At 44.0% G+C, this 69,920-nt stretch overlaps 3 protein-coding genes across 6 annotated transcripts; 2 read left to right on the top strand and 1 right to left on the bottom strand.

The window, feature by feature from the left end:
* The first annotated feature begins 3,342 nt into the window (after positions 1-3,342).
* On the top strand, positions 3,343-7,644 carry HAPLN2 (hyaluronan and proteoglycan link protein 2). 2 transcript variants are annotated; one of them, XM_051993780.1, is made up of 8 exons: positions 3,343-3,449; positions 4,076-4,134; positions 4,467-4,540; positions 4,680-4,792; positions 5,050-5,403; positions 5,493-5,609; positions 5,811-5,993; positions 6,952-7,644. In XM_051993780.1, the coding sequence occupies exons 4-8, from the start codon at positions 4,705-4,707 to the stop codon at positions 7,233-7,235; spliced, it is 1,026 nt and encodes a 341-aa protein (XP_051849740.1). In that variant the 5' UTR covers positions 3,343-3,449; positions 4,076-4,134; positions 4,467-4,540; positions 4,680-4,704; the 3' UTR covers positions 7,236-7,644. The 2 variants fall into 2 exon arrangements, with proteins under 2 accessions (XP_051849740.1, XP_051849741.1); XM_051993781.1 differs by lacking the exon at positions 4,467-4,540.
* Positions 7,645-11,626: 3,982 nt separating this feature from the next.
* BCAN (brevican) lies at positions 11,627-37,640 on the top strand. Of its 3 annotated transcripts, none has more exons than XM_051993778.1 (15): positions 11,627-11,850; positions 17,603-17,695; positions 17,880-18,269; positions 18,766-18,940; positions 19,171-19,298; positions 19,999-20,292; positions 25,394-25,615; positions 26,027-26,110; positions 26,463-27,170; positions 31,917-32,024; positions 33,096-33,254; positions 35,468-35,550; positions 35,882-36,026; positions 36,371-36,561; positions 37,022-37,640. In XM_051993778.1, the coding sequence occupies exons 2-15, from the start codon at positions 17,611-17,613 to the stop codon at positions 37,109-37,111; spliced, it is 2,862 nt and encodes a 953-aa protein (XP_051849738.1). In that variant the 5' UTR covers positions 11,627-11,850; positions 17,603-17,610; the 3' UTR covers positions 37,112-37,640. The 3 variants fall into 3 exon arrangements, with proteins under 3 accessions (XP_051849738.1, XP_051849736.1, XP_051849739.1); XM_051993776.1 differs by having other exon boundaries at positions 17,600-17,695; XM_051993779.1 differs by lacking the exon at positions 26,027-26,110 and having other exon boundaries at positions 11,628-11,850; positions 17,600-17,695.
* A 22,112-nt stretch (positions 37,641-59,752) lies between these two features.
* On the bottom strand, positions 59,753-69,290 carry NES (nestin). The gene is made up of 4 exons (XM_051993775.1): positions 68,371-69,290; positions 66,675-66,799; positions 64,949-65,022; positions 59,753-64,592 (listed from the first exon to the last, which is right to left on the bottom strand). The coding sequence occupies exons 1-4, from the start codon at positions 69,160-69,162 to the stop codon at positions 60,403-60,405; spliced, it is 5,181 nt and encodes a 1,726-aa protein (XP_051849735.1). The 5' UTR covers positions 69,163-69,290; the 3' UTR covers positions 59,753-60,402.
* Between the last annotated feature and the right edge of the window lie 630 nt (positions 69,291-69,920).

The following is a 69,920-nucleotide window of genomic DNA, read 5'->3' as shown; positions in this document are numbered from 1 at the left end:
CTAGAGGAGGGGATGGGGGGAAGGAGGGGAAAAGTTGGAACAGAAGGTTTTGCAAGTGTCAATGCTGAAAAATTACCCATGCATATATCTTGTAAATAAAAAGTTATAATAAAAAAGTTTAGGTGTATTCATTAAACCAGATGCTGCAGACAGCAGCCAAATAAAAGGAAGAATAGCTTCTTGGATGTGCATAAACTCACAAGTGACAAAATCTGCCAAAAAGGAGTTTGTAATAAAACCCGTAACATCAAATAACAACACACAAATTCTCAACATTTATGCAATAAGCAAAATGTCTTAATTTAAGAAGCAAATTTGACTGAAGTTGGGTGGAATGAAATCCATGGCTAGACAATAGCTCTGGATGGATATAGATACCTTATTTAAAAAAAAAAACAGAATAGATAAAAGGGTGAGGAAGTGAAGGCTGGGGGCATAACATTGTATTTTTTTTCCAAAAAAAATTTATTAAATATTTGCTTCATGCCCAATACTATTCTCTTTTTTTAAAAATAACTTTTTATTGATAGAACCCATGCCAGGGTAATTTTTTTTACAGCATTATCCCTTGCATTTACTTCTGTTCCGATTTTTCCCCTCCCTCCCTCCACCCCCTCCCCTAGATGGCAAGCAGTCCTTTACATGTAGAATAGGTTACAGTATATTCTAGATACAATATATGTGTGCAGAACTGAACAGTTTTCTTGTTGCACAGGGAGAATTGGATTCAGAAGGTATAAATAACCCAGAAAGAAAAACAAAAATGCAAGCAGTTTATATTCATTTCCCAGTGTTCTTTCTTTGGGTGTAGCTGCTTCTGTCCATCTTTGATCTGAATTAACTCTCTTTATCGAAGAGATCCACTTCCATCAGAATATATCCTCAAACAGTATCATTGCATAACATTGTATTTTAAGAAGTTACACTGATATGAGGAAATCTAAGAACCAGTGAAGGAAGCATGATGGAGAGCTTTTGAGTGAAGATCAATGGAAGGAAAAATAGAAACCATTTAACATTTGTATCAGTGATTTAGATAAAGAGATGGATGTCATGCTCATCAAATTCGAAGATGACACAGAGCTGAATAGTCAAAACACTAGAGGATGAGAGGATCCAAAAATATCTTGACAGCATTTGGCTGAATCTAATATGAAATTCAATAAAGACTAATGTTATACTGGATTCAAAAGTCAATGTCTTGAGTACAAGATGGGGGAAACATGATTAGACATCAGTTTGTCTGAAAAAGAACTAAGAGCTTTAGTGGGCTGAAGGTTTACTATAAGCTCGTAATGGGATGTGACAGACAACAAAGCTAATGTGAACTTTATTTTTTTAAATTAATTTTGTTTTCTGAAGTGAGCTTCATGAAGAGGAAAATTGCTTCCAGAAATAAGAAGCAGATAGTCTCTCTGTTCTCTGCCCTGGTCAGACCATTCTTGACATATTCCATTCAATTCTGAACTTTAGCTGAAGAGCTTTCAAAGGAGGCAACCAGTATCGTCAAAATCTCCTATAAGGATTGATTGAAAAGAATGAGATTTTTGGATTGGCCTTTTGACGTATAATTGAATCCCGACTGCTTAGCACAATGCCTGGTACATAGTAAATATTTAATAAATGCTTCTTGACTTAATTGGGGAAGAGAAAAGGTAAGAAAAGTGAGGAATAAGTTGATAACCCTTTTCAAGTATTTGAAATGCTGTCATGTAAATAAGGAATAAGATTTGTTCTGTTTGGCCCCAGAAGTAAGAAACAGAAACAATAGGGGAAAGTCAAATTTAGATTTAACACCAGGAAAATTTTCCCAACAATTAGAGCTATTCAAAATTGAAACGGGCTGCTCCAGGAAATAGGGTTTCTTCTCAGGAAATCGTCAACTGAAAACTGAGTGATCAGATATGTTATAGTAGGGATTCCTTTCCGAAAAAAAAAAATTTCTTTTGGGTTAAACTAGATAGTTGGGGGTTAGCTTTCCAATGCAAAAATTCCAGGGTTATTTGTTTTTTGTGAGATAGAATGGGTCCCCTCGTACTGGATTATGCTGGTCTTGTCTTGGAGAGAATCTTAAGATTTTCCAGAGTCTCAAGGATACAGAGAATGAAGAGTGAAGGCTGAAGAGAGACTCAGGGAGAAAGCAGCAGAATATTATATGTAGCATAATATTTAGACATCTATTTAACAAATAAGAAAAGACCAAGGGATTATTTAAGTCTATTTTCTATGCTACAGAAGATGGGGCTCCACTGTTCTTACCTTTACACTGAAGAGAGAATAAAGGAAATGGGTTTAAAGAAGAGGAGGATGTATTTATTTATGACAGCACTTTTGTGATAGTTTCCTTACACGAATTGAGGCAGAGTGAGGTAAGCAGAGGCAAAAAAATAACATACATCATTACCCATTAATGTAAAACAAAGAACAACAATCTTTTTTATTTATTTATTTATTTATTTATTTATTTTTTTAATTTTTATTTAATAATTACTTTATATTGACACTCGTTTCTGTTCCAATTTTTTTTCCCTCCCTCCCTCCACCCCCTCCCCTAGATGGCAAGCAGTCCTTTATATGTTGGATATGTTGCAGTATATCCTAGATACAATATATGTTTGCAGAACCGAACAGTTCTCTTGTTGCATAGGAGAATTGGATTCAGAAGGTATAAATAACCCGGGAAGAAAAACAAAAATGCAGATAGTTCACATTCGTTTCCCAGTGTTCTTTCTTTGGGTGTAGCTGCTTTTGTCCGTCATTTATCAATTGAAACTCAGGTCTCTTTGTCAAAGAAATCCATCAAAATATGTCCTCATACAATATCGTTGTCGAAGTGTATAATGATCTCCTGGTTCTGCTCATTTCACTTAGCATCAGTTCATCAGTTTCTTCTCCAATTTATTTTAAAGATGAGGAACTAAGGCAAACAGGGTTAATGATTTACCTAGTCACATAAAGGTGAGTCTTCCTGACTCCAGGTCTGGTACTCTAGCTGCCCTAGTACCCATTATCCCCCTCTTCCTCTACTCCTCAAAGAAAATTCAGACACTGGGATATTGCCCTACTCAACCTTCTCTTCTCTGGAACCCCATTCCTTCTTTGTCCTTAAATTGCTCTATCCCCCCTCTCTGAATCCCTGGCCATTTTTCCGGTGGCCTGTGCCAGCCAGCCCTGCATCCCACATCCCCAGCTGTTGACATTTCGTTGACATTCCCCATCAGAAAAAGAAAGGGTATCTGTTATATAACAATAGGGAGAAAGGCAGAGACAATGGGAAATTGTGTTTCCGATAGGGTGGGGACAGGGAAGTAAAGGACAACAGACAGACAGGGGGTTGGGCAGAAGAGGTCAGGGTTTTGAAGCAGTTGGATGTCTGGGTCTCACCGAATGAATCTCTTCTCTCAAGCGATGCTGAGATCAGTCCCAGGATCAGAACACAGAGTGGAAAGGTGAGAAAGCTTCTGGGCTGGGAGAAGGTCCTTAAGTGTGGAGATAGCATGAACATAATATGTAGTTATAGCCATTTGTTTGTAAACAATCTTCCCTTCTCTCTTACAAAGGGAAGCAAGCTAGCTTATCCTTTTTTTCCAGCACAATTCCATGGGAATTCTAGAGATCTTCAGGGAAAGACAGTCCCCAAATTGCCCACTCCTCAATACCAATTGTCAGGATATCATGCATTAATTATTTCCTCCAACTTAGAACCAGCCAAACAAGTGTTTCTTAAATGCCCATTATTGACCCACAAATCTCCCAGTGTCCACATTCCAGCATTCCTTCCATCTAGGATTAGCATCTTCCCTTTGTTCCTATGGCAATAAGCTCTAGCAGATGGAGTGCCAGACTGGGAAGCTGGACATCTGAGTCCCATGTCTGGCCTAGACTTATGGAATAATTTAGGATGAGCCTTAGAATCTCAGTCCCTCTCTTCAGTCCTTGGAAATGAGCATGCATCTTTGGGCGAGGGGTGAAGGGAAGGCAAAAGACTAGACTTGTAATGTGCTAAGAGATCTTTGTGCTATAAAGTATGCTGGAAATGAGAACAATTTTCAACAAGATTCTCTTTCTCAAACAGGACAAGAGGTTACTAATTACTCCCTTATTCTGCTTCCCTCCGGAGATAGTTTCTTCTTGGTAAGGAAGTAGACCCCTGTTCCCATCCTTCTCTGTGCTTGGAGATATCCAAACAAGATAATTCGGTTGTGGTTTGAAAAGTAAAAAGTCCCCAATTCTGCCACACAGCAGTGTCTCTCTTTACTCAAGATTTCTTTAAAAAAAAAAAAAAAGTCACTTTCCTCTCTTACTCCCCAGTTCTGATTCCTCCTTCTTTCCAACAAGAAATGTTCTTTCTGACGTCTAACTTCTGGTTTTACTGCTGAATCATGTTTGTCCCTTGTTCTTTTCTGGGGAAACTCTGTGAGGTCTTTTCCTTATCTCCTTAACTCCCTTCCACTGTTTCCCTCCAGCAATCTTGCCTGTGATTCTTCCTGCTACCAAATTCAGATCCTGCTGTTGTGCCTCCATTGAAGATGGAACCCAGGTGGGCACCTCTCTTCAGAGAATGCCTGCTCAGACCTCACTCTGACACCCTTCCCCCATGCCTTTTGTTTTCTAGGCCCATACAAATGTTCCTTTTTCTGTTTTCTGAAATGAGTGCCCTGTTATGTCTGTCATTACAGATCTCCTTCTAGCTGAGTGTCTGTCATGCCTAATCAACGAATCCTCCCTGCCCTCTGGAGCCTCCTCTTTCCCCTAGGTGTTGCCATCTACCACAAAGGCACAGGGAACCCAGGTAAGATGGTCCCAGACTACCGGAAGGAGTGGTTGGCTGGGAAGACCCTGGGGTAGAGGGACTGGGACTGAATGGAAGACATTGGAAGGAGGGTGGGGACTGTTGAGGTACTGAGAGGAAGGGGCAAAGACTTGAGGGACATCTAGAGGGAGGGAAGAGGAATTGGGGTGGGGCAGGGAGTTGGGCAGGGGCTGGAATGGGTCATAGAAGACAGTTTGGGGTCAGGGTGTCCCTGTCGATCTGGCCCCCTTTGCCAGCACCCCACCCTGGTCCCCACTACCTCCTGCCCCCCATCCATGAGGTCATTCACTCTCGCCGCGGTGCCACGGTCACCCTACCCTGCGTTCTGGGCACCCCACCCCCCAGCTACAAGGTGCGCTGGAGCAAAGTGGAGCCTGGGGAACTACGGGAAACACTGATCCTGATTACTAATGGGCACCATGCCCGGGGCTATGGGCCCCTGGGAGATCGTGCCAGGATGAGGAAGGGGCACAAACTGGATGCCTCTTTGGTGATCACGAGTGTGGCGCTGGAGGATGAGGGGAGATACCGCTGCGAGCTCATCAATGGACTGGAGGATGAAAGCTTGGCGTTGACCCTCAGGCTGGAGGGTAAGGACGTCGGTCGTCTGTTTCTCCCCAGTGAACCTTCCATATCCCGCCCCCAACACCCCGTCAGCCCCTTTTTCTTCACCCCCCAGGTGTAGTGTTCCCGTACCAGCCCAGTCAGGGCCGGTACCAGTTTAATTACTACGAAGCTAAGCAGGCATGTGCGGAGCAGGACGGGCGTCTGGCCACGTACCCGCAGCTCTACCAGGGTGAGCAGACTTCGGGCCACAGCCCCTCGAGGGCTGGGTCCTGTCCCGGCTCCTTGGCCCCATCCTCCTCTCCCGGGCCAAGGGTCACCACGGGAGCCGCATGAAGAGATGCGGGTGTAAAGAAAGAGGTTGTTTGGCAAAGGGGAGGATGAGAGAGAAGAGGGGAGGTGACAGCCCCTCGTCTCCCGGTCCTGCCCACAGCGTGGACCGAAGGTCTGGACTGGTGCAACGCGGGCTGGCTCCTGGAGGGCTCCGTGCGTTACCCGGTGCTGACAGCACGTGCTCCCTGTGGGGGCCGGGGACCACCAGGGATTCGCAGCTATGGACCCCGAAACAAGCAGCGGGATCGCTACGACGCCTTCTGCTTCACCTCCGCGTTGCAGGGTACAGGGAGTGGGTGCTGGGGAAGGAGGTGGGGTTGACAGAGAGGACGAAAAGGAGGAGGCTCCTAGAGCTAAAGAGTGGTTTTGGGACCCCGGGAGGCAGGAGAAAATAGAAGAGGTTTGGGTGAAGGGTGGGGCTGGAGAAAAGGAGGAACAAGTCAACGGGGAGGGGCTAAAAGAACTAGGGCGGGATTAGAGAAAGGGGCGGAGCCTGGGCCTAGGGATAGTGGAGGGGTTTGAGACTGGGCTAGTAAAAAGAAGATGGAGGAAGTAGGAGAGAGAAGAGGAAGAGGAGGAAGAGTCGGAAGAAAAAAAAGAGGAAGGAAAGGAGAAGAAGGGAGGGCCAACCCAATGGGTCGGGGTTAGACAAAGGTGAGGGCCATCTAAATGGGAGGCATTAGAAAATAAAATGGGACCTGGAATGGGGTGGGGGCTAAAGAATGAGGATGGAGAAGAAGAGGGACCTGGAATTTGGCTAAACTAGAAAATGGGGTAAGGCGAGGTTAGATAAAAGGCAAGGTCTGAACCAACAGAAAGAGACAGGGAGAGAGATAAAGAAGGTGAGGGACCGTCGAAATCGGGCAGGAGGGAGAGACACAGACCGGGAGGCAGAGACAGAGAGACAAAGAGACAGAGAGATAGACTGAGACAGTGAAAGAGATGGGACGGGGTCTTAATTTAAATAAAGAGGCAGGATCTACTGGGAAACAAAGAAGGGGCCTGAGAAATGCGGAATGGTCAGAAGAAAAATCTAAACGGAGAATGCTTGGTTAAGAGGAGGGCGGGAAAGGAGACGGGCTAAGGAAAGGGAGTGGAACTAGAAAATCAGGTGGGAGAAAAGGGCCTTTCTAAAAGGCGGGTCCACAGAGTTTTCACGCAGCCAGAATCAGTCCCACACCTCTTACTCCCCGCCTTCTAGGCGAGGCCTAATCTTAGCCTCGCCCCTTCACTCCTCCCAGGCCACGTGTTCTTTGTCCCTGGCCGTCTGACGTTAGCCGAGGCGAGAGGAGCCTGCGCGAGGCGCGGGGCCGTGTTGGCCAAGGTTGGCCACCTCTATGCAGCCTGGAAGTTTTCGGGTCTGGACCGCTGTGACGGAGGATGGCTGGCAGACGGCAGTGTGCGCTTCCCCATCACCACCCCGCGGCCTCGCTGCGGGGGCCTCCCAGATCCCGGAGTCCGCAGCTTCGGTTTCCCCTTGCCGGATCAGCCGGCTTATGGGACCTACTGCTACGCCGAAACCTAGGGGGACATCCTCTCCAAAGCCCCAGTCCAACTAGCGGCCTTCCTTCCCATTGTTGGATCTAGTCCAACTGGGAAATAAATTAAGAATCGAATTGGAGATGGGGCGTGTTTGCACTACCTTCCTTCTTTCGGAGATTCTCCTTGTTAGACAGACTCGGCGAGACGAGAAAGGACTTACTGACGCTCTCCATTTCCCGCACTGCAGATGCCTGTGCCAAAGTCCAGGCGAGCCAGGGCGGGAAGCAATGCACCTGCCTTGAAGACTAATAGGATTTGAATTGGTGCTTCCCTTTGCAGAGAACTCGGCAGGGTTGGCCGGGAGGGTGTGAGAGAACCGAACAACGTCGAAATATTAACTGATTGTTGTAAATTAATAAAATAGCCAAAGGAGACGTTCGCTCTCCAGAGAAGTTGAAAGCATTTGATTACCTCGGCTCCCATTCCTACAATACCCTCACTCTCTCACAGTTCCCACACAGGGGAAAGGACGTGTAGTGGGAGGGAGACTGAGGTGAAAGGGGAGCAATTTGCAAATGGGGATATGTATGGATTAGATCCCCGTTTCTTAAATTTGCATCTCCACCCCAAACGGGTCTCACAACTGAATAAATGGGGGTCGCAAAATTATGATTTATTATCAGTAAATGTTTGATTTGTATACCTATTATATATGCCAATATACTTGTCACATAAAAATTTCTAGGGCAAAAAGGAGTCATGAATGGAAAAAAGTTTAAGAAGCCCAGGATTAGATGACTCCCAAGGTGCGCTTCCTGCTCTAAATCATGTAAGACGAATCTCAGGGAAAAAAAGGAAGAGCCCGTGAGATGCAACCTAAGAGCTAGGGTTGGGGATGGGGAGGATGAAGAAGATCTCACTTCTGAAACTGAGATCAAGTGAAGAGGGGAGATTTTGAAAAGGAGGAGAGAGAATTGGAGTTAGAAAAAACAGAGATGCACAGAACAAGAGAGAATGAAAGACAGAAAGGGATGAGATGGTCCATTGCCCGATATGGGAGATGCAGGGAGAGTCCAACACTATTGCAGGATATGGAAAAGTCAGGAAAGAGGAGGGAAACCCATCTCTTTCCTTTACCAAGGAGGATGCAGGGTCCAAGACACCTGCACCGTCCTCCATCCTCCCCGCTGCGGCCCTCCCCCAAATTCTCTACGTCTTGAATTCAGGCTTCCTTTCCCCGGACTCGTTCCCCTCCCCCTCCTCCACTGGAGCTGACGACCCAGGCATTTCACCCCGCTATTCAGTTTCTCTCAAAGCCGCGATTCTCCCCGCGCAGCTGCTGTGTAATTGCGTGCTGGCGGTTTCCGCTCCGTACCCCCCTCCGCTACCGGCTCCCTTCCTGCTCCGTTCCCTCAGAGGTGGCGGCTGGCACAGACTTGGCAAAGGCCCCAGGTGTCCGTGCCACGTGAGGAGCCTGGGGGTGGGGGTGGGGGTGGGGGTGGTGTTCAGGGGCTTCTGTTCCTTCTCCGACCTTTGAGGTGAGGGGAGGCAGACAGTAGATGATTGAGAGTAAGTGATATCCTTGGGGCGGGACGCAATCCACAATTATCCTATCCAATATTCTTTTAATATATTTTATTTATTTTTTAAATTTCCAATTCCGAATTCGTTCTCTGCCTCTAGCCATTTGCCAGCCTCCCCTATTGATAAAGCAAGAAAGATGATACCCATTATACGTATGAATTAATTTAAATTGAAAAGGCTCACATGTCTCTTCCGTAGGCAGTTCTGTCTGAAGTCTAACTTTCATTCTTCCCGATACAATTTTACTAACTAGACACTAAGGATTATGGGTTTCTGAAAAACCGGATAGCTAGAAAGTCTGGCTTCCAGGCCCTGAAGGGGGAAGGGGGGGGAGGGGAGAGATGAAGATCATGGAATTTGAATGACTGGCATTCTTTAAATCCTTGAAAGCCTCTTAGTCTAAGGAAGCTTGCTGAAAAGTCAATGGCAATAAATACATAATTTAAAAAGTAACGGAGAAGATGCACAAAGGACTTCAGGATAGACTGCAGCTTTTGGAAGTCAGCTTTATGCAATCAACTTGGCAAGAAGTCTAATCCCCTTCCCTGGAAAGTCCTGCTACCTAGGCCATTCATTTCTCTCCACCCTCTTTCTTGGGCAGGGGTGGCTAGGAGGACTCTATCCTGGTGGTGGAGATGTAAAGATATGTTGAACTTTATGCCCTAAAACACCCACTTTCTCCTGGTCAGAAATTCCCACCTCCATAGTGGGTAAGATGGTAAGGATAGCTGGAAGGGAGGCCTCTGAATAATATTAAATGTGACTAAAATAATAGTGATGCCAGTCATATCAAGATTTTCGCTCCAAAAAGTTAGTTACCTTGTGCTGCCACTGGCAGATTAATGTTATTAGAGTGAATTCAGAATGCACTTAGGGGGAGTTACTCTGACAGTTCTGATATTCAAGGTTGTTATTCCTACCATAGCCTTGGTACCATCACAGTGTAGATGTCTTTTCAGTGTCTAACCAAGAAACAGTGGGGCTCCCCCAGCTCAGCTCCCAAGAGAAAGTGGCACAAGCGGCTTGTGCGATTGAATTTCACTCCCTTGGCTGCCGTCTGGCAAGGTTTAAACTGGGCCAGAAACTGGAGGGTGACCCAGCAGAGAAGGGAATGCCCCCACCACCTTCCTCTAGCCCTTGTCCAATCCCAGACAATCTTTTTAAAATCTCTAGAAATCATTGTGTTATTCCCCCTGCAACCACTCCAGTATCCAGGTTCCAACATTTCCCCTCCTTTCCTATCAGCCTGGAAGGAGATGGCAATTCTTTCTTTTCCTTTTTCACATCATTGTTCAGAGTCCCTCCTACTGTCTAATCCTAATTTCTTCCACCATCAGCCTTCTCTGCCTTCCCCTGAGATGAACCCAAAATTAGGATTGAACCCCCTCCTTTTTTCCTCTTAATTGACACTTAGATCATGTAGGGTGATTCTTTGGTGAGGATCTCAAAGTACTTTTGCAAAGCTTCCCATGTCACAAAAGAAAGAAAACAAAAGGGGTGGGTAGAGAGTGACTGAGCAGCCCCTGAAAGAGTCTAGGCGTCCATCTGTCCAGCCATCTGTCCTGCCAATGACCATGTCTGGTCTCCCTGGTGCTGTAAAGAAAGTCTGGGAAAGACCCAGACTAAGGGCCTGAAGGAGAAGGAAAGCAAAGATCCTGAGTCCCTGGGGGATGGTAAGGGAAAATGGTTAGTATTCTGGGCACCACAGCATTCTGTTCCGGCCAGTGTTTCTGGTCCACCCTCTGGCACCAAGGCACTTGCAACATTCCTTTATGGAAGCAGCTTGGCCTAGGAGGCTTCCTTTACACTAAATAACTGCATGTTGCTTTGCTCATCAAATATATTGACTAGTTCATCTAATCCCTCTCATGCCATCCTAATGTCCACCAGCCCCTTCCTAGCCCCCCTTTCTGTCTTAATAGTGCCCTGCTAGATAATACCCCTCTTATCTCTGAGAACTCTAGATATTTTACTTTCTTTGCTTGCCCAATTCACCTGTGGTCTAATTTCCAGTTCTGTTACTGCAACATCAGTTCCACCTTATCGTTACCCTTCGGAGTGAGAGAACTCAGGAAAACAATAACCCAAGCTACAGAGAACAGGTGGAGCAGAGGAATTCATTTCAGGTCTGGGTATGACCATGTTCAGTCTCTTCAGGACCTCATTTAGGATTTTCTTGGCAAAGAAACTGGAGTATTTCCTTCTCCAATTCATTTTACAGATGAGGGAACTGAGGCAAACAGGGTTAAATGACTTGTCCAGAATTACACCTCTAATTAGTGTCCAAGGTCAAATTTGAGCTCAAGTCCTTATAACTCCAGGACCAGCGCTTTTTTTCACTTTGCTTTTCTCCCTCCCCTCCCTTTCCCTCGCCATGCACTGAGTCGGGGTGAGAGTGGGGATGGGCAAGAGAAAAACGAAGAGGTCTACTTTTCAGCGATGTGCTACTCTTGCCTTGATCCCTTTAGCCATCCTTTTCAGAATCAACGGGAAGTCCTTCTTGCAATCTAACCTCCATCCATTCTGCTGTAGTAGCAGCTTCTTACTTTGCCTTAGTCTAAGGAACCGCCCCGCCCCCTTCCCTCCGCCTCCCTCTCGGCCTGTCTTCTATTCCTTGTCCCCAGAATAATGTCCTACTTCGCTTGTCCTTTCTGTCTCCCTTCTCTGGTGCTACTGGGGCCAGACTGAGAAAAAGCCATAACCCGTGATCTCCAAGCCCCCTAGTTGGGGCGACAGAAGCTGTTCTTGGCCCAGGACGGTTTTGTCGGAGGGGCGGGGGGCGAGAGGAGAGGAGAGGGAGGAGGGGAGGGGAGGGGAGGGGTTGGGAAGCCGGGGCGCCCGGGGGGAAGAAAGGGGGTTTTGTGCGGTGCTCTGGGGCCCGGCTCCGCGCCCTCTTTATAGCGTCCTCTCCCTGCGCTCGCCCTCCCTCTAGCTCTCCCTCTTCCTCTTGCTCTGCAGTCCCCTCTGCAATCTCCTTTCTGCTGCAGGACCAGCCCCCGGGGGCGCCAAAGTTTGCGGGCTCCGAGCCCCAAGCCTCAGCGCCTCCCTGACTCCGCTCGTCCTTCTCCTGAGAGGTGAGTGAGAGATCCCCTGGATGGCCGTGCCTTCTGCCTCCACCGCACGCACATAGTTTATGCTATGCTCCCTGTCTGGTCCCGGTTCGGTTCAGTTCTCCCTCCCCATCCCTCAATCCCCAACCAGCTAGATCTGGGCAATGGCTACCTTTCATCTCCCTCCCCCACCCCAGCTGAGGGGAGACACCTTGCCAAAAAAGCCCCCAGCCCTGCCCCAGCAGCTCCTCCGGGAAAGACGATACTGGTGAAGGGGAAAGGGGGCGGGGAAGAAGGGCTCCCAGGGGGTCCCTCTGTCCCAGGGCACAGCATCCCTGATTCACCGGGAGTTTCCTGCCGGTATTACCGGCTCACATCAGTGTCAGTTTGCCGGGCTCCCCTGGGCTGTTAGAGCGACAACTGCGGGGATGAGGGAATACAGCCCTGCTTATACTATAGCTAACTAACATTACTGGCGGCATTACTACGGAACAGTTAAGAGTTTTTCCATGAGTACCACGGGGAGCTCTCCTAGCATTGCCAGCTACTATAATGACATGATTACTAGGAGTATAATACATAGCATTGCTGCAGGTTTTATTAATAATTGCTAACTGGGTGATAAAGTGTACTGTCTATGTTCTTTGTAGTGTTATTAGCACTGCTAATTGTATCAACAATAATTGTATGAAGAGTGATACTAGTTCAGTACCAATTTAATGCCGATTGCCAATGGCATTGCTCGTGAAAGGGTTGTTACCAAGATATTACTGCTAGTAATACCACTAATAGTATTGTTATTAGCATTGCTAAAGTATTGATAACAGGATCACAAATATTGATTATTAGTGCTTAATATAATCACTTAATGCTAATTACTATTAATATGATCAGTATATTCGATGGCTCAGAGCTTTGAACCTGGTGTTAAGCAGTCCAGCCTCAGACACTTATTGGTTGTATGACTTTGGGCAAGTTCTCTCCTCTGTAAAATGGTGACTATAATAGAACTTACCTCTCAGGTTGTTGTAAGGACCAAATAAGATAATATCTACAAAGCACATTGTTAAAAGAAAATTGCTATACAAATGCTAGCTATTGTTACTATAAAGTTGGTCATATTTCTACTAACGATGTTACTAATAGGATTACCAATAGTTCTATGACTATTATTAACTGTATTCTTACCTGATATATTAATGCCAGCATTGGTAAACTAATGCTAAAAGTGTTGTCAATTGCATTGCTCACAATACTTCCAATAACATTATAAATGTGATTATTAACAATATTAATTACCAGTATGGCCAGTTATATTAAAAGCACATGGCTAATGCTGCTGATATTATTACTCACAACATTGCCAACAGCATGACTCATCTTACTGAGATTATCAATAGAACAATTAATCATGCTGCTAATCTAAAAAAGAGATGTAATAGGGTATAAAGAGCCAGCTTTAGAACTAGAATAATCTGGGTTCAAGGTACCCTTCTGATACTTACTGGTTAAATGTCAGCTCTCTAGGCATCTGTCTCAAGATTCTTAAGTTGCCAAGAAGATGTTGACCTGCATTTGTAGATGGAGTTCCCTCACCAGAGTGTTCTGTATATCAGTGAAACCATCCATCTAGTCTTATCCTATTAATGTTATTGCTAGGACTGTGGCAGAGCATTCCGAGAACCTGTCTGTCTCAGAGTCAGAAACGCTTGGATTCAATTTCTGCCTTGAACACAATGTTGTTCGACCATGTTGATTATGACCATTATATTCAACCAGACAACTCTCTAAAAATAAGTTATAGATGTATTGCGCCAGTAAAGGGTTTCTACATTTGGAGTTCCTCACAAGGATGAAATTATAAGTCCTAACTCCACCTTGCATTAGTTCAGAGTATGTTCTCTATTGCTACTCATCTTATTGGCATTGTAATTAATGATCATGCTCATACTAATGTGATCACAAATAGCATAAATTGTATCATTAATATTATTGCTGCTAGAGTGGCCAACATTACAAGCAGGGCTATGACAGGGACATAATTAGCTATGAATTTATCAGCTGACATATAAAGGGGCTGGTATATGTGGTGAAGGGCAAAGAAGAGCCATGGTCCTCTGGATAGGGAGATCTGCTTCAGTGAGGTCTTAGAGTAATATTGATGACTATGGGTAGGATGATGATTTTGAATGAAGATTCTTGAACTTCTGGGAGTGTCCCACATAAAGACATGCATAAGGGTGGGTGGGAAGACAAAGAGGGGGAAGAGGAGAGGGAGAAGAATAAGAGGAGCAAGAGAACGGTATGGGAAGACTTCAAATGTCCTTGGGGTTAGTTGTAAAGGTAATACTTTTTTCCTTTCTGAAATATCTAATGGAAGGACTGAGAAAATCCTGGTGGGGCTCTGATGCTTATACAGGGAGGCATCAGAGCGAAGGCTTATTTGGTTAGCTCAATTCTGAGCCTGGTCTTCTTAGATAGAGGGGGTAGAGGTAGTTGGGGTTCCTGAATGATGCTGTCTTGAATTGGAAAGAGCAGTGTTGAAGCCCCGATCTGAGCTTGGGGAACAGATCATCAAATGGGAACTCCATTTTGGAGGAGCTCTTTAAGCAATTTAGGGGTATTTTAGACTCAAGAGGCAGAGGGTGAGAGGAAAGATGCAACTAGAATAGAAAGCCTCATCCAGGTTCAGATGTGGGAAGTGAGAGGTACCTCTCAATCTATCTATCTGTCAAGAGTTTCTGGCAGTGTGTGAGATGATCATGAGATGGGGAATGTGAGGTTGTCTCCTTAAGAGTGGGAAAAAGAAAATGTTTCCCCTCTTAGATCTTCTTTTATTCCTATACATTCACCTTCAACTTCTCTTCTACTCCAACATTCATTAACTACTCACTCTTCAGGAAATCAAAGTAGGAATAAAATTGGAACAAAAGCTGGAAGAGATCTACATTTGTATAGACATATTCAGAAATATACATAGGAACAGACAAATATAGGATTATACTCACAGATACAGAAACATAAATAATCATATACTAACATATGAATCAATAATAAACAGTACATATTTCATTAAAAGTTTGTAAAGCACTTTCCTTCTATGTAGTGCAAGTATTGTTAACTCCATTTTATAAATAAGGAAACTGAGACTCAGAGAATTGAAATGAGTTTTCTTTGGATGTACACATACTAAGTGTCAAGTCCAGAATTTGAACCCATATATGACTCCAAGTCAAGTGACAGACATGTAAACATACATACAAACAAAGAAATAGACAGACACACATTATACCCATTCTTAGATCCTCAGATATATAGAGATCCTTCTGTTCCCCTCACCCCAGTTGCTGTTTTGTGGCATGAGAATTGTGGATGCACTTGCAGCTGAGGATTGCAATAGTGTCTTATTATGAGAGTATGGTTCAAAGACCAGGAATAGACTAAGTATAAGAAGAATTGGGGTGACTCTGGGGTCCTAGACTACCTCTACCAATCTCCAAGGCCTTTAGTCTCTCCTGATGTTCCTCATATGTCTTAGAAGACCAGTCTGCAAAATGTTTTGAAATAAGGGAGAAGGTTGGAGGCAGCAGTGATAGAGCAGTTTTTTTGGATCAACCCCAAGACTGGATGAGTTGAAACAATTCCTTCCAGAAGATAGGAGTGCCGAGGAGGACTCTGGAAGCAGAAATGAGCCTTGGGTGTCTGACACTGTCACTGAATGGGAAACTGAGATGTGGAGAGATGGCAAAGAGAATGTGAGGGTGAGATCAGATCAGTGAAGTACTTTGAAATTTCCAGGATCTGAAGAGAAGGTATTGCTAAAACTAGAACTCTTAGTTTTCCTTCTATCAACTTACCCTCTGCTGAAGAATGTGGCCCCAACTGGCTCCCAGCAGTCTGTAGGACATAGGAGGGAAAGCAATGCCAGACACGGGGGTTCCTGTGCCCTCTGGCAAAGGAAACCAGATATAGGGAGCCATGCCAGTCCCCAGGAAAATGAAACTGGGGTGAGACTTAGCCCACAGCCAAAGGGGGGATGCCCAGGCCTGGCATACTTTCCTGGCATAACTCCAAGGAGAAGGAGCATAACTCTCCAGAGTACCCAGTGGGCACTGGATATAGCTTTTTATTGCTCCCCTTTCCCCTCCCCAAGCCTGAAAGATTGCATGAATTTCCTATGCTTCTTGAGAGTAAGAGGTCTCAGTGTATCCTAATATCCTTGAGCTCTCACCTCCGGCATCTAGTTTCCCTGGCTATATTCCCTCCTCTAGCCCCAGAAGTTTCTAGGAAAATTGGCTTTGATTCAACTTGGGGGTAGTATTAGAGATGGGGGTGGAGATGAAGAATGAATGGGTGAGAGAGAGATGTCACTTCGTCTGTCTGATCTCTGCATCTGTCTGATATTCCTGCAGCAGCCTTTCTGCACCCCCATCTTTCCATGTGATGCACTGTCCTGTTTCTATGGTAGGCTCCCCCACACTCTTCTCTAAGATCAGACCAATACCTGGAGGCAACAGTGGGAGCTAGAACCCCACACAAGATTCCTAGATCTGGTGTCCATCTGTCTCCCTGGAAGATGAGAACTAATAAATGCTTAAAGAATTTCAGCTTCAAATCCTATCTTAAGGAAAACTACCATAAAAATCAAGGGCAAGGGTTTCTTGAATACCTGGATCCTCTTCCTGCACTTTTCCTTCTACCCTTAGTGTCTCTCTAGCTTCTTGCCCTCTCTAAACACTGATGTACTTTTTGAGTTTCCTTTCTAGCCCATGAGGATAGTGGGTCAGAGTGAAAGGTCTGTTCATATACTTGCTTTGAGATCTGTAGAAGATGTTAGACATGGCCATTAATCTAGGCAATAGAATGTCTTGTGGTCTCTTTTTTATTTCTTAATGTCCCTTTAGCTGCCCAGCCCCCTCCTCAGGGAGGGAGAATAGTCCTTTACAAAAGGTGCGGTTTGGAAGGGGGAAGTGCTGGAAGGGGGCCAGGCAACCAGAGAGAGGGGCTTTGTCCCAGGCTGGTTCCTGAACTGGGGAGATCTGGTGAGAAAACTACTGCCAGGAAAAAAGGAAAGGCTGTCAGGGAGTGGGGGGGAGGGAGGTGTCAGAGGATGGGGGATGTTTAGTGGAAAAAGGATGAGTCGTGGAGTCTCCTGGGGCAAGGTCTGGGGAGAAAGAAGAGAATTCACCCTGTAAGTTGGGGGGTAGGGAGAGAATGTTAAGAGGGCATTTTAAGGAAGTTGGCTTTGATTCATTCCCAGAGCCCTTCTTGGAGTCGGCAGCCTTGGTGACTGATGTTAGGGACGAAAGGGTAGGAAAGAGCAGGGGGAGGAGAGGAGATGGAAAGCAAGCCGAGAGCCCTGAGAATAAAGCCTGGAGAGAGCAAAGTCAGAGGGGAAGATGGGGACAAGGAGCCACAAGGGGTTGATCATGGGATTCTGGAATCACATGATTTAATTCTGGAAGGAACCTTCCTGTTTGCCTAGTCCAACCTTCTAATTTTATAGATAAAGCTGAGGGCTTCAGAAGGGATATGGCTTATCCAAGGTCATGGAGGTAAGTAGCAGAACTAGATCTAAATCCAGATCTTCTGCCTCAAAATTTTGGGTTCTTTCTCTCATGATATTGTTATGGTGGAGTGGAGGCACTCCTAGGAGGACATGTGAGCCAGGGGAAAAGTGGTATCCAGGGTCTTTCCATCAGGGAAAATGTTGACTCTCAAGTTAGACTTCGGCTAGACCAGCATCCCATATGCTTCTCCTGCCTCCCAATAGCAGCCCTGGGCATGGCACAGATGCTCCTGCTGCTCCTGACTACCTTGGTCCAAGCCCTAACTTCCTCATCTGTGACCTTCACAGGTGACAGCTCAGGTAACAATGGGGAAATGTTCCGGAGATTGGGGGTGAAGGGTTTAGAATGGGGGGATGCTTGGGAATGAAGAGGACTGAGTTTTACTGGTGGGGAGAAAAGGAGCCTGGGTAACACTAGAGGAGGGGGACCAGTTATAACATGAAAGGAATCCATCTTCTTCTTTTTTCTTCCTTCTCCTTACAGAGGATCAAGCATTTAAGGTGTCCATTGAGGGTGACTCCCCACTTCGAGGGGTCCTTGGGGGCTCCATTACTATTCCCTGCCACATCTCCTACCTTAGACCACCACCTCCAACTCCTCCCCCAGGCCGTAGAGCTGTCCTGGGCTCTCCCAGAGTTAAATGGACTTTCTTGTCTGGGGGACGGGAGGCTGAGGTGCTGGTGGCCCGTGGGCTCAAGGTCAAGGTCAGTGAAGGCTACAGGTACCGGGTGGCTCTACCTGGATATCCAGCTTCAACCACTGATGTCTCACTGGTGCTGAGTGAACTAAGATCCAATGATTCAGGATTGTATCGTTGTGAAGTCCAGCATGGGATTGATGATGGCAGTGATGCTATTGAAGTCAAGGTTAAAGGTGAGGAGTGAAGAAGTCAAATCTCAAAGAGAAAAACCCTCCTCCCCCATCCCTACTGTCCTGAGTGCTTCGTGAGTAGGACCTTGTGTTGGGCTGAGGGAAGGGGTGGGGACAGTGAAAGAAGACATAGTGATTGCCCTCAGGAAGCTCCAAGTCTTGGGGAAGAAAAGGTGGGGAGAAGGAAAGGGGCAGAGAAATAAGGGCAGATAGATTTTTCTTACTAGTTCTTTCCTTAATAGAAAGGAATTTCTGTTGGAGGATTACCCTCTATCCTTGCAATAGGATTATTTGAGTTTGGTCTTTAGTTTTTGTCTCTTGGAAGTAATGAGTAATGGGAAGACGAGGGAGAGAACAAACATTTATTAAGCACCCACTATGTGCCAAGCACTGTGCTGAAGTTTTATTTCATTTGATTCTTAAGTAGATGGTGTAGGTAGGCAGATGATGGTGAGGGACGGGCTGAACACGTGGATTCAGGGCCCTCTTTGTCTTTTAGGGGTCGTCTTTTTGTATCGAGAGGGTTCTGCTCGCTACGCTTTCTCATTCTCCAGGGCAAAAGAGGCTTGTGCCCGGATTGGGGCACGGATTGCTAGCCCTGAGCAGCTCTATGCCGCTTATCTGGGGGGCTATGAGCAGTGTGATGCAGGATGGCTATCAGACCAGACTGTAAGGTAAGAAGATATGAGGCTGACCAGACTTGGGGAAAGAGAATCCTAAGAGAAAGAGGAAGGGTTGGAAGACATTGGAGGGAGGAGGAGCTTTAAGGAAATTGGGAGGAGATGATAGAATTCCTGCCTCTGAATGAGTGTTGCTGGGATTGTTTTCCCTACACACACACACACACACACACACACACACACACACTTGTGTGTTCTGACTCTGGGTCCTCTTTTCTTCCTAGGTACCCCATTCAGACTCCTCGTGAGGCATGTTATGGAGACATGGATGGATTCCCTGGAGTTCGTAACTATGGCATGGTTGATCCAGAGGACCTTTATGATGTTTACTGTTATGCTGAAGATCTAAATGGTGATTAGGGGTTTTGGGGTAGGGGAAACATCCCCTTTCAGAATCCCTGGAATGAGATGACCCATGCCCAGAGGGAAATTCTCATGTTAACATTGATAGAGGCTTTTAAGACCCATGCCATCTCTATCAGGGACTTCAATCTCCTCATTCATAAAATAAAAGAGAACAAATAATGTCTAAAACCCCTTCTATCTGTGATTATAACTTCTTGCTAACTTTAGAAAGTAGGGAGATAATCTTTAAGTTCCTTCTAGCTCTAAATTTACTAATCACATGTCACTGATGGAAAAAATTGAGACTCAAGTAGGTTGAATAAGTGGTTTGCTGAGGGTTACATACTGAGTTAAATCTGTAATGGGGATAGCCCAAAAGCTGGATTTCTATCTGGAGGTGGAGTCTATGGGTTCAAATCTCAATTGCCTTGCCTGTATTATCTCAGATGAATCACTATATCTCCTTGAGCCTTTGTTTCCTCATTTATAAAATTAGTGGAGCAAATTTGAATGATTTTTTCCATTTTTTTATTTAAGCTTTTTATTTTCAAAACATACACATGAATAATTTTCAACATTCACCTTTCCAAAACCTTATGTAAATTTGGTGGATTTTTTAAATCCCTCCCAGCTTTCAATCTTGACCTTCCTGCTTAGGTTGCTTACTATCTCTTGGAAACATTATCTTCTTTCCCTGCCCATCACAGGGGAGCTGTTTCTGGGCTCTACCCCAGACAAGCTGACCTTGGAAGAGGCACGGGCTTATTGCTGGGAACGGGGAGCAGAGATAGCCACAACAGGCCAGCTTTATGCAGCTTGGGATGAAGGCCTGGACAGGTGCAGCCCTGGGTGGCTAGCTGATGGCAGCGTGCGCTACCCCATCGTTACTCCCCGACAGCGCTGTGGGGGAGGCCTTCCTGGAGTCAAGACACTCTTCCTTTTCCCTAACCAGACTGGGTTTCCTAATGCACAAAGCCGTTTCAATGTCTACTGCTTCAGAGGTGAGTCTTACCCAAGAATCTTACACCTTCTGGGGGAGCCTCTAGAATGGACTAGAGACACAGAGGCATGGAGCTCAAGAGATATGGCAAAGCTCATGTACAAAAAAACTTCAGAGACACAGGAGAAAAGAAAAACTTAGAAAGGAATACACACACACACACACACATATAGTGAAAGCGATACTGAGGCAGGCAGGGGGAGGAAAATAAAAATAAAAGAGATAGAGACATAAAGAAATACAGGACAGAGATACAATGATACAAAGAGATCAAGAGAAAAACTAACAATAGAAATACTGTAAAGACAATCAGAATGACACACTCTACTAACAAAAAAAGAAATAAAAGCAAAGAGAGCTAGAAGAAGACAGAGACATGCAGAGGGTCAGAGAAACAGAGAAACAGAAAAATAGAACTGGAGACAGAGATCAAAATAGTAGGAACCCAGATAGAGATGGAGAAAGAGAAAGATACACAGAGGCAGAGGAACAGAAAGAGACTGAGATAAAAACAGGCAGAAAGAGTCAAAGACAGAAAGAGAAAGGGAGAGGAGCCCACTGAAGGAAGGGAAAAGGATGTGTATGTATGTGTATGTGTGTGTAACATACTACTAATGTAATAAGAGGAACACAGCTTAGAGAGAAGGGCAGATCTCTGGACAATTTGAGATGGAAGACAAGGAGATGGCTTCAGGCAAGAGAATAGCATTATGGCTGTTCCCTATTCTTCCTCTCTTAGATTCTAATTGTCCAGTTCCATCTGCCTGTCTTGGAGCTACTCTGGTGCCATTGCCATTGTTGTACATTGATTCCCCTGCTTATTCTCCCAGAAAAATGGAAAAAATCCTTTCTCTTTCAGTTTTGCTGAGACAAGGTTGGAATCTCTCCAAAGAAATTTTCCCTAAGAAATTCAAGAGAAACGGACTACACAAGCTTAGAGAAGAATATGTTTGCTAGTGCAGCTAGGTGGTACAGTGGATAGAGCACCAGCCCTGGAGTTAGGAGGACCTGAGTTCAAATCTGATCTCAAACACTTGAGAATGCTTAGCTGTGTGACCATAGGCAAGTCACTTAAACCCAATTGTCTCAGAAAAAAAAGGTTTGCTGAATGCCCAGTATTGTTCCTATCTATCTAAGCTAGTCTGGTTTAGCTAGGCTAGTCCTCAATTCGCTTTTCTCCTTTCAGCCATCTAAGCTAGATGGTTTACTAATGCTAAATAGATATCTAGAAGCATAGCCACATGCACCTATTTAGGCTGGTCCTGCTTTTAGGGATGATTGCATAAAATCCTTGCTGTCTCTCAGAACTTGTCCCCACCTTATTCCATAGACTGTGACGACGGCACTGAACACCTGCTCTGCAGCTGCATTGAACCCTTTAGCTCTTTCCTCGTCCCTGGCCTCCATGTGAAGAAAGTCCTTCCTCATCTAGCCCTAGGGATCCCTCATCTGGGATGGGGCTTATCTGCCCTATGCCAACCTTAGAGTTGTCTTTGTCTCTTCTAGAAGACTTCATGGGTCTCATCTCTGAAAGTCCTATCTTCTTTCTGACTCATTTCCTAAATTCGTAGTTTATTAGAAGTAGAAAATCCTTAGAATCGTTTTTTTATTTTTCAAATTGTTTTCATTGTGAACTTAGAAATGATTATCTTAGTATTCATTGTAATTTAACAATCATTTATTAAGTATCAGTATGTACACAAAGAAACTGAGTGACAGGAAATGGAAGGACTTAAAAAGAAAAGATATATAGTGAAAGAAATACAGAGAGAGACTGAGGGGGAAAATACAATGAAAAAATGCTAAGGATACACTTGCTAGGTGCTAGGAACAATAACAACAAAAAAAACAACAGGAAACAATATATGCCTTCAAGAAACCTAAGTTCTAGATCAACTAGACCATTTAGATCTCTAATTTTATGGAGGAGGAAACTGAGGTGTGGAGAGTTTAAATGACTTGCTCGAAGTCACAAAGTAAGTAGCAGAGATATGACTAGAACTCATCTATGGATTCCTAGTCCATAGTCCTTTCTACTACACCAGACAATTATCTCTGACCTGCTAGGTTTCCCTGAAACATCCTTCCTAGTTGGTTATCCATGCTGTCTTTCCTAACTGTGGTGCCTAGAATTGAAAGCAGCAGGGATTATAAAAAACCCTTGGTGGATTGTCTTTGTCACCTGTCACAGTCTTCCATTAAGTTTGGTCTTCATAATGGCCTCTGTGACAACTCTGGTTTTTCCCCACATGACATTAGCTCTTTCTAAGGGTGTATGCAGACTCTCAATATCTTTCTGTTTCTAAGTGTCTGCCCCACTTTGTATTATCCCAAATATTTCCTGTCTGAAGGAAGAATCTTTGAGTTTTAGATGATTTGTTTTTTCCCTCTGTTATACTTTCCTTTTTTATTTCTTTTTAATTTAGTATTTTATTTTTACCCAATTATATCTAAAAACAATTTTTAACATTTGTTTTTAAAACTTTGAGTTCCAGATTCTTTCTCTTTCTCTCTCCCCATCCTTCCTTCATCCTTCCATGCAAGTGATTTAATATAGGTTTTACATATATAGTCATGCAAAAATATTTCCAAAGTAGTCATGTTGTGAAAGAAAACATAGATAAAAAACCTTCAAGAAAAATAAAGTTAAAAATACTTCAATCTGTTCTTAGACACCAGCAGTTCTTTCTCTGAGTATGGATAGCATTTTTTATCATAAAACTTTCAGAATTGTCTTGGATCATTGTATTGCTGAAGATAGGTATGTCATTCACAGCTGCTCCATCTTCCAATGTAGTTGTTACTTTACACATAGCATATTTTACTTGATATCAGCTCATGGGAGTCTTGCATGTTTTTCAGAGAGTATCCTGCTATCTTTGATTATTTATAAGATTATAAATGACTAATATATTATGAATCCAACAGGGATACTAGATAGTCCAGATTCTCAGTCCTGCCTGCTCCTCCATTCTCTTTTGTCAGCTTATAACTTGTGTCCCTAAGATATTCAAATGCCTTCCAGAATTCAGACTTACAAAGAGTCATATCATTTAGTTGAAATACTGGGATAGTAGAGGCTAGAGATTTTCCAATGAATGAGTCTTTTTCATAATACTCTTTCTAAGTAATCATTTAGTCTCTGTCTGTTCATGCCCAGTCTGAGTAGTCCTTTCTATTACTGAACAGTTTTGATTGCTAGAAAGTTCTTCATGTTAAAGCAAAATCTGCCACTCTGAAATCCTACCCTTTGGTTCTGGTTCTACAATCTGGAGTTATACAGGATCAGTGTAATCCTTCCTGAGAATATTTAAAATATTTAAAGACTGAAATAATGATTTCCTTATAGTTTCATTTCCCCCATATAAAAATGGCTATATATAATCCTTTATATGATTGTCCATCACTAGCTTAGTTAGCCTCCTATAAACTCACTCCAGGTTATCTAGGTTGTCTTTCCTAAATGTGGTGCTGGAAATTAAAGCAACAGGGATTATAAAAACAGAAAATTATGGAGGCAAAAGAGTTAAAGACCTCATCAGACTGGGTTTCTATGAGCCCACGATAGATATCAGAAGAATTCCAACCAGAGAATAGATCCTATATGATCAAAGTCAAGAAGGAAATGTAAATCCCAAGGAGAAGTGTTCTATGATGAAGAAATACTGAAGATGTCTCTTAATTTTCTTCTAGACCTTCATCCTCCATTCCTTAGCCCTCCTGCCTATAATCTAGTGGTGGGCAAAGAAGGAGAATTAAAAGAACCATAGAAGTCATCTTTCTTATCCCTCATCTGATGAGAGAGAATGGCTCTGCTCTGATGGAATCCTTTAGTATGATTATGGAAAAGTATCTGTCTTCAAGGGGCACTGGGTTTAAATGGGGAGACACAGTCCTTGCTCTTCTTGGGCATTCAGCTCGACATCTCAGCCTGCATCCTTAGGACACAGACACAGATTCCATGACTGAAATGAGGGCAGATGATCTTCTACTGGAAGGATCAGGAAGAACTTTCAGGACTGGAGTTCTGGTTGAAAAGGGTCAATTAAAGCAGTCTCCTTTGATGAAGATGAGCATGGAGTAGAGTTGAGGAAGAGGGGTGGGATGGATGTGCTGGGGAAGGTGGAGAAGAAAAAGTTGTCCTAAGGTTGAAGGAACAACTATGTGAAGGTGAAGTACAGGGACAGGAAAGGACAAGAACTAGATGAGGCTGGCAAGGGAGGGAGATATCAAGTTTGAAGTTGAGTTAAGCAGGTGATGAAGAGACATGCTGTTCCTGTCTCGCCTGGCTAGGCAGAGAGATGGTCTAAAGGTCAGGGTGAGGGCAGGACAGGGATGATGAAGTCTTTCTTTTCTTAGCTTTTTTTTTCCCCCAGTCTCATTTCATTGGTTTTTTCCTTTCTTCTGTTCCCTTCTCCTGAGTCTAAAATGACTCATGCCTATCCTCTCTGATCTTCCAGTGAGGGAGTCCTAAAGAGCAGTAAGAATAGATATATTTTCATTCACTTGCCAGATTCTCTTAAAAATCTGGAAAACCATAATCTTTCCTCCTTCATGGAATGGGCTGAAGATAAGGGAGTGAGTTCAATCTGTCTCTATCTTCCTTTCCTAACTGAATTTGCCCCTCATTCTGACTTTTGGAAGGTCCTTTCTATAATCTTATTCCCTTCTTTCCTGCTGTAACAATAGCTGATTTTCTCTCAATCAATTCTTTGGTAGATAATGGTAAAATAAGGCTCTTCTTTCACTTGAGACGGGAAAGACTCATCAAGATGGCACAGTCGTGATTTGACCACAAGTTCTCTAATTCCTAATTGAGGACCTCTCATCACTTTATCAAAACTTCATTCTGTCTGGTTTACTAACCCATTTGTTCACTTCACATACAATACAGTAAGATTACATGGTAAAAAAATAATCTTTGGGCACTTCTTTGGCACAACTCAATTTGATATTTATCATGTCCCATCTGTGCAAGGCACTAACTATACTCTCGGATATCTGTATATCAGGGACTTAGTAACTATTCTTATCTAACCCCATTATCATCCAAACCTAGATGTGCCATATGATGATCTTCCTCACTCTCCTTCCAACTACAGACCCTGCTCAATCCTCTGCCTCCCCAAGGAATCCCTATCCAGCCTCAGATGGGCTAGAGACCATTGTCACAGTGACAGAGACCCTTCAGGAACTTCAACTACTTCAGGAGGCCACACAGAGTGAGTCTCGAGGAGCCATCTACTCTGTCCCCATTTCAGAGGACAGCAGGGGAATCAGCTCCACCCCAGAAGATCCTGAAGAGACCCCCAAGGCATTTTTAGGTAAATCTTTCTTTATTCCCTGCAATTTGCAGTGGGATGAAAGGGTAAAAGTGATATAGAGACTAGAGCCTTCATCAGTAGAGTGTTCTTGAGTTGCATCCATCTCTACCACGCCATCTGTGTCACAAAACCCCTCCTTTGGCCAAGTTTAAGACTGAGTGATATCTCTTCTATCTCCCAGTTCAGAAATTAGAGGTTGTCTCTTCCAGGAAATTTAACTTTTCCAGCATCTCTATCTGCCATCCTCAACCTCTGTCCTTCCTGCTGATAAGATGGTGTTCTGGGGCAGAGACAAAGAGCTTATATGGGTCCAGTTCAGAAGGGCCTGAGGATTCTTAACCTAAGAAGATATTGGCTGGGAAAGAGAGGTTTCCCTTCTTTGGAACCTCTTCCTTTTCCCCTTCACCATAGAAAGTGCTGAATTGGAGAAAGGAAGAGAAAGTCATATTTACTCATGTGCCAGTTGCCTTCTCATCACCTCACCTCAAGTTCAAGGTCCCCCAAAATCGTCTTTCAACTTCTCCAATGTCTCCCAGCCCCTCCCCTTTCCTCCAGGGTCCAACAGTTCCCTCCACTCTGTTCTAGTGTCCACTCCATCTTCCCTATCCTTCCCCTCATCCCTGAGACTCCACAGTTTCCTGACTTTTATTAGGTGCTCCCCAACTCTCCTCCCCTTATTCACCCAGTGTTTCCAAAGGCCCTCTCCCCTTGTGACCCACAATCCTCTCTTCCCTAGTCCATACCCCTCTCCCTGGGTCCCTGAGAACTCCCCTGGTCTCACTTTCCTCTTAAATGAATCCGCTCTAGAATGCTGTCCATGGTCCTGATATTACTTTCATTTGTTCAGAGGATGGAAACCAATCAGTCACCCCACCCATGCGGTCTTCTGAGGAGGAGGAGCAGGAGGAAGAGGAGAAGGTAATAGAGGAAGAGGATGAGGAGGGGCAAGAGGAGGGAGAAAAGGAGGAGGAAGTGGAAGATGAAGCTCCTTCTCCAGTATTAAGTGAGATCCGGGAAGTAGCCATAGAGAATGGCTCCCCCTCCACTGAGCCTCCCCATGAGGAAGGGCTGTCAGAGGCTCCTCTGGTGGCCCAGGTGTCTGTGCATGATGGCGCCATGCCCTCTCCTGGGGGGCAACCAGAGGGGCCTAAGCATTCAAGAGGCAGGGGGCAATCCATCGAAACCCTGCCAACTCTTGGGGTTATGCCTCATGGAGAAGGGAGCCAAGCATTCCCTCCACCCCCCACGCCTGTCAGCACTGAGGAAGAAGATGAGGAAGAGGTTGGGGCACCGGAGCTGTCTGGAGGCACTCCTCCCTGGGTTCCTCATGGAGAAAGCGATGAAGTGGGAAGCTCTGAAGAGGCACCGGGTCTGTCTCCAGCAACTGGGACACTGCCAGGAGTGGAGGGGAAGGAGGGGACAGGGGACAGGGTGGCCCCCCCTGAAGAGGCTCTGGGAAGGACAGCACCTGTGGAGACCTCCGTCAGAGCCCAGCCAGCGCTACCTACTGAGAGCGCAGGCCTGGGAGCTGCGGGGGCTGCAGCCCCCTCACCAGGTAATCCAACCCAGTATTCCCTCCTCCTTCTGCTGCTCTGGACTGTTGTCTTCTAATCTGCTCCTTATCCTATCCCATCTCAGCCTCCCCAAAAGTACTAAACTCTTTTGTGACTATCCCCATCCCTCCACTCTCTAGTTTCCCTCTGGAGCCTCCCTTCCATTACCATTGCTATAGTTTCCTGTGACCCCACCCCTTCCACCTGTCCCTACCCCTGTGCCTCCTCTTTTATCCTCACCCTTCCCCTCTGAATACCCTTATCTTACCTCAAGAGCATCATGCCTCTTTTCCATGCTCCCCCCCATAATTCTCCTCTTCGAGGCTTGGTGTACTTCCTTCTACTCCCTTTGTGGCTCCCCTCCTTTCAACCTCTGAGACCTTCTTGTTATTTTTCTAGATCCCCAATTGCTCACCCCTCTGACTTCCCTAGCTCTTCCCTTTTGGAATCCTCCTCTTGCCTAAGACCTCCTTCCCACCATCCCTCCTAGACTGTGACTTCTATTCCTGTCCCTCAGCCCTCCCCTAAATTTAATATCCTTTTTCCTCTGGTCTCTCAGTTTTCTACCTTCATTCCTGTCTTCCATTTCTCCCTTTATGTGTACTCCCACTCCCTTTCTTTCACTCATGTGTCCCATTCTGGATGATATCAGGGAAGCCTTTGGATTGGAGCCCTTTCTCTCAGTCCCAGGGAACAAACCCCTCCCCCAGGAGCCTTAATTGACACTACTTCTGTGAAGTATTTTTATGACTGTTTCATGGAAAACAAGCCTCGGAAATAAATCTCAATTAAAGCCAATTTATACTCAAACTCCGGGTCCCTCTGTCTCCATTCCCCCAATCTACCTCTCCTCTTTCGCTAAAGAATCATCCCTATCTTGACTCTGTCTTTTTGTCTGTCTGGCTTGGGCTCTGTATTTGTCCTACTCTTAACTTCTGTCTCTCCCTTTCTACCTTTTGTCTGCTTCTCTGTTTCTGCCTTTTCCTTCATTCTCTGCCTTTTTTATCTGACACTCTACCTCTGCCTCTCTCCATCTCTGCTTTTTTTGTTTCCTCTGCTCTATGACATACTCTATTTTTCTGCCTCTGGCTTTGGCTCCATTTCTCTCAGTGTCTGTCTTTGATTCCTTATTTTCTCTGTGTTTCTCTTTTTATCTTATCAGCCTCTATGCCTTTGCCCTAGGTCCATGTTCTAACACCCCCATGCTGTGCTCTCATTTTCTTCACCAGTATTCCATTCCTACCCCACCCCAGGCCATGTCTACACTAACTGTCTCTCACTTGGCCCTCTGAAGTCCCAACTCTGACCTTTCCCACTACACAAGAAGATTTATTACCAGTCTGGGGATGTGTGTACTAAAGGGAATGAAGTTAAGGGACTTGCTTCCTTGTTCCCAGGTGGGAAAAATCAATGAAGATTTTCAAATGTGGTGGGAATTGGGGGATATTTATATTTCCCAGGGTTTACATCATTCCAAATGCAGGTATAAACATGAATTAGAGAGTCCTCCCTCAAATCAGTGGTATGTCTTAGCAGTATGTATTAGTATCTATAATTGACATTTTATTCCCCTCTCGAAATTTCCATCTCTACTACTCATTCCTCATTATTAATAACATTCCTTTATCAATTTAGTGAGTTTGTAACCTCTTCCTCGCTCACAACAATCTCAAAGAACTCAATTGGCCCATGGAGGTATATATGGGAAACTCTTAGGGGAGAGAGAACTGAAGTTGTGGAAAGAAGAGAAATATATAAAATTGAGAGGAAGAAGAAGAAAAAGGAGAATACACTCCATCATCCAAAAACACAGTGTACCAGAAATTCAAGATGAAAGATCATTATGCCAATTACCCTGCTTCCTTGTCTCTACAAAAGTACAGGAGTGGAGTTGGAGTAGGGATGGATTGGCATAATTTTCCTATATTGGACCCTGGAATTCATTCCACTTTCAGGTTTTCTCCCCCTTTCTCTTCATGGTGATCCCCACTTTTTTAGGGTACAGAGAACCTAATACTGTCCCCTTGCTATGCTCCATTATCCACGTCATGTCTGGAAAAGGATGCTAAGGTACTATTACATCAAGAGAGATGATAAGTAAGTAGCAACAAGCATTTCTCTACTCTCAGGAACCTGGATTACCAGAAGCAAGAGATTAGGGGAGTAGGAAAGATGAGAAAGATAGATCTTTCATCTCCACTGGACAAGGGATAGAGTAAAAGGAGAGGAAGATGATGTGGGACTCAGATCACTTGGGAGATGAGGAAAGTCCTTCTAGAAATGGGGGAGTGGAGAAAAATTGAGCCATTCTTTGTAAGAAAGGATACTGTGCTAGAATATTGCTATAATAAGCAAGGGTCATCCCTTCACATTCTTTGCTTGGCCTGGTGTTTAAGGAGTTAATAAAAGAATTGCCCATCCCCTCCAGGTGGCAGCACAGACCATATTAGGAGAAAATAGAGGGAAGATAGAGAGGAGAAGTATAGGACTGGAGCCGCTGAATCTTTCTTCTGGAACCAGTCTATTCCAGGAAAGTGATTTAAATCAATTCTGCCTTTTTTTCCATCCCCTTTGTCTTCAGGCTATAGAACTAATTATTGCATTAGGAGACGTCTTTTCTAGATACACTTTCACCATAGAAATGGTAGGTTCCTGCTGGTCCTTAACCCTTTGAACTCACACTCCTTGTTGATGATATTAAATTCCACATTACAATGTAGACTTAGATCTTCAAGAATTGACTGAGACTGCAGCAGGTAAGATGGGCTATGTTAGAAACTGGAAAAGGATCATAAATCTAGAACTGGTGGAGAGATTATCTAGGCTAACCTCTTTATTTACAGTTCAGAAGACTGAGGCCCAAAGAGAGATGCCCAAGGTCACATATTCTTCAGTAGTCTAGAGATGATCTGATGCAATCGAAAGAACTCTGGTTCTGTTTAGGAGATTGGGTTCTAACCCCACTGAGATCCACTAGCACTGTGTCCTTGGGAATATATCTTGATAACTCACATTTCTATAACACTTCAGAATTTACAAAACCCTTTCTTCATAGTAGCTATGTGATATACATATGGATTTTCATCAATTTATTAATGAAGAAATAGGCTCAGAAATGCCTAAGATTACACAACTAAAACATGATAAAACCGTGACTTGAACATTAAATTTAAGACCTCAGTTTTTCCACTTACAAAAATGGGCTTAAGGATAATTTTAATACCTTTCTCATAGGGCTATTGTGCTTTGTACTTTGCATTCTATTCACTCCATTTGTATTTGTATTCTATTCACTCTAGAAAATATAAACTAGAATATTCCTTATGTCATCAATATCCCCTTTATTTAGCTTCCCGGCAGGCTGGCAGTTAGCCAGTAGGGACAAGGCTGCCTGAGCTCAGGAACCACTGGATAGTAGGGATCAACTTTTGCCTGTTTCTATGACCAGGTTACCCTACCTATTCACAACAACAGTGCCTTGGTTATTCTATTCATCATTTTTTACTACTCCCTGATCTCCCACACATCTTTTCTGAAAGAAGGTGCTTTGAAACTTCCAAAAAATAAGCTCTGTTCACTTCTTTTTTGATCAGTCCTCCTCACCTCATATTTCTGTCTTGAGAATGCTTTATTAGTGGATAACTAGCCTAGGATCTGGGGGTGTGGAAAAGTAAAGGGTGGAAAGGATCCAGAAAAAGGAAGAAGATTGGCTTCTGCCCTTAGGAAATGAACAGTTTGATGAGAAAGACAGTGCCAGCCCTCAGAAAGTTCCCCGTCTTTGGGAAAAGGCAGAATCTCTGTCCTCAGGAAGCCCCTACTTTCATGAAGGAGATGAAATACTCTGCCTCCCTCCACCAGGTACAGAGACAAGAACAGATGGTCATGTCAGTAAGCATTCTAGATGTCACCTTGGGGAAGAGATAGAGGTGGATGAGGATGTCAGTGATGGCTGGGAAATCTTCTTAGGGGGAAGGGAATAGGGGAATAATGTTGAGAAGGATAGGAACTAAAGGAAAAGGAAGATATGCACAATCTTGTATAACAGAAGATTCAGAGAAAGAGCCCTGATGTGGAACGAGGTCAAGGGCAGCTTCATTCAGCAGGAGTAAAGAATATGAAAAGGAGTCCTGGAAAAAGGAGTTCCAGGATCCAGCAAGATTGAGCAGGGGTGGATGGAATGAAAATAATATTCGAGAATTCTTGGATTTGGATTCTTGGTTTCAGTGGCCTCCAAAACAGGCTGGTTGTACAAGCACTCAAAGAAGGAAGTCAGATTTCTCTTTTGAAGCTTTGATTGCTGCCCTTCTTCCTGCCTTCAGTTACTGGCACTTACAACTTGGAATCCCAGACTCTGTGGGATAGGTGAATTATAATACTTGGGAACGAAACATGGATGACTGAGAGGATGATTTAGGGCTTTCTAACGATTAGGAAAGGAAGTTAGAGTAAATGCTCCCTTCCTGTGGCTTCTGTTCACTGTCTGCTCCTGGTCTTAGTAGGAATGGGAGGATAGATTTAGGATTTAGGATTAAACTCTCTCCAATTCTGGTTTTGGTTGAGGAGTTGGGGTGGGGATTTAGAAGGTGGTGAAGGTGCAGGGGAAAGATGAGAGCTCTAGACAGGGAGGAGGTTTGGCTATAGCCAAAGCCCTTCTCTGGGATGGATCTCACATATGTTTGAGATCTCTCATAGGTACCTGAAGTCCTACAACCACAAATTCCATGTCTCACACCTCTGCCCCCTTGCAGGTGATTGCGTTCCCAGTCCCTGTCACAATGGGGGGACATGCTACGAGGAGGGTGACCGTGTCCACTGCCTTTGTCTACCCGGCTATGGGGGGAACTTGTGCGAGATTGGTGAGTGGAGATGGGAAGGGACAAGAGAAATAAGGGTTCAGGGAACCCAACTATTGAGATTCACATTCTGCTCCTTAAGCCTACATTCAGAAGGATAAGGGATAGAAGGCTAAATCTTGAGAGTATTCGGGTTTTTATTCTTACTGATCCAGATCTCAAATTCCCACAATATAAAACCAGGAAGGTTAGGGGAAGATAAGTTAAGAAACAAGGCTGGAAAGAGAACAGATATAAGAACTTCAAAATATGTCCCTGTTTCCCCTTTCTTCTCTAATATCTCTGATTTCTGTTTTCTTTAGTCGTGTACTCTGTAACTTTGTCACTGCCTCAATTCACATCACCTCAGCAAACATCTGTACCTCTAATCCCCAGCACAATGCTTAAGTAAGCACTTAATAAATGCTGTTTTCTTGAATTGAATTATATTAAATTGGCTAATTGGCCATATGCCTATAGTCCTGGCATCTAGCTCCTGAGGATACAAAAATGAAAAACAAAACAGTCCCTGCGGTTAGGGAACTTAGGTTGTATTAGTAAATATACATAAGCATAATACAAGATAAGGTGATAAATGTCAATCAATAAATATTTATTAAGCATCTAATATGCACAAGATATAGTGCTAAGCAATAGGTATACCAAAAAAAAAAAAAAAAGGCAAAAGACAGTCCCTGGTTTCAAGGAGCTTCCAATCTAATGGGATTAAAAGATTTTTTTACAAAATGCTCTAGGAAAATTTAAAGAGGAAATTTCAATTTCTGTGAATTTTGTGGGGTTGACTGGGAGTTGTAGAATCAGAAGCATCTGTTCTTCCTACTTACTACCATACATTAAATGACCTGTTAAGGAGCCTCACATAGTTCTCTATCTCTCTCACCTCTCTTTCAGAGAAGGGAAGGATCTTGAGTTTTGAGAATGCTTTTATACCTCCAGAGAAAATAAGGAAAGGTTTTATAGAGCAGATGGTAGCTAAACTGAGCCTTCCTGGATGACAGCAATAACTTCCAGTAGAGTCCAGAGGTGCCCCTCCACTCTTCCTTCCATCTGACCTCACTCCCCTTTCTCCCTCAGGACTCCGATCCTGCAGCTCTGGGTGGGATGCCTTCCAAGGTTCTTGCTACAAGCATTTTCCAACTCGAAGGAGTTGGGAGGAGGCTGAAACTCAGTGCCGGCTTCATGGAGCCCACTTAGCCAGCATCAGCACACCTGAGGAGCAGAATTTTATCAACAGTAAGCTGGGTCATTATGGGCAGGGTCCTCCCTGGGGGCTATAGGTCCCCATAGCACAAAGTCCTGTGGACTTTGGGAAGCCACTAGTGATTTAATGTATTAAACATACACTAATTTGCCTATGTTGTGCAAGTCCCCTGGTGATTTCCAAGCTGCTGAAAATGGAAATGTGAGCCTTCCTGAAGCCCTAGCAGCCAGACTGGACCAGGAATTCTGTGCCCTTACATATACTGAGCCTGGTCACGATATTGTGTCATAGCTCCAGGGGTTAGCCCTGCTTAAAGCTATTGATCATGCTGAAATAAACCAAAATACATCTACTTCTCTGGCCAAAATTTTGGTGACAAAAAATATATTTATATAGTGTTTTCAGTGGCTTGCCCATGGACTCCATAGGCATATGAGTTGTAATTTGCCCCAAACGTTCTTCTGCCTCATATTGGAATAATGAAAATGTGCCAATATTGGCATATAGAAGTAATATCCATATTGGTTAATGAAAGTGCTCAGAATTTAGTCCCAGGATTTGGTTTCATTGTTATCTCTTCATTTCTATCTATTTAGAACCTGATTGACCTACATCCACATTATGAATAATTGACCTTTTTTTTTCTGGTTACTTCATTGAATCACTCCTTGGGGATCTTCCAATTCCTCTCCTTCTTCCCCACCCTCTTTCCCCCCCATCGTATAAGGAGCTCTCTATTTCTATCATTCTACATTATTTCTACTTCTTCCCTTACCCTCTGTTTTCTTATTATCAGAACTTTCTCCCTGGTCTCTAAGACTTGTTTTCTCTAATACCATTTTCTAGAAGAGGAGGAAAGATACTTATGTTATTGTTCATTGTTGTTCCTCATCCCACATCCCTCATTATAAATTTATTCCCATCTTTTCTCCTGGGAAACAGACTACCAGGATGAGAAATTAGGTGTTTTGAGACACTATGTGGTACTGCATGCAATGGAAAGAAAACTGAATTTTGAGTCAGTTCAGACCTACTCTGCCATTTACCTCCAGTATGACTGGCCAAGTCATAACTTCCCAGTGCTTCATTTTCCCAATTTGTAAAATGAAGGGATTGCCCCTCTAAGGTATCCATCCATGCTGCTTTCATGCCTTTCATCCTCCAAATCTGTAAGTATATGAACAGCTTTCCTATAACTTAGAAGATGTACAAGAAAGGAAAGAGATACTACATCTACTTCTGAGGACTTTTTCTGCTTTTTCTACTTGCAACCACTTTTTATCCAAGAAATTGATATGTAGGTATATAAAATAGGTATTGATATTTACTGATAATAAATTGTAAAAACAATAATAATAATAATAATAAATATTTTAGGGGCAGCTAGATGGCGCAGTGGATAGAGCATCAGCTCTGGAGTCAGAAGGACCTGAATTCAAATATGATCTCAGATACTTAACACTTACTATTAACTGTGTGACCCTGGGCAAGTCACTAAACCCCAATTGCCTCTCAAAAGAAAGAAATTTATTTTAAAACAATTCTTTGGTATACATATAATTTTATTATTTATTAAAGATAAAAACAACTTTATATACTAATTAGATAAAGTGCTTGTTTATTTTTACATAAATATTTAAATCTTGGCAGAATAATTGATACCTTTTACTATTGCCAAATTTTTCTCGACCACCACATTTAATTACCCACAGTTTAAGAAGCTTTGTTCTAAGTCATAGAAAAGCAGCTCCCAAGATAATAGATTTTGAGCTGGAGAAGAGATTTTAGAGATTAAGTCTCCAGAGTTTATTGACTATAATTCTCCCAGCCTTTCCTGACAATGTCTTCTTTTTCTCATTCTTTCATGTTGTCCTGCAGAACTCCTAGCTTTGTTTAAATCTTTCCTTCTTTTTTCCAGGGATCAATTCTCACCCTCCTTTCCTTTCATGCTCTGAATAGTTCCATGATCTCCTTTTTGCAGCCCTGATTATCAGACTTCAAGCACTATCATTCCCTTACTTGCCTTTGGTTAGGTCCTGCTTCCACATAGGAAGAATGAAAAGAGGGCAGCAGGAGGGATTGAGCATAGAATTCAGAAAGAACTTCCCCAAAATAGTGGTAAAATGAATGTGCAAAATAACGGAATGAATATTCCCGTTAGAACAGGGGAAGGGTGCCCTCTGCTGGTCTTTGACCATATTGCAGGCTTCATTCTAAAAATCTACATGGATTTCCTCTTCCCTAGATCGATACAGAGAATACCAGTGGATTGGGCTGAATGACAGAACCATTGAGGGAGATTTCCTATGGTCAGATGGAGTTCCCTTGGTGAGAGAAGAACCAAGCTTCCACACATACATACTGGTTTCCTCTAAGCTTTTTCTTCCCTTGATGTCTCCCTCAAAACCCTCTCCTCCCAGTCCCTCATCCCTAGCTTTTTCCTTCCATAATTCCTACTCCCCTCTCCTAGTTTCTTCTCTCCCAGCCTCCCAAACCCCTGTCCTTTTCTCCAAATATCTGACCCCCCAGCTCCTGCTCTCCTCCAGGGCTTCCAAGTCCTTGCCCTTATTCCTAAGTGCCCTTCAGTTCCTCCCCTCTCCCCTCAGTCATTGTCCTTCTTCAGTGTCCCACAGATGTTCTCCTTTTCTCCCTTCCTTAGCTTTATGAGAACTGGAACCCAGGACAGCCAGACAGCTACTTCCTATCTGGAGAAAACTGTGTGGTTATGGTTTGGCATGACCAGGGACAGTGGAGTGATGTTCCCTGCAACTACCACCTGTCCTACACCTGCAAGATGGGGCTGGGTGAGGAGAGGCCAACAGAAGGGGAACTGGGAGAGAGGGGAAGGGTTGAGACAAGGGGCACTAGAAATCATAGGGAAGAGGGCTAAGGGACATGGTGGAGGGAAGAGCAGAGGGCTGGGAGACACTGGGGGAAGGAGGAGGGGATGGGACAGACTGGAGAGAGGACCTAGGAAGGGAAAAGAGGGAGAAATGTTATTAACTAGTGTGATTTGGGCTCCTCTCAGAGCCAAAAGGCCTAAGGAATGTGTAAGTATATGTTCCTACTGCCCCTGTTATGGGAGCTACCACTAGTCCCAGCTAGGACTCCCTCACCCTGACTGCCTCTCACAATCTCCTCCTCCTAGTGTCCTGTGGACCACCCCCAGAAATGCCCTTGGCCCTGGTCTTTGGCCAGCCAAGGTCCCGCTATGAAGTGGATGTTGTGCTTCGCTATCACTGCCGGGAAGGGCTGGCCCAGCGCAACTCTCCCCTGATCCGGTGCCTCGAGGATGGCCAGTGGGAGCACCCTCAGATTTCCTGTGTGCCTAAACGACCTGTAAGTATTTGTGTCTGGAAATAGGATATACAACTGGGCCAGAACAGCCAAGTGAAGGTTATGTCTAGGAGCCAGAGATCAAGGGTCACAGTTTTGTCAGACCCCATAGCACAAGAGCATCTGTTGGGTCCATTTAGCTTGTATAAAAGAAGATTGATAGAGGATGTGATGGTTATTTCCAAGTATATAAAGATCTGTTGCAGAATAAAATAATAATAGTAATGACAGTAATGGCTACCCCATAACTTGATGAGTTCCTCGTTACTTAACCTTTGTATGACCATTTGTTATTATGTGGGAGAAGAAATTTCTGAGTAGGTACATGTCACAGTTACTGAATTTCCAAGCTCGTTTCTGGGAATCTGGGTATTTCTGAGCTCCACAGTCAGGCTTGGAGGGCCAAAGGTGGAGAGAAAGGTTAAGTTAAACATCCCAGAAAAAATGTATTTCTCCCCCTCAGGCTCGTGCCCAGCTTCGGAGGACAGCGCTGAAAGAACGACAGGCAGCTAGGAGAGCTGGAGGCTGCCGGGCAGCAGGTGGACACTGCTGACCTCTGTACCAGGCCCTAGGACACCCAGACCCCACCTATTCTCTTCCTCCCTCCCTTTCTCCTGTCGGGGCAGGGCCTCGAACATGTGGCTCAGGGCAGGGACCCCCCAACTCAACACCTCCACCCTGATAGGCAGCTCCTTGGTTGGTGCTTTTATTAGTATTCCCCCTTGGGGTCACAGGATGTGACTTTGTATCAAGGGTGGTCTTAGTGCAAGGAGTAACATGAATAGGGACCAGTAAGAATTGACCAGAAATCCTGGGGGACCAGAAGTGACCTCATTGCCCCTGTTGGGCTCCTTAGGGAAAGGTGCCAATGCTGGGACCTTCCTGCTCCCGCTGGAGTTAGACTTCCCTCATTACAGTGGTCAGTCTCCAAGTGCCTCTGTCAACTGTCCCCCCTCCCAACCCTTCCTGGTCCTTCCTCACTCTGAAAGGACAAGACCCAGTGGGGATGGACCCCTGGCATGGGGATGTTGGTCTAAGTGCCCTCAAGAGGAAACAGGCAATAAAACTATTTGACATTGAAATTGATATCAGAACCTATGTTTGGGGGTGAGGATGAAAGGGGAGATGTATAGGGAATGTCTAATAATAGACTGATGATAATAATAGATGATGATGTAGCCCTGAAGTCAGGAGGACTTGAGTTCAAATCTGGCCTCAGACACTTAACATGTCCTAGCTGTGTGACCCTGAGCAAGTCACTTAACTCCAATTGTCTTAGCAAAATAATAATAATAATAATAATAAATGATGATAGCCAGTCTTAATATATAACTTTAAAGTTTGCTTTATATATTCTACCTCACTTGATCCTCACAACAACCTTATGAGATAAGTGCCATTATTATTCTCATTCCACAGATGAGGAAACTGAGCCACACTGAGTAACTTACCTAGGACTTACCTAGGGCTAATAAGTATCTGAATTAAGGCTTGAACTCAGGTCTTCCTGACTCCAAGTCTTAACAGCCTACTTACTTAGTCACCTATCTGTTGCCATTTAGGGAAAAAAATTGACTTTTGTTTTTAAAGTAGCAGAGAAGTACTGGGGAATCAGCAGATCCCAGGTTGTCAAAGAGTGACAAAGGCCCAGCCTGGTGGTGGCTGTTGTAGAATAACAGTAATTAACTAATGATGATGATATTTTCATGGATTCTTTACATCACTGAAGTAGGTACTCTCCTCACTGGTACAAGTCACTTCTTATCTAATTCTTATCCATATAGTTCCATAAATTCTTCATAGAGTATCTATCTACATGCTGAAGGCCTTCTAGGCCTTAGAACATTCTGTGGGTACCAGGACAGTATATGACCTATCTTTTCCTTGTCCTGGGTACCTTACCTGTGATAATTTCCTTTAAAATAATGGGTTGCATGATATGACCAGTTTTTACCCACCATAAGTCTTTCTATTGCCCTTTCCATCACTGCCATTCTTATTCATTAGCAATGATACTATTCTATGATTCACAGCTCAAGAGAAGAGACAATATCAGTACAGAGGAAAATGGGTTTTTGTGTCAGGGAACAGCTTGAAATCATTACAAACCCATCACAATTTTCCATACAGTAATGGAATTTTCCATTCCATTCTCCTCTTTGCCCTCAATTCTGGGCCCAGGCCATCATCCATCTGCAGTGCCTTTCCACAAAAATATAAGTATCATAGCATTAACTGATTGGCTTATCTATCCAGTTTCATGCCATTATCTTGACATTTTTTATCTGTTTGGTTTGTCCTGTGGATTGCTATACTGATATCTTTGGTGTTACTACATATCCAACATAACATCAACCTCAAATCCAGAAGCATCTGAGAGACTTTGCTATCTATAGGGAATCCCTCTTTCATTTGGACGATGTTCTGAACATCCTCCAACTCAGTGACCAAAACTTTCAGTGAGCATACACTTCCCTGTTGTATACCTAAGTCTATATTAAGAATAAAAGAATTATTGGACAAAATTTTCTCTGTTATTGCCTCTGTCAAGGACAATTTTGAATGACCTTGATGTATGATGAAAAGGACCACACTTTGCTCCACTGAATCTAGTACTTTTTCGTAATCAACAATGAACATATCACATTTTGTAAGTTCTGCATCTCTTAGTCAAGATGTGGTCTTCTTTAAAAAATCATTTCCAAAAGTCCTTCAGTTTCTTTATCATATTTTCATTAACTACATCCTTGATTACATAGGTAAACCATTCTCACAGAGATGTTGAAGACATAATAAAAATAGGCTTAGGGGTTGGTAATTGCTGGTGTCTTCTTAGTGGACTTAAAAAAATACTATTCATTATTTTTTCTGTTCTTTTACTACCTTTCCAAATACATCTCCTTAAGTTCCATTTCTGCCTTTTCATCTAGTACTTCACTTGCTAAGATGTTAGATTTCACATGTGCTAGCTAGTTCCATTGTCATTGACGATTAAAATAGATGGTGGCAAACTTTTATTTTGCACCTATTTATTGTACATCTTTATATTTATAAATGTTCTTCTGTTCTAAATAAATCTCACAACTAGCTTATTAAAAAGCCTCAGTTCCTCCAAGTACTGTTTTTGGAGGGTTGTGGGGTTTTTTCTGTTTCCAAGTCATCACTGCTCACAATTTTTCTGCCATCATTCTCTGATATGTTTTGCAAATAACTCTAAATTTATTCCAACTCTTTGTTGGAATGTCTCTACATAGCAAGGAGAGCATGTTTGTTGGCTAAGATGGTTTGTAGGCTATTAATTCATGGAGGTAAACATTTTAAATGTTTTACACTGGTTAAATCTCCCTAAAATTGGTGATAGACTCCATGTCTTTATTTTCATCTGTTTCCCATTTTTTCAGTTTTTTAAAAGAGAAGAGGTTGGCATGTAGTGTCATTATCCTTTTGATTGTTATCTTTAATTAACTGATAGTCTAAATAACACAGAAATCTTATTTTGAAATGACCCTGCCATGTCAATATTTTATTTTTCTCCCTCATCTTCCCATTGAAATGACTGAGTATCAAGTGTATTTGTCTCTTAAGTTCTTATCTTTTTGTGTCAGGGAACAGCTTGTTACAATATAACATGTTATCTCTTATAATATCCTCTGCAATATATTGTAGCATAAATTGCAATTATTTTCATGATCTTTTTTGCAATTGTTTATTGCGATCATTTCCAGATGGAAGGGCGGGGGGGGGGGGACTAAGTGGCTCATGAAATGATATTTTTCATTTGGGTACAGGATGAAAAAATTGAATAGTGAATAGAACATCAGCCCTGAAGTCAGGAGGACCTGAGTTCAAATCTGGTCTCAGACAATTGACACTTCCTAGCTTGTGATCCTGGACAATCACTTAACCCCAATTGCCTCAGCAAGGAAGGAAGGAAGAAAGGAAGAATTGAATTCTGTAAAAGAATAATTGTATTTCTATTTATCTACAACTAATATATACCTTCTGGTTTAGTCTATAGAGACAATGTCAACAGTGATGTCATTTTCCCAGGACTTTATCAAGCCATTGGATAAAGATCTCTCCCTTCATTTTATTGTTGTTCAGTTGTATGCTCTTCTTTTCAAATCCATTTGAGGTTTTCTTGGCAGAGATACTGGAATGGTTTGCCATTTTCTTCTCCAGTTCATTTGACATATGGGGAAAATGAGGCATACAGCCTCATTAAGTGATTTGCCTAGTCACACAGCTAGTAATCTAAGGACAGATTTGAATTCAAGTTTTCCTGACTCCAGTCCCAGATGCTCTATCCTTTGAAATACTTAGCTGCTATACTACTACTACTACTACTGCTGCTACTACTACTACCACCACCACTATCACCACTTCTACCACCTTACATCATAAGGCTTTGTGATTTTTACATAGGGCTAGATAATGGAGATAACCATTATCTAGTTTAATCTTCACAGTAACATATCCTGAGATCTTTTCTCAAACTAAATTACTAAGCATTCTAACTCTACCGCAGAGAGCACAACTCTGTTGGGCTAGCCATGTTGTTCAAATATCAAATGTACACTTGACCAAAAAAAAAATTATGGACAACTCACACTCACAAGGTAGTCAGAAAAAGCCACACAAGGACTCTCAAAGTATCTCTTAAGAACTTTAGGATCAATTGTATGGAGCGGGAGACACTGGCACAGGATCACTCAGCATAGTGTGCCCTGATCAGAAAAGATGCTGCACTTTATGAGCAAAGCAGAATTGAGGATTCTAAAAGAAATGCAAGATGCACAGTTAGAGTATCCACTCCAAATGTTCTAATGGATTATTTGTGTCCAACTTGTGGCAGAGCATTCTGAGCTCATATAGGTCTGATCAGCCACAGTTGGATACACTGTAACTAGACTAACACAGTGGTATCATTTTGGTCCTCTCTGAGAACAAAGAACAGCAACTACAGTAACACTATGAGTTGAGGAGATTAAAATGTTATTGTCCTCATTTTACAGAGAGAGAAACTGAGTTCTAGAAAGGTAAAATAACTTGCCCAAATGTCTGCACAGCCAGAAGTTGTAAAGGCAGTATTTAAACCTTGGTTTCCTGTTTCCAACTCCTATGCTTCTTTTTACTATATTGTAAAAGAAACTGGTTAGAGGAATATGAGTCCTGCTGTCCTAAGTCACCTCCTATTGTTGTCAACTCAAGGGGCTCATGCTAGGGAGGGGAGAAAGATTAGGGCCTGAGGAGTGGAAAAGAAACGTCTAAAGAGATGGTGTCTCTTTGCTCTGAGCCGTAGGAAAAGGTATTGGTCCTGCATCAGGAAGAATCAAGTTAGCTAGAAGGAGAACTTACAGCCAATGGAGGGGGCAGAAAAATCAAGAGTGGGACAGATTAAGAGACAAATATTTACCCCCACCCACTCTGTTTTAGGAGGGCTTGTCCTGTATCGAGGCAGGGCAAGGATAGGGTGGATCCCAGGAATCAGAAACCTGTTTCCGACTTGGGTGGATGGTGTGCTTCAGAGCGGCCAACAGAGGGCGTCATCGGCCGGGATAAATTCTGGCGGTATTTATTTTCTAGGGTCAGTTCGTTTCAAGTCCTTTAGCTGAAGAGTAGGAGGTTTTGGCCAGTGGAAGGGGAGGATGTGGGGAAGGGGGGGGGGTAGTTATGTGAGCCGACGCTTCCTGTCCGGCCTGAACTGAGTAAAGGGCTGTGATTCAGCGAAGGCTAAACTGATGAGGTCATCCCAAGATCCGGAGTGAGAGTGATTGTGTATGAGTTTATAACTTCAAGTTGCAGCTCACTTACATTAGATATGCAGATAAATACAGATCTGTAACACACACAAAATGGCACAATAAGGAAAATGCACGCATAATATAAACGCAATATAAAGATAGATATATCTTTATATTATATATGTACATATATCTTCATATGTGTACATATATCTTTATGTGCTTATATATGTTTATATGTGTGTACATATATATCTTTATGTGTGCATATATATTTATGTGTGTACATATATATTTTTACATATTTACACATTTTTATTGTTCATTTATTTCAGTGCTGTCTGACTTCATAACCCCATTTGGAGGTTTTTGGGCAAAGGTACTAGAGTGGTTTGCCATTTCCTTTTCCAGTGTGTCCCCATTTTGCAGGTCAAGTTAACATTTTAACTCAGATCCTCCTGGATCCGAGTCTGGTGCTCTTTCCACTGCCCCTAATACTTAACCATATATATGCAGAAAAAAGCTACACACATTCATCCACACTCTTATACATCCACATCATTTCTTTTTCCAGGAAAGTGATCATCCCTGGAAAGTGAGACCAAGATAGAAGTGAAGACAAAGAGGTACAGATATGGAAAGAGACAGAGACATATGGAAACTGAGATGGAAAGAGATGGGCGGAAGTAAAGTTAACCAGATTGAGGAATTGAGAGGCAGTGACAGATGATAGGATGGGGGTGGGGGTGGGGGGTGGAGATAGGAATGACTGGGTAAGTCGGGATAGGGAGGATCTGCCTTCTTCCCGCAGCCTGGAACTGGTGGCAGGGAGAGAGGTAGATGAGGGATTGGGCTAGCAGGACTCCTATTCTCCAGTGTTACACACACACACACACACACACACACACACACACACACACACACCAAATCTCAGTCAGCTGGGTCTCTGGAGATGCTGACCCTGGAATCTCAGCTGCTCTCTCCTCAGCCTTCACATTCCTCCCACATTTGCAGCCCAAAGCTCAGGAGTCTCTCCCCTTCTCTCTCTGGTAGCCATGGAGACTCCAGCTCCTTTTTCCTCAGCACAGCCCCCAAAGGGAGGGGGGAACCTATTTCCTTTTTTTAAATTTTTTTTCCTTGTTTATTATTATAGCTTTTTATTTACAAGATATATGCATAGGTAACTTTTCAGCATTGACAGTTGCAAATCCTTTTGTTCCAACTTTTTCCCTCCTTTTCTCCATCCCCTCTCCCAGATGGCAGGTTGACCAATACATGTTAAATATGTTAAAGTATACGTTAAATACAATATGTGTATACATGGGGATCTATTTCCTAAGAATACCATAAGAAGGGGGAAGATCTTAGCATCATGGACACCAAGCTGATCCTGCATTAACAGGATTCAGGGGGTGCCTTTTCTATTATCTCTTTGAGAACTTTTTTCCCAGAGATTCTTAACCTGAGGTCTGTGAATTTTTTTAAAATTTTTTGATAATTTTATTTCACCATCATTAGTTTTATTTGAAGTGCTATGCATTTTTTGTGCATTTTAAAATATTATTCAGAGAGGGGGTTCATGGGCTTTACCAGTTTGCCAAAGAGGTCTGTGATTATGAGGAAACACCAAAAGTTTCTGGGAGTCAGAGAAGAAAAAGGGAATTCTGGGGAAGGCATCTAGGACTTCAAGGGGGAGGAAGGATTTAAGAGCCCTCCTCATCTTCCTAAGATATCTTTGCTGACCAGCAGAGAGGACTTCTCAGGAAGTAGCATCCTGCAGATTGGGAACTTGAGACAAAAGTTAAAGGTAAAAGGGGGAGAAAGAGGACAGAGCAGGAGTCAGGAAAATTTTTGATAAGCTAATTGTAACCCTATTCCTACTCAGATTCCTACAATGCATCTAGGTAGGTATTTAATAAATGTTTATTGAGTAACTGATCAGGATTCTATAGGGCAAAGATTGCAGTTCTACCCCAGGGAGGGGAGAGTGGCCACCTGCATGGGGTATGGAGTGGGGAAACAATCCTTGGGTATGATTGGGAAATTAGGAGCTTCCTCTAGGCTTTGTCTGGGTTTCCTAGGGAAGTGGGGAGTTTGACCTGGATGGTGACTCAGTTCCATGCATAGAAACCTGACCTCTGTTACAAGCTGCCCCAAACACCTATCTTAGAGGACAGAAGGGGCATTAACCCTTTATTGGCTGCTAATCTGCAGCATAGAGAGGATAAAACACAAAGGGAAGAGGGATAGGGACCAGGGAAGGTGGCCACTTACTGGCATTGATGTTTGTCCAAGCTCTGGAATGGATTTGTTTTGTTTTGTTTTGTTTTGTTTTTTGCTGAGGCATTTGGGGTTAAGTGACTTGCCCAGGGTCACATGGCTAGGAAGTATTAAGTATCTAAGGTCAAATTTGAACTCAGGTCCTCTTGACTTCAGGGCTTGTGCTCTATCCACTGAGCCCCCTAGCTGCCTTCCCTCTCCCCCCCCCCAGTTCTTTTTAAAATACAATTTGATTTAAGTGACTTGCTCAGGGTCACACAACTAGGAAGTATCTAAGGTAAGAATCTTAGAGGCAGAAGACATCTTAAGAAATCATCTAATAACCCCCCTGTCCCATTCCCCCCCTACAAATATCCGTCTTCTCTCTAAAGACTTCCAAACTGAATAAACCAGAAGAATTTCTAACCCCTGCTACATATGAAGCACCAGGATCTCAGAAGAATCCCATCTGCTGGTGATCCAAAAGGCAGTGGGGAAAGGCATGGTAGAGGTCAAATTACCAACAATTACTGGTATAACAGAAGTGCCATAAAAAGCATCATCAAGCACATAGACAGCTTGGTGGATAAAGCCCTGAACCTAGAGTAAGGAAGAACTCAATCCAAATCCTGACTCAGATGCTTATGAGTTGGTATGACCCTGTCTTACTCAGTTTCATCATCTATAAAATGGGATAACAATATCATCTATCTCCTAGGGTGGCTGTGACAATCAAATGATACAATATTAATAAAGTGCTTTGTGAAACTAAAACTTTACGTAATTGCTATTTATTGTTAGTAGTATATCTACTTAGAAAAGGAGGTGGATGTGTATTTATTGAGACTGAGGCATGACAGTGGCACCTCCCAATGGTTGTAATGATAATTTGGAAATATTTGAAATTTTTATTATTCTCTATGGATTAAAAATCTTCTAGAGAATTAATGGAGTTAGATAAGAATCTAACTATATGAGAAGGCATGAATGGATTGCCATCTGTATGGAGGTCCAATCTGGATCAAGTATAATAACTACAGACTTGCCATCATCATCTACTATTCCCTGAGAGGCCTCCAAAACACCATGGGATCTGGAAAGGGGTCTTAGAGATCTGGTCCCTTCATTTTAAAAATGAACCTCAGAAGGAATTGTTCAGAGTTATGCAGCTAAGGATTAGAAAACAGCACTCACGCCTCAGGGTTTCTGATAATCCAATTCCCTTTATTTATTTGTTTGTTTAGCCTGTTTGCAGGTTAGGCAAGTTCAGTAACTTGCCTAGGATCACATAGGTAATAAGTATCTGAGGCCAGATTTGGACTCAGATGCTCCTGGTTCCAGGTTGGTGCTATATCCACTGTACCACCTAGCTGTCCCCATCCGTCTTTTAACCTATCTATATCTCAAGAGAGGAGAAGATTGCTCCCGGACTTTATGTTCAGCAAGGCAGAATGGCAGAATGAGAGGGAGTTAGACAAGGCTATGATCTGTTTAACCTATATTGGATTACTTGCTGTCTGGAGGAGAGGGAGAAAAATTTGGGACACAAGGTTTTGCAAAATTGAATGTTGAAAACTATCTATGCACACATTTTAAAAAATAAAAAGCTATTATTATTGTTATAAAAGACTTATATGATTAGGGCATGACTTTTAGTGTGGTACAAGATCAGAAACTCCTGAATTTTAAGTTGAAGATGCATAGGCAGATAGATGATAGACATTTCTACAACTGTGAACCCAACAGCTTGGGATTAAATAGAGCATTTATTCTTGGACTGTGGTATTCGTGGACATCAGCTGTTTGGGGTGGTGGTGGGGATATGGCATTGAGATGGATGACAGAATATTTGGGGCTGCCTGTCATCTGACCTCCAGCATGGGCAGGGCTGAGGGACAAATTGCTGACATTGCTGGGTCTCCTCAAGGCTACCCCTGTGTCTGTCCCTACATCTGTGTCAGGGTCTGCTCTTTTATAATCTTCCTGTACTGTGGTGAATATTCCCCAAATAGAAGTGATTGTTCACTTTTTCTCATGTGGGAGACTGGGGTTCAATGCAGTTGCCTAACAGAAAGGCAAGTTCATTTGGTGATGCATCTGAGTGTGGTACAGGAACCCTTAATCTTTCAGGACTCCTTTGAGAGTCTGATGAAGCCTATGAACTCCCTCTTAGAATAATGTTTTTTAAATGCATTTGGGCTAGAAAGGAGACCAATCAAAATATAGTTACCAAGATATTTTAATTTTTTATGAGTCAGCTATCATTTTTATAATAGCTTTTTATTTTTCAAGATAAAAGATATTTTCAACATTCATCCTTGCAAAACCTTATCAAAATATTTTAAAGCAAATTCATAGATGCCAGGTTAAGGATCCCTTCTGTAGTGGAAAGAGAAATAGATTTGGAGGCCAAAGAATTGGGTTCAAATCCTTACTTTTCTGTTTCCTGGCTGTGTGACTTTGGTAAGTAAGAGTACTACCTAATTCAGTAGGATTTTGATGGAAGCACTTAGTAAATATTTTAAAGTTGTATATAAATATAAGCTTTCATTTCTTTTTTTCATAAAGTCTGGAAGACAGCGGAGGTAACCAGGAGACAGAGGGATGAAAGCCTGTGAGAGTTGGAGAAGCAGAACAGGGGGAGGGGGAGATCCAAAACTAGGAGGCAGGAAGGGAGTGCCCAGGGGGACACTGTACCACCCACCCTCTCCCTAATTTGTCCCAGCCACTGTGACCCTCCCTATTCCCCAGCCCTTATCTCCTGCTCTTTGTATGTGGAGGAGTGAATTTCCCTATTCCCTTCACTGGAGCCTTTGTCTGATATGCTGAGATGCCTATGGGTCTGCCCCCAGTAGGGGAGAGAATGGGCTCCTTTGTCTGGCCCCCAGCAGTGTGACACAGCACTATAGGTCACCACCACCCTCCCAAAGACTTCCAAAAATGCTCAGCCTCTCAGAGCCCATGGGGGTGGAGAGCGCTCCCCAGTGCAGGACCGAGCATATGCTAACTCTTCAGTCTTCATTCAGGACACTATTTACTCCATGGATGGAAAGTCATTTCTGAGGTCTAAACTTCATATTGTCAGCTATAGTGGCAGCTGGTCTCTTCTGGGTTTTGCCATAGGGATAGTCAAGAGGAAGAATGGTATAGAAAAAGAGAAGTGGAGGGAAGACATAGGTGGGCTCTGAAGAAAGGTTTCATGGCAAAGTGCCTATAACTAAAAAAATGTTTGTTGGGCTGAATCAAGAAAAGAAAAGAATTGTAGCATGTCAGACATTACTTTTGCAATTCAAACCTTTCCTTTAACAGATTAGGAAACTGAGGCTTAGAGAGTACAAATGATTTTCCCAAGATAACAGCAAGTTCATGAAACCTGAACCCAGATTCTGAATCTGTTACATTTTCCATTTCTCTACTCAATTTTTTGAAAATGTCCAGGAAGGATCTAGGCTAGAGGAGAAAGTTCATGAAACTTGACCTTAGATTCTGAATCTGGTACATTTTCCATTTTTCTACTCAAATTTTTGAAAATGTCCAGGAAGGATCTAGGCTAGAGGAGAAAGTTCATGAAACTTGACCCTAGATTCTGAATCTGGTACATTTTCCATTTCTCTACTCGATTTAAAAAAAAAATGACCAGGGAGTATCTAGGCTGAAGAGAAAGAAAGATAGAAGGAAAGAGAGAGAAAGGAAAGCAGGAGAGAGAGACAGAGAAAACTATAAAGAAGTAGAGAAAAAACATGTATTCTAGCTCTTAAAAGTCCGTTGTTTCGTGATTCTTTGAAAACTGAAGATATCAGGAAGGAAAGGGAAAAAGGAAAGAAGAATAAGGCATGGAGGAAGGTGTGCAAAGAAAAAGTAGGAAGGAGAAAGAAGTCTGAGATCTGAATCTTTGTTTTTTAATTCTCCACCTCCTCAAGCCCTCCCTTCAATCCCTTCCCAAACTCCCATACACAGGGCTCTCAAACAAGAGACCAGGTCAAAAGAGTCTGGGGCCCAGTGTAAATCCTCCCAATGGGTAACCCCCACAAGAAGCCCCCTCTGTAACCACAGATCCCTGACTACCAGCAACTGGGAGAGGAATGGGGAACATGGCAATACACAGAGATGATGGGGAAAGTGGGAAGGGAGTGGGGTTCCTAGAGAGAAGCCTGACTGGCAGTTGCCTAGGTTTATTTCAGGAGTCAAGGCTGAGTCATAGGAAAGGAGGATGGGCCCAGTTGCCAATGGAGGACAGGGATGGGACCTCTGGAGAGAAGAGTGAAGTGGGAAGAGGCAGGGTCTCGAGCTAAGAGGCTCTTAAAGAAGATCATGTAGAGGCAGAAAGCAATGGATTTCATTTGCAAGGAGAGAAGCAGAGAGCTTAGCCTCCCAGGGGAAGATATGAAGAAATCTGGGTACTAGTGAGCACTCCATCACCAATAATTAAGTGATTTGGTTGAATTACTCACCTCAGTCTGTCAAACTAGGCTGGGCCTGATGAGCTCAAAAAAGCCACTTTCTAAGTGGCTCTAATAGTCTACAATGTCAGCTTATAAGAGGAACTTTCCCTTGAGAAGCGCCTCAGAATGGGAGAGAGAGGAGGGGGCTCTTGCCTTTTCAAACCGAGATCTTTATAGAATGGAAGCAGGGAAGGCTGCTTAGTTTGGGGACTTTTCAGGCTGAGAGGGAGCACTGAGTTGACCCCTACTTTCTTATTGCTGATGTCCAAGCCCTTGTCACAGATTCCAGTAGTTTCATCCTGTCCTTTCTCCAGCCAACTTTGGGAACTTCATCCTTTTAGGAACAAAGGATTTAGGTCTGAAATGGATTTCAGAGGTTAAGTCCAAACCCCTCATTTTACAGAGGAAGAAACTAAGTCCTGGAGAAGTAAGTAATTTACCCAGGATCACACAGCTAAAATCCTATCTACTAAATCACACTATCCAAGAGACAGCTAGGTTGCAAAGTGAATAAGGCTAGACCTGGAATCAGGAAGACCTATTAAATCTAGTCTTAGCCACATACTAGCTATGTGACACAGAGCTAATAACCTAATCCTTTTTAGCTTGTTTCTTCAACTGTAAAATGGTGATAATAATAACACTCCCAGGATTGTTGTGAGGATCAAATAAGATCATATCATATTTGTAAAGTATATAGCTCAATGCCTGGTACAAAAGAGGTGATTAATAAATTCTTGTTTCCTTTCTTCCTCCTTCCTTTTCCCTCCTTTCTTCTTTCCTTCCTTCCTCCCTTCCTTCTCTAGTATCTCTGCCAAGAAAAATCCTATCTATCTAAATGGGATCACAAAGAGTAGGACACAACTAATTGATTAAATAACCACAAAGCAGAACCACAGAATCAAATATATGTCCTCTGACTTCTCAGATATTGCTCTTTTCAGTTCACCACACTGCCAGTTCTTTCAATCTCCCCATCTTAGTGGTAGCTGTTGCCCTGGAGCCTTTCTTCCCTGAGACTCATAAAGAAAAAGCTTGGTAGAATTAAAAAAGTGTCCCATTTGGAATCAGAGGACCAAATTTAAATCTGGTTTCTTCTCTTCACCTGAATGAACTTGAGCAAGGCATTGTAGACCTCACTTTTCTGTTTTATTGACTAGATAATTTCCAAAGTCAGATCTTATTGGCAGGAATGTGCTGGCATAAGCTCTGACCTGCTCTGAGAACTGAATGTTAAATTTCTAGTGTGAACATTTATACCTTGGAAATCAGCAAATGCTATAAATCAAGAGTTTGGCTTATTGCTTTGTTGATTGCCTAGACTTTAAAAAGTGATGGAGAAATACAACTAATAATAATTTAATCTGCATTAAATGTAAAAATTTATAATGTGTATTCTTTTTTTGTGGAAAGCCAATTATTAAACATTTAGCCAACCCTGATGTATAAGTTCAGAGGCTGGAAGAGTATGCTAATCCAAGAGCACCTAGGTCTTCTCACCTATCCACACTTCAGGGAGCTATTTCTCTTCTCCCAAGCCTACCAGCTTATTCTACACTTATATCCATCCCTCCATCCTCCCACTGCATGGGGTCTTGGCCTCCAGCACGCCTAATCTCAGAATGAGGCAAAAAGTAGACAAAAGATTGGAGCCTTGGAGTTGAGAACAAACTGAATTGAAATCCTGACTCTCGTTTTCTAGCCATATGCTCCTTAGCAAGTCAAAGGAAGGATCCTTAGAGGAGCTCCACAGTCAAACATCCACTTAAGTAAACTGAGACCCAGAGAGAAGTAGATTGTCTGACATCCTCTAGTAGAGCTACAAGTCCCTTCTCTCCAAGCATCAGTTTCTTCATTTGTTAATGGGGTCAACAGGACGTCCACTACTGACTCTCTACAAAGCAGCTAAATGCTGCAGTATACAGAACACCAGATTCTGAAGTCAGGAAAATCAGAGTTCAAATCCAGTCTTAGACACTTCCCAGAGCTGTGACCCTGAGCAAATCACTTAACCATAACTGCCTCAGTTTCCTCATCTGTTAAATGAGCTGGAGAAGGAAATGGCAAATCATGCTAGAAATCTTTGTCTCTGTCTTTCTCTGTCTCTCTTTCTGTCTCTGTCTGTTTGTCTGTCTGTCTCTCTCTATCTCACTGTCAAGAAAATTCCTAATGGAATTGCAAAGAGTCAGACAACTCAACCACTGCCATCATCGCTACCCTCCTTTCTACTGTGGAATCTTGAGGATAAGGGAGCTGAGGGAATGTCATCCTCCCTGTAGGAGGCCATTCAGGAGTCCTGTCCCTTAGTACTTAGTGGCTCTGGTTTTCTGTCCTTTTCTTCTGGAGGCTCCTTAGGGCTGGGGAGCATATGTATGTGTGGGGGGGAGGGAATACATTCCAGTTGTAATTAAATCACATACTTCCCTTCTGGGGGCTGACAAAGAACGATGACAGCAGGAGGCTGGGGGGGGCGGTATGAGGGAGCCATGTGGAGAGCAGCAGTTGGTTCCCTGGTGGCCTGCACAGGGGGCAGGGAGGGCAGGGCAGGGGAGAAGGGTCTGTTGGGTCCAGAGTGGAGAGGAGGAAACTGGAAAGCAGGGATAAGTGGGCTCTGCCGCTCTGAAGGGAGAGGGGACAAAATGAGAGTTTTTTTTCATGGTGGGAAGGAAGCTGAGTGGGAAGAGAAGGAGCTGGTTTCCATTTCCACATCAAGGAGAACAAGGAGCTTCAATTGGTTAAAGCTCAGAAAGGATCTGCTGAGGGGAAATCAGCTACAGAGGAGACTCTCCCCCCATACAAAAGAGCTAGAGGCCAGCCAAGCAGAAGCTGGACAGCTGAGGGGGCCCCTTTAAGAGGCCAAATTTTCTTTTCCTTGGCTGGAACCCAGGTCACCAAAGCTTTTGTTTCCTCTGAGCTGGAGTGGGGCGGGGGGATGTCTCACAAAAGCTTCAGGGCTCTGACCTCACCCTCTGGCGCCTCTGCTTGCTGATCCTTATAAGGAAATCCCCCGCCCTGGTCTCCCCCCCACCCCAAGAGGCTAAATCTGGCCTGGAAGAAGCTCTGAGAATAGTGAGCCACTTGCCCTTGGCCTATTCCACCCTCCCTTTTCCAGGGTCTCATCCCACAAAGTCTTAACCATTGTATAATAAAAGACTTTAAACTCTGTCTGTCTGTCTGTCTGTCTCTGTCTCTGTCTGTCTCTGTGTCTCTCCGTCTCTGTCTCTCTGTATATGTCCCTGTCTCACAATCTCTGCTTTTGTCTGTCTGTTTCTCTGATTCTGAATCTCTCTATCTCCATCTGTCTCTCTTTTTCCAGCTATGTCTCTCTGAGTTTGTCTCACTGTCTCTGTTTTTGATTCTCTCTCTGTCTCCTTAAGTCACTGTCTCTTTCTATCATTGTCTCTTCAACTCTCTCTCTATCTCTCTCTCTCTCTCTCTCTCGCTCTCTCTCTCTTTCTCTCTCTCTCTCTCTCTCTCTCTTTCTTTCTCTCCTCTCTCTCTCTCTCCTCTCTCCTCTCTCTCTCTCTCTCTCTCTCTCTCTTTCTTTTCTTCTGTCTCTCTGTCTTTCTAGTTCTCTCTGCTTTGTTTCTCTGTCACTGTCTGTTTCACAGTCTCTGTCTCATTGTCTGTCTCTTTGTCGATTTTTTTGGCTCTCTCTGGCTCTGTTTCTGTCTTTGTTTTTGTTTCTATCTCTCTGTCTTTGCTTCCCTGTCTCTGACTAGCCCTGTCTATTTCTCGGTCTCTCTGCCTGTCTTTTTCTCCTTTCAACTCTCAAAACAGACCCTCAGAACTCCAATTCTGTTCCATTCCATTGCCAACATCTCATCTGCTTCTTTCCCTCCATTTCAGTAGCCCCTCCTCCTACAATATATGCATACACCCAATAATAATAATTAGAATTGATCCTCTTGGCCCTTAAGGGCTGAATAGGAACATTAAGTTGAAAGTTTCAGAGAGATCCGTTTAGGCTTATTTTATATAGCTAGCTAGATAGATAGATAGGTATAGATAGATATATTAACTTAGAGCTATCCCAAAAAGGTCTAAATGAGGTTGTGGATAAAGTTTTCAAGCAAAGTCTATGTGACCATTTGTTGAATATGGAGATTAGGTCTCTGACCAGCATCCCTTCCAATTCTGACTTCCTGTGTGACTCTGTGATCCAGTTCTTTTCCAATAACAGTTCTTTGAGTTAGGCAGTTGAAGTATTATTTAATTCCAGTTTTACAAAGGAAGAAACAGAAGCTTAACATCTTTCTACCTGGTTCATAGTAATTCTTTTTTTGAACAGGGCAGTTGGAGTTAATTAACTTGTCCAGGATCATATAGCTTGTAAGTGTTAAATGCTTGAAGCTGGATTTGAACTCAGGTTCTCCTGACACTGCACTATCTAGCTTCCCCCCATAGTAATTCCTTTAAAAGTGCTTATTTATTGATCACAAATAGAAATATTTAAAGCTAGTAGGAGACTTACAAAATTTTGAAGAAGTTCCGTTATTTGTGAACCTGTTTTTTGTTTTGTTTTGTTTTTGTTTTTGCTGAGGCAATTGAGGTTAAGTGACTTGCCCAGGGTCACACAGCTATGCCTAACATAGGAAGTGTTAAGTGGCTAAGATCAGATTTGAACTCAGGTCCTCCAGACTTCAGGGGTGGTGCTTTATCCACTGCACTACCTAGTTGTATCCTGTTTTTTTTTTTAAATTGAAATAAGTCCAAGTTCATGTACTTGGTTTTTTAAAAAAATTTTTTTTGATCTGTATTTCAATAGAATTGCTTTCCTTTGTAATCTTGTATTTTCCTTTTATGCATTTCAAAACTTTATGGTGAGAAGGGGCCCATAGACTGTCTGTTCACCAGATAACTCAAGGAGTCTTTGACACAAAAAAAGGCTAAAAATTCCTATTTCTAATGCAAGTCTCTCATTTTCCAAAGGGGGATACCAAAGTACAGAGACAAGAGCAATTTGTCAGATGTCATATAATTAGAAAACTAACAAGTCAGTAATGGAACTCAAGTTTTAGGACTCTGAGGTTGTTGCTTTTTCTCCTATACCTTAATTACTACAATTTATATCACAATCAGGGAAGTCCTTATCCATATATTCATTTATTCTCTCATTAATTCATTCATTCACTCAACAAACCTTTACTAAACACCAATTTTATATATGGTACAGTAAAGAATATAAATGAAAAAAGACAATATTTTCATGGAGCTCAAAGTTTAGTAAGATTGAGTTGATAGTCCTCCCTGCTCTAATCCCCATTCCTCTCATAGTTTGAATGAATCAAAGCAGGAAATCCTGATTTTTCTTACAGGATATATAAACTTCTGTTTGTCCTCAGAGATAGAGATACAGAGGCACAGGAACAGACAGTTGGGCTGCATTGTCCCCATCCCCTTGTACCCTTGCTTTCCTTAACACTTGGGTATTGCAGTGTCCCCAAACCAATAGTGCCAGGAAGCGGGGCAGCATGCACAGGATGCCTCTGTTTTTGAGGACGGAGCTGACGCAGCTCTGTCCGGATGCCCAAAGGCTGGCAGATGGGATATAATCAGAAGGGACCTTGTTAGATTCTGGGAAAGAAAGGGACACTCCCAAGGCCTGGAGCTGGTTTAAGGGAGAGGCTAGAATTTTGGGTTCCAGGGGCCCCCAAAGAGAAAGAGGACACTGAGAGGAAGGGATAGAGAGACAAACAGAGACAAAAAAGGTAAACACACACACAGAGAAAGATAGGGGGCCTAAGATGAGAACAGACAATTCAATTCAATAAATGCTTATTATATCCCTAAATGCTGAGGATGTAGAAATTAAAAACACCATAATTCCTGCCCTTCAGTCCCTTGTTCTATGCCTGTCAGGCCTTGATGTTAGCTTTATGGTCATTGTGAGGGCTCCATCAGCCACAGGGTCAAGATGGTACTACATATACATAACACAAGTTAAAATATGGTGGGAGCAAAGTAAAAATATAAAATGTGCTTTAGGAAAATTAGAGAAAGGAGGGAAGATCTGAGAAGACTTGAAGGAAGAAAGTGATATTTGATCTGGCCCTTTAAAAAACAAGAGAAGGATTTTAACAGGCAGAGATGTAGAGAGAGTGCATTCTAGTAATGGGGAAAGCCTCAACTCATGCATGGAGATGAGAGATGCCGCTTTGAAAAGGAGGAACAGCTGGTCCACTTTGGCTGGAATGCATTGTAGAGTAATGTGAAGCAAGGCTGGAAAGATTAGATTGGAGTCAAATCCTGGAGGGCATTAAATGTCAGATGAAGGAATGAATGTTTTATCCACTAAGCAATGGGATAAAAATGAAGGCTTTTGAGCAGGGAGACTTAGGCAGCTGTGTGAAGAAAGGACTGGAAGGTAGGAAAGAATGGAGGCAGGGAGACCAGCTAAGAAGCTATTACAACACTAGCCCAGGAGGGAGGTGATGGAGAGAATTCGGGTGGAGAGAAAGGGATAAATATAGTATATGGTGTAAATACAATACCACCACCAAAAATCCTAGACAATTAATTAGAAGAAATATAAAAGAATATGAAAAGTCCAAGATGACCAAAGTTTTTAATCTGTGTGAACTTAGAAGGAGAGTTTCAAAGCAGCTAAAGTGGCTCAGTGGATGGAGTACCAGGCCTGGAGTCAAGAAGACTCATCTTTCTGAATTCAAATCTGGCCTCAGACTTTTATTAGCTGTGGGAGATCACTTAACCCTGTTTACCTCAGTTTCTTCATCTATAAAATGAACTAGAGAAGGAAATGGCAAATTGCTTCAGTATTTTTGCCACGAAAATCCCAAATGGAATCACAAAGAGTTAGACACAACTGAAAATGACTGAACAACACATCAAAGATAGAAGTTGAAAAAAGGGAGAATGGGTTTAGGTGATACAATGATGACCTCAGTTTTGAGTTTGTTGAATTATTTTGGATTGCTGATGGGACATCCAAATGAAGTCTAAGGAAGGTTGAAGATTCTGAGCTATAAGGCAGTAGTGGGGTTTAGGATTAGCTATAAAGATTTGTGGATGATCTGTAGGGAGATGATAAGTGAACCTTTTGTAAGACCATGAAAAGAGAAGAGAAGAAGAAGAGACTGAGATAGACAGAGAATGAAACACACTTAGGGAAAGAGAGAGAAAGAGAGAGCGAGAGACAAAGAGAGAGAGAAAGAGAGAAAGACAGAGAGAGACAGAGAGACAGAGACAGACAGAGACAGACACAGACACACACACACACACACACACACACACACACACACACACAGAGGGACTAAGACAAAAAAAAGCCAGAGAGCAGAGACAAAGAGACAGAAGGACAAAGACAAAAAGAGACAGAAAGAGACAGAGACAAAAGAAAGACAGAAACAGAGGGACTAAAACAAAAAGAGACAGAGAGAAGGAAAGAGACAGGACAAAGACAAGGAGAGACAGGACAAAGACAGAAAGAGGGACAGAGACAAAAAAAAGACAGGCAAAGAGAGACTAGAGGGAGATAGACAGAGACAAAGAAAGACAGAGACAGAAGGCATAAGACAAAAAAGAGACAGAGGATAGAGACAAAGAGAGGCAGAGATAGGGACAGAGACAGAAGGACAGAGACAGAGATAAAGGGACAAAGTTAAAGAGAGATAGAGACAGGGACAGTGACAGAGATAGGGACAGAGACTGAGGCAGAGAGACACGAGAGGAACAGAGACAGAGGGACAAAGATAGAGAGACAGAGATAGAGCAAAGGGACAGAGACAAAGAGAGATGGAGAGATGGGGACAAACACTAAAGTGGACAGACAAAATGATAGAAATAAAGGGGTAGGGGAATGAAAGCAGAAAGTCAGAGAAAGGCAGAAACAGACTAACATAGAGATAAATAGAGACAAATACTTGAAGACTCAGAACAGGGACCAAATACTTCTTAACAATCTATGTAATTTCCCCCAGCTCCTAGCATGGAGGATTAACACACTTAATAAATGCTTTTAGAGAGAATAAAAAGAGAACTTAGTGTATAGAAACAAATAAGTCTCCAAAGCCCCACATATCCTTCCCCTTATTCCTCCTCCCTGCTCCCAAACCGTGGGGAAGATTGTTCTTGCAGGGGCCAGCTAAGGAAGCAGGGAGTGCAAGTAGGGAGGGCTTCTCCCCTAGGGACAAGGACTTTGGCAAGATGGGGATGAGAGAGAATGATTTCACCGGGGAAGGCCCCCAGGGACAATAGCCCAGTGCTTCTAGCCAGACCTCAGATCTCCCTAGGAAGGGTGTGTGCGTCTTTCTCAGGGATGCCTCTGAATAGAACGGATTTATTCAGTGTTCTTCTGGAAGGCTGAGCCTGGGCCTGCCACCTACCCACCCCTCCCCTCCTTACACACATCCCCACAGCTGAGAGATATTTAAAGGAATCTCTTCCCTCCCTTCCCCCCCAGCCCTCAAACCTTATTCACCTCCCTCCTCTTATGCCTCCATAGGTCTTCCCACCCCAGGAGCTGAGAAACGGCTTCTATTTGGGGACTGTGACTTCAAGGTCTGTTGGACCCTTCCTTATCCCGGAAGCTCCTGTTCCTGTCCATCCCCCAGAAGGCCCCACCCCAGCCTAGGGCCTTCTTGTAGAAAATCTCCAACAAGATCCTTAGTTTTAGAGCTGAAATAAATCATAAAAGTCATCTAACCTAATCCCCTCCTTAAGGAACCTGAGGAACAGACAGGTTTTAAAGGGCCCAAGGTCACCTGGACAGTAAGTGGGGGAGGCTCAAACCTAAGTCTGACTCCAAATCCAGCCTTCTTTCTATAACACAGTGAGCTGGTTACAATGTTTCTAGCTAGGAAGTACTTCTTTGCCTTCCCAACCACAGCAGTTTGAGCATCTTTACTATAAAAACTCATCTCCCTCCCACCGAGACTTCAAATATGTCTTTCCCCTAAAACCTGAAGATCACCACTCTTTGAATCCCTTGCTGCCCCTGCTTTCTGGTGCTCTCTCCAGAATTTGAGTCCTCCTAGCTTATAACATGGACTTTTTAATACCTTGGGGAGCATCAGTCCCAACCCCCACAGTTTCCAGAGGAGGAAATCTTGAGACCAAGAACAAGAAATTGTCTTGTCCAGATTCAAACAAGTAGTAGCAGAGCTAGGATTCAAATCCTCACTTAACAATTGAGGAAACTGAGTCCCAGAAAGATCAAGCAGCACCTTGTGCTGCCAGTGACAGATCTAAAGAATCTAGGCTCAATAATTGTATAAAGTATACATATATTGTATTTAACATATACTTTAACATACTTAACATGTATTGGACTATCTGCCATCGAGGGGAGAGGGTGGGGGAAAGAAGGGGAAAAGTTGGAACAGAAGGTTTTGCAAGGGTCAATGTTGAAAAATTACCCATTCATATATCTTGTAAATAAAAAGCTATAATATAAAAAAAAAGAAAGAAACAAAGAATCTGGGCTCACAGCTCCCCTCCCCCCTTAATCACACTGGCTCCAAGTTATAGAACACTTTCCTCTGAATAATCCTGGGCAGTACATGCATCTTTCGAATTTTACAGATGAGGAAGCCGAGGCTGGGAGTTGTGAAGTAACTTAATGCCACCAATAAGTGGCAGAACAGAGACCGGAACCCGAATCTTTTGGCTAGAACTAGGTAACTTTCCATGATTCAAGAGCTGCTTCTACACAAAGCTTCCTCCCTCACCCCTCCTTGACCTTGGTTGGGTACAGAGGATGTTGGAGGTCTGGCTGAAACAACTGTTTGTATTTCAAAGCTGGGGGCTTATTATCTGGGCTGGGCTAGAGTGGGCCCGTGGGGAGATGGGAAGGGGGTGAGCTCTTTTGCCTTGGCTCTTTAGTCTAATCACTATAATTGGGCAGCAGTGGGAAGAGATGATGATTATTTTGGGTCTCTCTTGGTGCCCCTCATCAAGGAAACTGATGTCACTGGCGCCTCACCTCGACCCACTGGCCTCTCATGTCTGATTGCCTGGTCTGAGATGCCCACCGTCCCCAGGCCAGTCTCCCAGACCTCCCACATTAAATCTCTGTTCCAATCTAATCTGCCCTTTCTCCTGCTGAAACCCTGTACCCCTATATTTTCTAGCCTATGCAGTCCACTCTCCATTTCCTATCTCTTCCTTATATCCCTTTTCCTAGCTTCATACTTCCTTCTTCTAGGAAGTTTTCCTGGACTATACGTATACCTCTCTTGCCTCCCTTAACTTTTTCTCATGGGTCTTTAAAGCTCTAACCAGTTGTGTCTCTGTTCTGTCTCCCCATGAAGCTGAGAACTTGGGATATATTTAAAATAGGTAAGTCCTGGTGAGAACACATTCCATTGAGGACCTATACTATTCATGATCAATGATTTGAGCTGGAAGGGACCCTAAAGATCATCTATTATTTTATAGCTGGGAAAACTGAGACCCCAAGCTCTTTCTATGATACATTTTCTTTTCATTTCCCATGATATAATCTAATACAAAATGGTTTTTTAATGGGACCCTCAAACTTGGAGATCCAGGACCACACCCTTTTGGCCATAAAATTAGCCATGAAATTAATCTACTTCTGCCTGGGGAATACCTTCAGCCTCACATTCAGCCCAACTAGACACTTTTCTTATTTCCAAGAAAATTGGCCCTCTCCTTTCAATTAATCCCCAGTCTTTTCAGCCAACTTTTAAGTAGCACCAAGAACCCAATCCAGGGTAGGAATTGTTGGGGTGGGGGAAACAGAAAAATCAGACACAATGATGGGAGTGGTGGTGGCTGTGATCACTTTATTCACAAAACCAACCTAGATACCATAGAAGCGGAAGGGGTAAGGGTTCAGGCTGAGCATATTAAAATGCTTGATGGTCCCTCCTCTAACAAGAGGGTTAACAATGAAGGGACATCCCCCATCCTCCTCCCCTCCCCCACTGCCAGACTGAATAAAGGCAGAACCTCAGATGCTGTCACTACTAGCTCAAGAGTTAAAACTCTGTCCCCTAACTTTCCCTGGTGACTCTTCCACTTCCACTGCACTCAAAGTAGGGAATGCCCCTCGTCTCCCCTTTTTGAAAAAGAGAGTTTTGGAGGGAGTGAGGGAATGACCACAGTGAGGGACCTAGGGAGATCTGTGGTGACCAGGATCTGGTCCAAATTTCAGAAAAGAGATGGAAGAAGATACTCCTATACCACTTTTCCAAGGGAGGGAGGGACTGAATTGATTTTTTTCCCCAGAGCTTTCATTCTGGGGAAATCCCTTTTCTCCAACCCACCTCCTGACCGTAAGGGTCAAAACACTGAAATTAAGTCATGAGTCATGTCAAGACTAAGATACCCTGCTTGAAGGAAATGTGGGGTGAGGATTGTTACCATTTTCATGTCCCCTTCCCAGAACTAGAAGAGAGAAGAGAGATCCCTTTCTACTCATCCCCAGAGGACCAAGAATCTCTATCCTCTTCCTTGTTCTGAGTGAACTTCAGGAATGGTCTCTGCTCCAGGATGAGGGGGCCTCCACTCCATAGAGTCTGGGAAGAGAGCTCCTCCCCCGCGGCTTTCCCTTCACCTCCCTCTCTCTCCAGGTCCCATAGCTTTCCCTGACCTGCTTCCTCAAGCTTCCCCAACCCATTCAATATTTCTGCCCTGATGTCATCTGATTGGTTAAGGCTGAGTCCCCCACCATTGAGGCTAGCGCCAGATTTCCTGACACTGTCATCCACTTTACAGGGTATTTCTATCAGGTCACCATCTGTGACTTGGCCCTCCTTATCCAAAGGGGTCAGGTCACTCACTCCTAAAGGGCCTTGATTTTGTGGTAGGGGAGTCTCTAGCTCCTCCTCAAGGTCTGAGTCTCCCCTATCTTCAGTTACATGAGAATGCTCTCCTTCGGAGTCTGATTGCATATCGCTGTCCAGGGACTTTGGTCTGCCTGAGGGCTTAATCTCTTTTTCAACCTCCAGAACTTCAGGAGAGGGATTTTCTATTCCCTCTCTCTCTTCAGTATCTAGGGGGGCATCAGCATTTCTGTCCATGTTCTCAAAGGGTTCATCTTCCTGATGGTAGGTCACTGGACTTCCCAAAGAGGGACCAAGCTTCCAGTGCCTAAGGCCCTCACCTCTCCCATCACTGTCGTCGTCATCATCATCATCCTCATCCTCATCGTCACCTTCTTCTTCCTCCTCCCCACTTTCTTCTTCATCTGCAAACCCATCAGACTCTCCATCCCGATCCCAAGTAGGAGGGTTTAGTACCATTTCTGACCCATGCCCCTCAGTCTCCACTAGTCCCCCAGAACCCTTAGGGAAAAAGGAAGCATCAGCAGCAAGGTCCTCAAATTCTTCGCAATCAGCAGCTCCTTCCTCATCCTCCTCTCCCTCACAAGGCTGAACATTACTGGTTTTGGCATGGCTGGGAGAAGGATCCCAAACAGCATTCTGATGCTCCTCTTGAAGAGAAGGCTTTTCCTTTTTAATGATCCCCCAGCTAGGTGAGTCTCCATCCCTCGAATAAAGGCCCAAGGGTGTGGAGTCTGGGAGAGTCTCACTCAGATCATCCTCCTCACTCTCTTCCACCTCCTCTTGAAAGACTGCTGAGTTGTCTTGGCCATCAACCTTCTCTATTTCCCTGACCAGCTGCTCATTGGCCCTTGTTCTTTCCTCCGTTTCCCAGCTTTCCCATAACTCTTGGTTGCCTTCAGCCCTAAAGGGGGACTCCAAGGAATCTTTGGGTAGGGAGCTGAAGGGCTGTGGCATTTGCTGTGGGTCTCCCTCAACTTGGGAACTCTGGGGATTTTCTGAAGCTCCTATCTCTTCTTTTATTTCCTCTTGGGAGGAAACATGGCCCATGAGACCAGACTGAGTAGTAGTACCCTTGCCATCTGCAGTGTTGTCTATTGTGGTTTCTGCAGAAAGGGTATCTGAAGGGGATCCAGGGTCTTCTCCCATTCCTAAAGACTCCTCCTCCTGCTCTGGTTCCTTCAATATTTCTGGGGCCTCTAAATGAGCATGAGTTCCATTCTCCATAAGCAACTTGTTGAACTGCTCATCTGTTTCCTGCACATCCTTTCCAGTCTTTTTTTCAAATTGCTCTGCTGAAGTCAAAATCATTTCCCTGTAGTGTGGCTCTGATGACCCCTCTTCCCATTTCTCTGATTCCAAGATCTCCTTTTCCAGACATTCTTGATTTCTCACCTCTTTTCTTTCTGATGGTTCTAGTCCTGTAATGGATCCATTATCCCCCAGGGTTACTCCATCACTTTCCCTGAAGGCTCCATCCTCCTTTAATATATACTCAGTTACTGCTCCGTGTTCCAGTGATGCTACCTCCCTGAATTCCATCTGGGGGCCCTCAGTCATCCCCTCTTCAATTGTTTCCTTTGATGGTAATTTCTGCTCTTCAGATTCCTGGCTGCCCAGTTCCTCTTCTTCAGCTTGCCAGGATTCAGCTGGGTCACCGTACTTCAATCCTGTCCCCTCTACAACTTCCCAATTCCCTTCCACACCACTTTGTTCACCTGGTTTCAACATTGCAATTTCCTCATGATCTTTCCCAAACTCACATGCAGCTTTTTCATCTTCTCCACTGGAGTGCTCCTTATCCATGCTAGCTACATCTATGCTAGCCAGATCCAGGCTTTGTACTTCCAGACATTGCAATGTTTCCTGGTTCTCCTTCCTCTCCAAGTATCCTTTTCCCTCTTCTGGAACCTCCTGGTCCTCCTCCATCTCCAAATTACTCTCATCCAGAGATTTTAATGTCTCCTGCATTTCTTTTTCTGGCAAAGCTAACATTTCTTGTAGCTCCTCTCTCTCCTGGTTCCCTTCTGAAAAATACAATATTTCCTGAATTTCTTCTTTTAGAGGCTTTGGTATGTCCTGGTTTTCTTCTTCTGGAGATCCAGCTGTCTCCTGGTTGTCCTCCCTCTCCAGGTTTTCTTCTGGAAAGCTCACCATCTCCTGATTGTCTTCTGGAAATTCTAGAGACTCCTGATTCTCCTTTCTCTGGAGCACTCCTTCTAGAGAACTAATTGTCTCCTGTTTGTTCTCTTCTGGAGAGCTTAGTGAGTCCTGGTTCTCCTCTCTCTCCAGCTTGCCTTCTTTTAGGAAGCTCAATATCTCTCCATTCTCCTCTCCTAGAGACCTCCATGTCTTCTGGAACTCCTCATTTGGAAGAATCTGGCTCTCCTGGAATTCTTCACTTAGCAGCTCCTGGGCCTCCTGGATCTCCTCTCCTGGAAGAATCTGGATTTTCTGGAATTCTTCACCTGGCAATTTCTGGGCCTCCTGGAACTTCTCATTTGGCAGCTTCTGGATCCCCTGGATCTCCTCACCTGGAAGAATCTGGATTTCCTGGAATTCCTCACTTGGCAGCTTCTGGGCTTCCTGGATCTCCTGATCTGGCAGCTTCTGGGCCTCCTCAATCTCCTCACTTGGCAACTTTTGGACCTCCTCACTTGACAGCTTCTGGACCTCCTGGATCTCCTCACTTGGCAGCTTCTGGATCTCCTCACTTGACAACTTCTGGACCTCCTGGATCTCCTCACTTGGCAGCTTCTGGACCTCCTGGATCTTCTCACCTGGAAGAATCTGGACCTCCTGGAAATCCTCACCCGGTAGCTTCTGGGCCTCCTGGATCTCCTCACCTGGAAGTATCTGGATCTCTTGGAATTTCTCACTTGGCAGCTTCTGGGCCTCCTGGGTCTCCTCAACAGGCAGCTTCTGGGCCTCCTGGATCTCCTCACCTAGAAGTATCTGGATCTCCTGGAATTTCTCACTTGGCAGCTTCTGGGCCTCCTGGAGCTCCTCACCTGGCAGCTTCAGAGTTTCCTCGAGCTCTCCACTCAGAATCCTGACTGTCTCCGGAAACTTCTCCTCTGAAATCTCAGTTGTTTCCTGGATCTTATCTGGCAGGCTCAGGTTCTCCTGGATCTCCTTCCTGTCTAGGGCCCTTCCCTTTTGCCATGTCTCACCTTCCAAACTTTCTACAATTGTCTCTTTAGCTTCTTCTTCCTCCTCTGCCATGCCCTGGATTTCTTTTTCCTCCTTTTGGTATTTATTAGGCTCTGTACCTGGGGCCTGGGGACTATTAAAGTCACTGAGCTTTTCATTCTCTTTCTCACAGTCTTTGGTCTCTTTGGAGTCAACACCAGAGTCGGTTGCTAAGACAATTTTTCCATCTTGCTCTATTAGCTCATCTGGACAGGGAAAGCTGGGAACCTGTTGTTTCTCAACCCCTGGCTTTTCAGGCCCTGGGCTACTATCCACCCCAATGCCTACCTTGGCTTTGGCCCATGGGAGCTTTGGAGCAGTCAGATGCTCACTCTCCTTTGGTTTGGGTCCATCAAAAGATGGCCCTTGGAGAAGGTAGGAGGGTGCCACCTGGGCTTGGACTTCCCTCCTAGTGCCTGAGTGGTAAGCTTGGGAAATGGGTGGGATAGGGGTGCTGGCCAAGGTGGGTGTCTGGGTTGGGAGGAATCCTTGACTCTTCAGAAATGTAGGCATTGGGGTCCTAGGTGTATCCACCATAGGAAGGGTTGTGGGGCTCAGGACAGGAGGCCAGGGTCCTGGACGTCGAATCTCAGGTGTCACAGGGATACACAACTCCACCTTGGGGTCTGAAAAAACAGGGGATAAGGGCAGGATCAATCTGTGAACTTGGGGGAACACTTCCTTATTTACCACATTCCTACTGAACTTCTCCCCCATATTCCCCACCATCACATTTCTGAACCCCTTTCTGTCATCAAGCTCTAGCTTCAAATATCTTCCCTTGATTGAGGGGCATCCCTCTGGAGTAGAAATTCTCAAATTTAAATGTCTATTAGAACAAGAGGTTTAAGTTGGGCTGGTTCACTATGTATCAGCAAAAGGAATAAGGGCTGGAAAAGGGTGTCAGGAGCCTTCCCTTGGTGGGTGGAGGGGCAAAGCACAAAGGCAGAATGAATGGCAGCCAGAGACACCATCTTCTTACCGGGGAAAATGACAAAGGCCTTTGAGTCTATATTGGATGTATGCAGCCGGGAACTCTCAGCCTCCAGGAGGGTCCTAGAAACAAAGGAAGGGGGTCCTGGATTACTCTGATTGCCTGGTTAATTAAACCAATCCAGCCTGGAAAAATTACTGGTTGTGTCCTTCCCCCTGCCCCAACATATCAGGTGCCATCTCATTTTCATTCACAAAATGAGAAATCCAGACACATATCCAATACATATTCACAGACAAAGGTTAGAGTCCCACAGACAACAAATGTGGCAGTCACTCAGTGGGGTACTTACACATAGTTCTATCATCATACAAAGTCACACAGCCACATAGACACAAAGTTACACAGCACAATCACATGTGCATACAGACGTTGCTTTGGAGACTGTGTGTCTCTCCCACTCTGGAATCTATTCCCTCATGCCCATGACCTCATCCTCTCCCTGTGGGGGCTGGGGGGAACTATTCTCATGCTAATCAGCTGCCATTGTCCGGACAGCCATCTGGAGGGTCTGGGAAGGGGGGCTTCCTTGGGGAAGAAGGAATTCTCAAGCCGTTCCCATGGGATGAGCTCCCCCTTCTTGCCATGCAGAATGAAGGGGAGCTGTGCTTATACAATAGCAAATGAATTCAGAATTCAGAATTCTAAACCCTTCTTCCTCGTACCCCTACAAAGAACCCAAGTTATAATTCCTCAGAGCCTCCTCTTCTCTTTCCTCTCAGTGGTTTGATGGGGGTGGAGAGGTGTCAAGATCCTGGTTTTAGGATTTCCAAGCACCCTGGATTTCAGCTCTCTTTAAGATAGGAATTATTATGCCCCCCCATCTCTGCATAGGACATATTTCTTACCTACCTCCCCCAATCACCAATGAAAAAAGAGAAGACAATGTCTTGCAAGTCAATTAAATAAACATCATTACATGCCTTTTCTCCCAGTCTCCAAGGAAGCAACAGCCATTAGTTTCTCTTTCCTATCACTGACCATGAAGACGTCCTATTTAATTTCCATCCTTCTGATATCAATGTTCATTCCTCCCCAATCTTCTTTCTCCTAGGTCCTGGTTACTTCTATCCAACAAACCTTTTACCTTAATCTCTTTTGATCCTTCCATTTTTATTTCCCCCTGACACTCTCCCACTTTTTCCCATCTAGCATTGTGTACTTGTGCCTTGCCAAGTACATCCCATCCCATCCCAAGATTCAGGACTTCCTTGGGGCTTAGGATAGATATGAGAAAGGAAATGGGCTTGTTAAGCCAATAGCATAAGCTTCCTCCCACCTTGCTGCAAAGAAATAAGTTGGCAAACTTAATGAAAAGTAGGCAATGGATACTAGAAAACATATACCCTAGGCCTTTGCCTCTCAGTATGGAACTCATCTGGAACCCAGGCCTGATGGAATAAGGGTAGGAAGGGATGTGTGGCAAGCGAGATGTAGAACTTATGGGGAGAACTGATGTAATGGTTCTCTCCCTACAGCTGAAAAGAGGTGATTATAAAGAAAAACGAGACCTTAGAGATCTGGTATAAAACCTTTGTCTTGTATATATGACCATACTGAGACTCAGAGGAGGGGAAGGGATTTGTCTAAGATTACATGGTAAGTTAGTGGCAGGTCTGGGATCTGAACTTGTGTCTTGAGTCTGAGTTCAAGAATTCCTTTTCACTGAATCATGATGTACTAGAGAAGATGGACTCTGGAAAGAGGACCTCACCTATACGTAGCCACTTCCAGGCTAAGTGACATTTTCAGATGCATCAACTGTTGTCGATCTTCTAGCACCTGAGCAATCTGGTTATGGAGATCCTGTTTCTCCTGTTCCAAAGCCTCCACAGCCAGCTGCAAAACAAGGAACAGAAAAATCAGCACCCTCTTCCATTCTTCTTGAAGGGTAGGAAGGTCTCCCCATCTATCCTTTTGCAACAGCAGTTTATTCCCTCTTATTCAGTGCTCTGGGAAGATGGGTCTTACATATGTCTTTCTTTAAGAAAATTTCCCTTCAGAATCTCAGAGGCAAAAACTACATTCTCTCCACTTCAATAGTTATTCTCAAAGTGTTTGTGTCACATGGCTCAGCCTTGTGAGGGTGCTCAGGCCATCAACATTTAACTCCAAAGCAAATAGATAAGGGGAAAGTGAGGAGAAAATTAGAACAGAAATAGAAGAGGAGAAAAAGCAAAACAAATGAGGAAGAGGGGGGAAACTACTACCTGAGAAGTGGAAAAATCTCCTACCCCTCTATTGTTCATCCTCTCCACACCCAATCTTGTGTCCCTCCCTTTTATTCCAAGTTTTGGCTCCATTCCCCTTTCCTGTCACCTCCTTCTCCGTGCACCCTCCCCACCCCCCAGTGTTCTCTGAAATCCTCCTTCCTCAAACGAGAAGGGTTGGGGAGAAGAGGCAGCCAGTCCTCTCCTCCTGGACCCTTGCCCCCTACTCCCCATTCAAGTCCAAACTGGGAGGTTGTTTTCCCAGCTGTCAGTCACAGCTGTGTGTGAGAGTTGGGACAGCTGTCCCTTCTCCTTTGGAATGTGGAGCTCCCCCTAGGGAACATTGGAATGAGATAGAGAGGGGCTAGAAATCTGGATGCCTGGGTCCCTTGATCCTTTCCCTGGGTCTTGTAAAACCATCGGGAATCTTTGTTGGTTTAATTGCAGCTGCTGAATAGAGAAGAGTTGAAAGTTGCTGTCTATTAGGGAAAGAAGGGTCCCAAAGGGCATAGGTATATAGAGGTTGGGAAATAGTATTGATACTCCTACAAAACTGTAAGTATAAGCCCCCTCTCTCTTCTCTCTGTCTCTCTCTGGTTCTGTGTCTCTCTGTATGTCTCTATTTCTATCTCTTTATCTGTCTCTCTTTTTCTCTATCTCTCTCTGTGTCTCTGTATCTCTTTCTGTGTGTCTCTGTATCTGTCTCTCTATGTGTCTCTGTGTGTCTGTCTGTCTCTATCTGAAAATTGTCAGCCAACTCTTTTCATTCTACCAAAGAATCCTTTATGAAATCTTTGGAATACTCCAAAGAACATCTTTGGGTGTTGGAACTGGAGGCTCTAGGTATCCTATATATAGAATGTGAACATTTTCTGGCGTTGGGAATGTTTCCAATAACATAAAGAGCATGGATTTTGTTAAGGCTCCTCTCCTCTGGCCAGGTCCCTATAGACCGGATAACTGGATAACTCCCCTTTCCTTTTATACTCCCACATTTTGGAGAGACTGGAAAGATCAACCTCATCCAACCACAGCAGAACTTTTCCAATCACACTAGCTAGGAGAAGAAAGGTCAAGGCCAGAAGACATGAGCAAGAAAGGCAAGGACAAGGGAAGACTGAGAGCAATCACTGGGGAGGAGCTGGGAAAGGGGGACCAGGATTAGGGGAGAGAGCAGAGAGGCAGGGGCATCGCGCTCACCTGGAACTTTTCCCCCGCTTCCTGTTGCTCCTGCCACTGCCCTTCCAATCTCTGCTCCAGCATCTCTCGACGGCCCTGGAGCGCTGCCCTCTCAACGTCCAGCCGCTGCGCCTCTCGTTCTCCCTCTCGGCTCCCTTGCATTACCTGGCCCAGCCTCTCCCGGGCCTGTCCCAGGGAGGCCTCCATGCAGGCCACGCGCGCCTGGTAGCCTTCCACCGCGCCCCTCCATGCCTCCCCGAACGTGCGGGCTAGGTCTTGGACGTCGGGGGCAGGGGCATTATCTGGAGCCCTGCGAAATGTCTCCAGGCTCATTGCGGAGCGGGCCACCTGAGCGCTCATTCCTGCCCGCTCCTGCTCATGTGCAGCCACCAAGGCCTCGAGCTCCTTCTCCAGCTCGGCCGCCTGGTTCCCCAGACACACCCCCGCCCACTTCTCGGCCTCCAGCACCCGGCGGCTCTCGACCAGCTGCTCCTTAGCCCGCTCCCGGGCTAACCGCTGCTGCTGGCATCGGTTTGCCACCCCTTCTACCTCCTCCAGAAGATTGTCCCTGGCCACTTCGGCAGCATGCTTCTCGCTCCAGCGCTGCTCCAGAAGGGCCCGCAGAGCATTCAGCTCCTCCTCCGCCCGGCTTCTCCAAGACGGCTCTCCAGGTAGCTCCCGGAGGCTCCCGATCTCCAGCCGAAGCCTCTCGTTTTGCTCCTCCAGAGACTTGACCCGAGACAGATAAACCTCTAGCCTCCGATTGAGCTCCCACATCTGGACAGACTCCTCTCCCAGGCAGCTCTCCATCATCCTTAATGCCACCCCGGAGGGAGAAATGAGAGAGGAGAAAGGGGCGGATCCCCAAGCACCTCGGAGAACCGAGAGGAGAACCGGGATAAGAGGGCTAGGTAGGGCGCTGGGGAGCTTCTGGAGAGACTTGGAGAGGAGAGAGAGCGAAGCCCGCTATTCATACTCCCGCCGGCTGGGAAAAGGGGGCGGAGACAGGGAGAACTTAACTCCTTGACAACCAAGTACGTCCCACATTTGCATCCGGCATCTAACTTTTAGGTAGTTCTGCACTGGGTGGGGAATATTCCCAGAAGATAAAGTCTCTGTCCCGGGGAGCCACCAGCCTTTGGGGCAAAGGATTTAAGAACGACCTGATAGTTGTCTTTAAGCAACTGGAGTTCTGTCATGTGGAAGAGGGAATGTTCTGCTTGGTTTCAGAGGGCAGAACCAAGATCTCGATGATGAAAATTGCAAACAGGAAAATTTACTCTCAGTGTCAGAAAAAACCTTCTTGTCCAAAAGTGGAACCGGTTTCCACTTAAGGTAGTGAGCTCTCCATCTTCATAAGTCTCCTAGCAGAGGCTAGATGTCAAAACACATATGTTAAAAAATGTTTTTCTATTTCTAAATATATATTTAACGTATATTGAATTACTTGCCGACTAGGGGAGGGAGTGGGAGGAAGGGAGTGAAAAAATTTGGAACACAAGGTTTTACAAAGGTGAATGTTGAAAATTATCCGTGCATATATTTTGAAAATAAAAAGCTTTAATTAAAAT

This window comes from Antechinus flavipes, chromosome 4, assembly GCF_016432865.1.
Source record: "Antechinus flavipes isolate AdamAnt ecotype Samford, QLD, Australia chromosome 4, AdamAnt_v2, whole genome shotgun sequence".
Taxonomy (NCBI): Eukaryota; Metazoa; Chordata; class Mammalia; order Dasyuromorphia; family Dasyuridae; genus Antechinus; species Antechinus flavipes.
The sequence above is the reverse complement of the archived record's forward strand: the minus strand, read 5'-3'. Positions and strand labels throughout refer to the sequence as shown.

What these genes read in the sequence shown, in the direction of transcription:
- NES (XM_051993775.1), bottom strand. Translation starts at nt 69,162, where the DNA reads ATGATGGAGAGCTGCCTGGGAGAGGAGTCTGTCCAGATGTGGGAGCTC. An exon ending in CTGGAAGTGGCTACGTATAG is followed by an intron (nt 65,023 to 66,674) that starts GTGAGGTCCTCT and finishes CTTTGTTTCTAG; the next exon opens with GACCCTCCTGGAGGCTGAGA. An exon ending in GGCCTTTGTCATTTTCCCCG is followed by an intron (nt 64,593 to 64,948) that starts GTAAGAAGATGG and finishes CTGTTTTTTCAG; the next exon opens with ACCCCAAGGTGGAGTTGTGT.
- HAPLN2 (XM_051993781.1), top strand. Translation starts at nt 4,705, where the DNA reads ATGCCTAATCAACGAATCCTCCCTGCCCTCTGGAGCCTCCTCTTTCCC. An exon ending in CAAAGGCACAGGGAACCCAG is followed by an intron (nt 4,793 to 5,049) that starts GTAAGATGGTCC and finishes CCCCTTTGCCAG; the next exon opens with CACCCCACCCTGGTCCCCAC. An exon ending in GTACCCGCAGCTCTACCAGG is followed by an intron (nt 5,610 to 5,810) that starts GTGAGCAGACTT and finishes TCCTGCCCACAG; the next exon opens with CGTGGACCGAAGGTCTGGAC.
- BCAN (XM_051993778.1), top strand. Translation starts at nt 17,611, where the DNA reads ATGGCACAGATGCTCCTGCTGCTCCTGACTACCTTGGTCCAAGCCCTA. An exon ending in GGAGCAGAATTTTATCAACA is followed by an intron (nt 33,255 to 35,467) that starts GTAAGCTGGGTC and finishes CCTCTTCCCTAG; the next exon opens with ATCGATACAGAGAATACCAG. An exon ending in CCTGTGTGCCTAAACGACCT is followed by an intron (nt 36,562 to 37,021) that starts GTAAGTATTTGT and finishes TCTCCCCCTCAG; the next exon opens with GCTCGTGCCCAGCTTCGGAG.